The 72089-nt window shown below is 35.4% G+C and overlaps 2 protein-coding genes across 3 annotated transcripts in view; both read right to left on the reverse strand.

Annotated features, from left to right (window-relative positions):
• Window positions 1–25383: 25383 nt before the first annotated feature.
• Window positions 25384–46474, reverse strand: LOC129264992 (bone morphogenetic protein 2-like). Of its 2 annotated transcripts, none has more exons than XM_054902966.2 (3): window positions 45085–46474; window positions 35892–36250; window positions 25384–28978 (listed from the first exon to the last, which is right to left on the reverse strand). In XM_054902966.2, the coding sequence occupies exons 2-3, from the start codon at window positions 36241–36243 to the stop codon at window positions 28086–28088; spliced, it is 1245 nt and encodes a 414-aa protein (XP_054758941.2). In that variant the 5' UTR covers window positions 36244–36250; window positions 45085–46474; the 3' UTR covers window positions 25384–28085. The 2 variants fall into 2 exon arrangements, with proteins under 2 accessions (XP_054758941.2, XP_054758942.2); XM_054902967.2 differs by lacking the exon at window positions 45085–46474 and adding an exon at window positions 36666–37098.
• A 22350-nt stretch (window positions 46475–68824) lies between these two features.
• The window catches only part of LOC129264991 (univin-like), an 11168-nt gene continuing 7903 nt past the window's right edge, over window positions 68825–72089 (reverse strand). The window contains exon 2 of the mRNA XM_054902965.2: window positions 68825–72089. This exon is cut by the window's right edge and continues 507 nt beyond it. Coding sequence (XP_054758940.2) covers window positions 71734–72089 — 356 coding nt within the window. The 3' untranslated portion in view covers window positions 68825–71733.

Raw genomic sequence — 72089 nt, forward strand, 5'->3', positions numbered from 1 at the left:
CAATTACTAAAAGCAATACACCATTACCCGTGTTTAATGAAAAGGTAACAACGTAACCACAATGTACATATTTCAACCGCAAAGTTAGCGCATAAATTTAGGGTTGTGAGAAATATGTAAGGTTTCCAGATAAGTTCCACTCAAATCTTTGATTTAAAAACCTGTAAATTCATTTAACAGACACCTTGCACAACTCTTGCCGATAATAGATGACCCGCGCAGGTGCACATCTCTATTTAATAGTTCCTTGAGGTATCACAGTCCAAATTCCTTCCTTACAATCAAACACGTCATTAAAAGATCAAGAGAAAGGTACAGATACTAGAAAGAGAACCAATAAGAATCCCTAGAAATTGTACCAGCCCCACTCTCCACAGAGATTGATGTAGAGAGAGAGAAAGGGAGATATAAAGAATAGAGAAGGAGAGCGACCCAGATCAGATTTTTTGTTCATCTCCCTTTATCTGTGACAGCGTCGGTCGGTTCAGTGGTGACATAGCGGGTAACATTAGTCCGAATCTTGGGCCTTTCATTCTCAGGGCTTCACCGGGGAGATCGGTGGCTACCATCCATTCCAACAAACAAAGGCCATCATTTATTGTGAAAAAAAGACGACAGCAGGAAAAAAGGATGTCACACCAGCTTTCTGTCACTTCACTTATCCACGCTACAAGAGTACGTGTGAAAATGGCCATTCTAAATGTCTAGATATCGACAAACATCTGAATGCAGGCGTTACTCCAAATGAGCAGAGTAGGCTAGGTTTAATTGCAATCAAGAAGTTGTGAGCACGCCACTTCTGATTCGTATAATTTCCTGGAGCACATCATTTTATTATTATTAGAGTCTTAAAAAAAAACAACGAAAAGACCGTCTTTCATATAGTTGGTTGAAGTTAGGTCTTGTTTCCGTAGGTCCCATAAGCACCAAAACCATACAATCCCTTAAAGAATGCAAGCAAATACACAGACTGGAATGACATGACACCACGCAACTTCGTATAAAATATGAGAGGTTAAATGAAAATATCTGAAAACACTCTAATCAGATTTCCTCTTATTCCGTTTCGAAACCATGGCGTAGGATCGCATCTCGCATCTATTTCCACATAACTGAATGAGTTTGACAAACTAACGGCTAAAGAAGTCGCCTTATTGCTATAGGCTGCACTATCCTAATGAACCGTTTATATTGGCCTTATGAGTGAAATCTGGTCTCCATTATATTTTAAGGTGAAATATAATCGTATAAAATAAGATTGTGAAATTGAAGGTTCATTCTCTTCTGTTACCATTTAGTCAAACTATTTTCCTACCCTGGGGGCTTGAAGGTTCAATGACCTGACGTATGATTCCGCTATTATAAAAGTGATACTTTAATTATAACTGATTATCGGGAATTTATTGTGATCATGCATTTCTTGTTCTGAATAATGCGAGCTAAAAGGGAAAAGAATCTGGTTTTATATTTTGGATATGGTACTGCGTGGTTCTATCTCTCTCTATATAAAGTAATAAACATATGGAAGCGTTTTCTTAGATTTTTGTTAACTGACCAATATTGCCCGGCATTTTTTATTATGTTCCATGAGACTGTTTATTCTGCTAATACCTCTAATACCTCTTACGTATTAGTCAAAATAGGAGATATTCAAAACACTAATGGGCTACCTAGCAATGTTTTGTGACTTTAGTAACTTTTATATAAATTGGTCATATCATGTTAGAATTTGAAGTTTTAGAGTATTAAAAATCAAGACTCGCCATCAAGGAAAATATACCGACAAATAATTGAAATTCAGCCTTCATCTGCCAGAGGGATTTAACGAAAGTACCACCTCTGAGCGATGCTAGAGGAGGACGGTTGTGGCTGCCCTTGTGAAAAAAGAAAAGAAAAAAAGAAGAAAATTGAAAGAAAAACAAAGAAGAAATAAAGAGTATCAATCAACAAATTTATGGACTGTGTAAATGTATATAACCCTTCTTATCCAATAAATTGAGAAAAAAAAATGATGTAATCATCATATCATCTTTAGCTCGTCACTCCCTCCATCAAAAGACCCTGACACCGCCCCTGCTTGGTTCCATTTCTCACCGACTTCAAAGCGTTGTTTAAGTCCTACTTTCTTAAAAAAAACAAAAACAAACAATTCAAGGTTAAAATTAAAGTTGCACATATCCTGGGTATAGACGGGTCAATATATGGTTTGACCCGGAACAAATTGCAACAAATGATTTTTCAACGGTATTTTGTACTATTTGACCTCAGGAATAACATACTAAAAATCTACCAAAATCCGCATCCGGGAAAGTGGTTATTTTCAAGATGGCGTCCAAGATGGCCGTCATTCACTAAAAATGGATATAACTCGCTCATTATCCACCCTAGAATCCTATTTGGATTCATATTCCATGATCCAATGGGTAAAATAATTTATTTATACAAGTTAGAGTGAATATCAGCACTCCAGGGTACCAGGAAAATCCAAGATGGCGCCCAAAATGGTTGCCGTAGTCTAAAAAATCCACAATTCATCTATTACTTACTTAAGTGGCTTTAATTTGGTTTCCATTCGATTGTTTTAATGATGAAGTAGTACGTCGGGACAAGTTACAACGGCAGCCAGTGGTCTGGTGTTGTCGAAAAATACAAGATGGCTTCCAAAATTGAGTTTAAAATGGCTGTTAATCCTTAAAATGGACATAGCTCATGTCACATCCACCTCAGTGATATGATTTTGATGTCTAGACCATGGTTTCAATGGTCAAATAATACATTGTGACAAGTTACAAGGACAGTCAGTGGTTCGGTATGTTAAAAAATCCAAGATGGCTTCCAAAAATGGAGAAAAAATGCTGTTGCTACTTTAAAAAAAAAAACATAGTTGTTAAATATCCGGGAATATGATTTTTTGTGCCTATACCATGGTTAAATGGGTCAAATAATAAATCAGGATAGGTTACAAGGACGTTTGGTAGTCAAGTATGTCCAAAAGTCCACGGTGGCTTAAAAAATAGTATCAATTAGCCGCGATGGTATTTAAAAATGGACATAGTTATGTTTTATTCGGCAAGTGCATATGATTTTGTTGCCTATTTATATCATGGTTTCAAAAGGCAGAAAATTAGTTACAAGGACAGTCAGTGGTCCAGTATGTCGAAAATCTAAGAAAGCTTCCAAAAATCGGAGTCTAAAATGACTGCTGTTACTTTAAAAATGGACATAGTTCCTTTAAAATCCACCTAGGAGATATGATTTCGGTGTCCACACTATGGTTTCATGATTAAAATAATATGTTTGGACTGGTTACATTGGTATGTAGTTGTCCAGTTTGCCTAAAACACAAGAGGGTTTTTAAAAAAGGAATCTAAAACGACACATATCATTCAATAGTGGTCAGAGTTCTACAATATTCATCTGCAAGAAATAATGTTGGTGTCCAAATTGTGGTATGAAGGGTCAAATAATACATTCGGAAAAGTAACAAGGATGGTTAGTACCCCATTTTGTCAAAGAATCCATGATGGATTCTAAAATTTCATCAAAATGGGTGCTGTTACCAACTCATGAAACAATATGATAACTTTTCCCCATGCATTTAAGTGTAGGCACCAAGATTATTTCTAACAGGTAGATATTTTATGTAACGGTAGTCACTTTAGAACCCATTCTTAAGCCAACTTGGATTTCAAGGCAAAATGGATTGCTGCATATCATGGTAACCAGTCCCAAAGTATTGTTTGGCCCTTGAAACCCTAGTGTAGACACCAAAATAATATGTTCTACATCCACTTTTAAGTAACAGCAGTCTTTAAGACCCCCATTTTTAAAGCCATCTTTGATTTTTGGACATATCTGACACCTGACTGTCCTTTGAACTTATCCCAATGTATTGCTTGACCCTGTAAACTCTAGTATAGACAGCAGAATCATACCTCCAAGGTGTATTTATAATAAACTATGCATACTTTTAAACAGCAACAGTCAATTTACACCCCATTTTTTGAAGTAATCTTGGATTTTTTAACATACAGACAACTGACTGGTCTTGTAACTTACCCTAGTGTATTACTTGACCCTCTTAAACCATGCTTTTAACACCAAACTCATATTCCCCAGATAGATGTTAAACAAACTATGTCCTTATGTAAGTAACATCAGACATTTTTTTACTCCATTTTTGGAAGCCATCTTTATTATTTGACCCTTGAAACCATAGTTAGACACCAAAATCATATCTCACAGGCTGATTTAAAACGAGCTATGCCACTTTTAAATATCAACAGCCATTTTAGAATCAAGTTTTGGAAGCCAACTTATGTTTTTTGACCGACCAGGCCACTGACTGTCCTTGTAACTTGCCCTAATGTATTAATTGATCCTTGAAACTAGTGGTTTAGACACCAAAATCACCTTTCCAGGCCGATATGAAATGAGCTTTGTCCGTTTTAAGTATCAGCAGCATATTTTTAAGACCAATTTTTGGACACCATCTTCGATTTTTGGACATACCAGACCATTGACTGTCCTTGTAACTTATCCTAATATATAATTTTTGACCCTTGAAACCAGTGGTTTAGACATCAAAATCACATATCCCAGTCCAAAATGAAATGAGCTATGTCCGCTTTAAGTATAAGCAGCCATTTCAGAATCAATTTTTAGAATCCATCGAGGATTTTGCACATACCAGCCCACTGACTTTCCTTGTAACTTGTCCCAATGTATTATTTGACCCATTTAACCATGGTATAGACAAAAAAAAAATCATATTTCTGGACATTGAGCAAACTATGTCGGGTTTTTTAAGTAGCAACAGCAGTTTTCGATTCCATTTTTGGAAGCCATCTTGGATTTTTGAACATACTGGACCACTGACTGTCCTTGTAACTTGTCCCAATGTCTTATTTGACCATTGAAATCGTGGTCTAGACACCAAAATCATTATGTCCCAGGCGGATATGAAATGAACTATGTCCATTTTAATTATCAACAGCCATTTTAAACTCCGTTTTTGGAAGCAATCTTGGATTTTTGGACACACCAGACCACTGGCTGTCCTTGTAACTTGTTTCAATGTACTATTTCACCCTTAAAACCATTGAATGAAAAACAAATTTAGATGAATTGTGGATTTTCAGCCCACGGCAGCCATTTTGGGCGCCATCTTGGATTTGCCTGGTACACTGGAGAGCTTATAATTCTTTCTAGCCTAAATCAACTTTTGAACCCCAGACCATGGAATATAGAACGAAATAAGATTCTAGGGTGGATAATGTGTCAGTTGTATCAATTTTCAGTGAATGGCGGCTATCTTGGACGCCATCTTGAAAATAACCACTTTCCCGGATGCGGATTTTGGTAGATTTTTAGTATGTTATTCCTGAGGTCAAATAGTACAAAATACCGTTGAAAAATAATTTGTTGCAATTTGTTCCGGGTAAGGCTATTTTTGGTCGTATATTGACCCGTCTAGTATAATAACACAATCTTGTGTGTAAATTGCACGTAATCTTGTGTAGATTTTACCCATCAAACATGTTTTTACCTGATAATTTACCCAACAAAAATTAATTTGCATGTTTTGTTTTAACCCCTTTTGCTCTTTTGTTGTTCTTTTTTGCTCAACCCATTTTAGATTCCACCTGTTCTTAGAAACCATCAGTAACTTTGTTTCTTCTTTATTTTTTTTACATGCCTATACAGGAGAAGTGCTAGGAATCCCCCCCTCTCTCTCTCATTACAGTAAATAAAATACTGAAATTCAAATCAAGGAATCGAAAGACGAAAGGGAACAATCTTTCTTTTTCGTTCAGAGAAAGATATTAATCACAAAAGTACCACAATTACCCACTTGAAAATAAACGGAACCAATTATTGCAAAAATCTGATGTGAAGCGGTGATCATTATTTTCAATCAGAATTAAGTGAAATAATGAGATGATAATTAGATGGGATGTCATCGGGAGGTACCATAGATCCCATCTAACTTAACTATCGGGTCTTTTCATCCTTTCCGTATTTGAGGCTCGGCTTTCATATCAAAATCATCAAACCAAATTTTCTTAATCCATGACCTTCATTATCGTAATAGAGGCAGCGTTTTTTATCAAGTGGGAAATTAGGTAGTTAGGAGTATTGAAGATGTACTTTTTTGTCAAATGCTGTATAGGAGACAACGCACGAGGAGGGTTAAATATTGTACCCTTAAAATGAAATCATGCTTATTGGAGTTCCTTTTTGTGAGAAATGTTGCTCTCATCAAGGTTTTATTATTGTGCACCATTGAGGATGAGAAATATTTATTTGTATTAGTGACCGTACGAAGTGGGGGAGGTGGTGGTGGACGGGGGCTCACTCACCCCCATAAATGGTAAACCTAGCTTTTTATTGATAATTTCAACAAATTCTATCGTTCTATTTCAATGTTGAAAAATACAAAAGCGTCCTTGCTGCCAGTTCGGTCGATTCGCTCCCCACTTGTATATTCTTGAACATGTCATGTATCCTTGTCTCCATGGGGAAATATCATGCGTATATAGCCATGGCTGCATCACTCTCATAGAGCTAAGAGTGATGCCGTTTTGCCCCTCTTCGATACTTCTCAAGAATCCATCAAAATAAGAATGATTGCAACTTTTCGAGGATGAAGGGTTCTTTTCTCCGTATTAGCTGTGACTCAATTTGAAACCGTTCGAAGTAAATATGACTTGCACATTACGGATTGAGTAAGACCTTTCTATCCTAATGGAATATGAAATTATATTGAAGGCCTGTAAAGCTTTTCAAACCATTTGAAGAGTTATCTTCTTTAAAACGAAATGAAATATTACCTGTTGTCCGTCACTTTGTCTATATACCTCCCCGTATTTCTTGATAAAACTCATCCTCGTTTCTTTTATCCTTTGTTCAATTTTCACAATCATTTCCCTTTCTCTGGCAGTGGGTATAGGTTCTTCAATCATCATTAAACAACAAGCTTGGTTTACGTGATAATCTGTTCAATTCCTAACCATGACACGGTTTTCAAAAACCTTCGTTTCATGGCAAGCTAACTACTTTTAATTTGCTTCTCTTATTGTGTTTGTTTTGAATTTTGTAGAAATGTCCCTAAATGCAAGCACAATACAGAAGAATTTTAGGAATAACGATTTGTGAAAATCTTAATCTCAATCAGCCAATTTAACATACTTTCACATTCTTCGTGAGATTTCAGTTATCTCTATCTTCTTATATAGGGCCCCTAAACCTCCCCCTTTCTCTCCGACCTATTTTGTTTTTAGCTGTATTTAAACTCTCCCTTTTCGTACTTTTTTAAACGAACGTCCATTTATCTTGCCCCATCGTTCCACCATGGACCTATTACGAATAGGTCCATGGTTAAACCTCCTCATGACCATGGAACCTGAAATTTACTATCGTATACAAATGTTTTCTTTACTCCGCCTTAGTCTAAGTTAAATGGTACGTTCTAACTGTTTTTGTTAATAATATATTGTAGTAGTACATTATCCCCCGCCTTACCATTCTTTCGGTGCAATTTAGCCCAATGATGTGGTTTCGATTCGCAATAACGGTGTCATTGAAACGAAGAATGAAGGCAAAGTTTATTCCAATATCCATTTAGGGCTACCATGATTCAAATTAAACCACAGGTGCAATGACAACATTTCAAACGAAAAAAATAAAATACCCTCTAAAAGAGTAAGGAGACAACACTCTCATCCTAACCACTGTATAAAGGTAAAGTCTTACTTTTGCGACTCCCCTGAAAAAAAAAAATAAGCCTAGAACCATGTGGGGAAAATATCACTTAATAATTAATCGAAATTTCGCAGTTTGGTTTGCCTTTGGTATATTTAGATTTGACCTTAAATGTTAATATCTGAACCTTATTCTTACCTTAGGATTTAAACCCTCATCTTAACTTAAGTGTAAATTTTAACCTAACGTCAACAAGGATTTATAAAATATACTTGCTTATTATGCAAAGCAGCTGTTACGCGCACGGAATAAATTCTTATCGAGTACCCATTTGCTTCACCTGGGTAAAGTGCAGCACATTGTGGATCAAATTATTTCTTGCTGAAGGAAATGACGCCATTGATGGCATTCCAGAAAAGAGATGCACTAGTCTACAATAATCAATTACTGTTAAAATAAGACTAGATATAGCACTTTAGCTAAATAGATGTGTTTTAGTTAATAGATTTTCATATATCATTGTATCAGGGGGACGTTTCATTAAGCTGTTCGTAAGTTAAGAGCGACTTTAAGAACGACTGGTGAACCTTTCTTACGTGCCAAACCATCGCCAATGAATATACCATTTACCACAAGAAAGGATCACCAGTCATTCTTAAAGTCGATCGTAACTTACGAACAGCTTTATGAAACACCCACCAGGACTCTCTTTGAAAGTTACTAAATCCTGTGTGTTTGGAGAAGAGTAAATATTATACAGGGTATAGAAATCCATTATTTTACCTTTAACATTTGTCCATGGTTTAGGGGTTCATTTTACATAAATCAAGAGGTAATAGAACTCATGTATCAACTAATTGTTTCAATCGTTTTATGGCATTCTGCACAAACAATTCAAGCTATAACATGTATAAGGGCAAATATTTCCCACCAAGAAGAACACATTACGCCATGGCCATTGTAGAGTAAACATACATTCCTAAGGGATGATCGTCAGTGATTTAATGCCAAATCTTAATTGTTTCGACATCTCTTAAATTAAGATGACATGCACGTACCAGTAAACAGAAGCTCACTGCTTTGTTAACTAGAAACTTTAGTTTGACTTTCCGTCCGAAGAAAATGCTAAAACAAAGATGTAAAGATATAGAAAGTAGGCAGGGCATTTCGTAACTAAATAAAAAAAATGGGAAGAGCAGGAAAAGGGATGTTTCTGTGTAATCATTGGACAGTTGTTGAAAAATTGGCGTGTAATTATGATCTAATTCGTTTAATTTTGCGTATTGCAATGAGAGACAGGTGTGTTTTATTGCTTTTGAACGACGTTAGTTGTTCAATTTAAATTTAAAACGCAATTTAAAATCGGAGTTGAAAGAGTAAACCAAAAAATAGCCCTCCAATCTGATTAACATGATATTGAAACCCTATAATAAAAATGAATCACTTACATTTGATATAAGAGTTTAAATTTTTACACCGGGAGTTCAGTAAACTTCCATGATACGTTTAGGTATATATTATTTGTAATGATTTAAATAGATTATTCATTCTCAAACCAACGAACCCCAACGAACTCTTAAATGATTACTACCGCGTATCATGATTGATACCATCAACTCACCACCAGACCCTCTTGCCCCCATGCATGCCGTCCAATTCCAACCCCCCTCCACAGCCTCTTGTGTACAATCTTTGCCACCAGAAAATCTTTATTGGAAATCAACATTTAAAATGACCCATCTCTATAACAAGTGTACCGCAGACTACAATTAGCACCTTTCTGAAAAGCACGCCTCCCATTGCGGCGCCAAACTCGAAGAAGGCGCCGTTATGTAACCCAAAGTTTGACAGTTCTTCAACTTTCGATTTCCCTGATCTCTATCTAGTACACACGTATATAGATATAGTTTGAAGTGTCTTGTCTTCGTAGATACAACATTATATTGCTATTGTAAGGGTCATTAAAATCTCGAAAAGGGAAATTCCTATATGTGATGATACTTTTAATGTATTTCCATAAGAGTTATAATCCGGTTACTTACACACTTTTGAATTAAGACACGTTTCCTTCCTTAGTTTTCAATAATATATTTTTTACAATATTTTTAGTGATGTAACTTTTATTCCTCTCACATTCAAAATGTATTTTTACAAGCCATCAAATGATTTACATCAGATGGAGATATTGTAATGTAAGGCCTGCTTATTTTCCCCCAAATTCATGTAACTCAGTAGACTATATAACTTTTTCTTTTAGAAAATTAATTATTACCCAAATATTACTTAGATAGCTCAAATGCTAAATCATGAATAATGGTCATTCGATGGTTAAATAATCTCATTGAATTGCAAGTCATCAAATAGCTTCTACATAAAAGGAAAAGTATTGTCGAATAAATTTATATTTAATTGAATAAAACATCTGTCAGTTACATGAAAGATAAATATTAATCAAAATATCATTTTGACAGACGTGGTACAATAAAAAAAAAATTTAGCATGTTATTATTGACGATAATATTGAGCCCAATGCAACTCATATCAAAGCAACAATTTGCCATTATAATTATTAATCAAAACCAACAAGGAAGTCCACATAGCAACGTTTACAACTTTTTATATTCATTTGAAATCAACTGGATCCCCGAAGCGGAAGCCATTGAACAAGAAGGCTTGGAGATACTAGTAGTGTTCTAATTGATTGCATACCAACAGGCAATTGACACTGATTAAGCGATAGACAGACAACTTGTCTTGAATTATATTGAATTTGATAGATTAAGAGATGCTAACTCACTGTTTGTTATTCTTTATTATTATCCACCTTTCATTCCTTCAACATGAAACTAAAGCAGCTAAAATCCAACAGGCCTATTTGTTGACAGCATTTGCCCAGGCAGAATGTGATAAAATCGATTAACATTAAACTGAATTATAAAGAAATTATGAGCTCTTGTATTTCTTTATACTGTAGAAAAAATATGGTAATTTATTCGCACATTTCAAAACCAACCTTCACTTTGTAACGATAGATATTTAGATTTGTTCTACTGCTTTTTTTATTATTTAAAGTATTATATATCTACACATGTATAACATAACTGGTTGTATTTGAAATTTTAAGCAAAGAGATGACAAATTATCGGTTTTATAGGCATAAATATTTACAGTTATGAATAAAGATTTAAATCACAAATTCTTCAATGTATTTTTTGTGTATAAAATACAAAAAAATGATCAAATGTGGATACCATGCTTATTATTAGATAAAAATCAAATTACTTAGCTCTATGATATCTTACTGTGTAAGGCCTAAAGGCATATTTTGTTATCTTGTAAGTTAGGAAAATTGTGAAGAATTAAACATATTCTTTACAACGCCATTCAAACACGGTATATGAAGAGGAAAATATACTATGTGGATAGGAGTACTTCAAAATTTAATAACAATTTTTTATCACATCATCTTCAAGACAAAGGAAAACAATCTCTCGTCCAAGCATGAAACGCAATAACTTCCGACGAAAAATTAGTTTACGAGCGAGTGATGATTTTTTGTTGATAAAGATCATTTTTTTACACAGTTTCTTTGACCTCCCTTCCTCTGGTAACGAGTTATTAAGCCGAAATTATCCATTAAATTGTTGCGCTTAGGAAAAGACACCTGCATGTAAGGAGGAATTCTATAGACATCATAAAAGGTAGAACCTGAAATAGCTCAGACAGGTAATGAACTCCCAATTTCGTATTTTTGGGGTTCTTGAAGAGGGTTTTGGGGCTAATGGCAATTTTAAGAAAAATCTTGTCAATTTTCCTTTAATTATTTTGACCTGAATCGTGCAGATTACACTTGTAAAAAACATGCACGGAGAATTTCAATGACGAATTAATTTACAATCCATGAAATAGATATAGAGAAATAGACAAAGGACCCTCTTTTTTTTTATTGTGAATAATCTAACATGTGATTATTGCAACTATTCTTTTATCAAATATTTTATTGTGACCGTTAAAAGAATAAGAAGGTACCGTGGCCATGTGGTATCAGGTGCCTGACTATAAACATTATTAAAGTCCAGGGTTCGATTCCTGCCACGGTACTTGACCTCCCTGAGTAACATATTTCATCTAATTTTCTCTTTTATTTGACATAAAAATGAAAATGCTACAAGTATTATTTACAATGTGTATATAAACTTGTGTTTTAATGAAATAATAAGATAAAGTTGCCTGGAAACGATGCATCTCATTCTGAAAAATGACACAAAACTATTGACAGATATAACAAACGATGTTGTTTAGTTGATAATCGTCTTTTAAATTCCTATTATTACAAAGCATTCGTATATAATAATATCTGTTGTCATCTTCAAGCTAATTATTATCATACTATCGAAAACTGCTCATCATATTTGCAAAGAAGCTGCTCTCTATTTTGTCACATAATCAAAGAAATCTTTAAAAAAGGCAAAGAAATTTCCACATCTTTTTCCAAATAAGTGAAAAAAAAAAATCTCTTCCTGTTATGATTCAGATGTAGGATAAAAAGAGCAACCTATTTGAGACATGTAATTAGATGTTTAAGCATCTCTATTGTGTGTGTTTATATTGTTCGTCTGTGATACGGGGTCATCTTTTATTCCATTAGTGTTGCATGCTGTGTTAATCGAACATATTACGGACAAACAGACAATACTAATGGCCTAACCACTGAGCCTTTCTAGCATTCATATCTGTGGTATCTAATAGAGATTACAGACAAAATAATATAACCTAAAATCACCTTGAGTTGTTTGCTTTAAACTGAAAGTAATAGCCATTGTTGTAGTAATGTATTGAAGCGCGTTACGGGATAGGCTCCCTGTTAGTCCCACTAACGTTCATTGTGTGTTGTTGATATTGAAATAAACATCGGTAATTATAGGATTGTGGTAAACTGAAAGACATGAGACTGAAATAGACTAAAACAAAATCCATGCCCACCGTAGTTGAAAATAGTCGTGATACCAGACTGAGGTTTTAAATGGATGATGTGAAAAACAATAGGCCTTAATCAAAATGGACTCTATCAAAGCCAGACAGATGCCATTCATTTTCATGTTAATTTATTTATAGGCAGCAACCTTTTCTCAACAAAGTTTTTTTTTTTTAATAACCAAGTTTCTTTGTTTGCAATTATTATGAAAATACCACTTTCAATACTGTTATCAATATAATTTTCATTATTATTATTATTGTTATTATTATTATCATTATTACTATTATCATTATTATTATTAATTATTATTGAAGTAAAAAAAATCGAAAAGAGAATAATAAAAATAATTACTAAAAAACGATTTGATATATCGCATAATAATTATGCTGAGTTTGTGAATTTATATGAACGAAAAAAATAAAAAAAGGTTAAAAAGTTTGTCAGTGTTCAGTCCATGTTAGAGTCTGATAAGTAAAGTTTGTCAGTGTTCAGTCCATGTTAGAGTCTGATAAGTAAAGTCTACAACCCTAAAGACAAGATAGAAGAAGACACTGAGTGGATTGTAGGATTAGATATGATAAAATGACGCATTGGTGTCCAAAGAGTAAAAGAGCATCAGGATCTCTCTCTCTCTCTCTTTATCTATTCCAAATTCCGTTCGACGATTGGCGTTGATGTCAAGCTATCATCAAGACCACACACATTGACAGAATGGAAAAGATTGCACATAGATAGATAGATAGATAGATAAAAGGAAATAGAGAAGATGAAGAAAAGGAGGAGGATTAGCATAAGGAAGGAGAGAGATAAAGATTCAAGAAAATAAAAAGAAAAGGGAATAAAAGAGTAAAATGAAGATGTACGAGAAAGATGGAAAGAAATTAACGTAAATCATAAAGCTCAAGCTTAAGTAATATACATTTATGTGTGTGTACGTATTCTATAAATTAGCAATATGTTTTATGGTATATGATAAATACATACGTACATCTATATATATATATATATTTATATGGCGTAATTTCCTTCGGCAAGAAATTTTTCCACATTGTGCTGCACTCGACCCAGGTGAGGTGAATGGGATACCCGGTATGATTTATTCGTTGAACGCTTTAGCGCCTATTAATATGGCGGCTCAGCTACAGCCGGGGTAATCAAAGCGCAGTAGAGTATATGCACATAGTACCTGCGCTATATAAATTGGCATATTACATATTGTTAAGTTTACCATACATAAATTCCACCTCGGTAATGATCACATTGTCCTTAATTTCTTTCAAAATGATAGTCGTAGAATACCTCAATCTCATTTCTTCTTAGCACAACTCACGAAGTATTATCCCTTTACACAAGCAGTAAGGATTGGTATTAATTCTATTGTGATGCGTTTATTTTTCATGTGTGAAAACGGGCCCAGAAAAATGGACATGAATTGTCAAGAAAATTATATATTTTTTAAACGGAAGAATGAAGAGAAAAGACATGAAAGAGGAGGAAAAAAGAGACAGAAATTGGAAAGTTCAGGAAAGTAAAGGGGGGCAAAGGTGATACATACTTATATGAAGAGGGAGAAGGAAAGATTTGTCAGCTTAACAGAAAGGACCAGTGGCAAAGTTAGAGACGATTTAAGATCTTAGATATGTTAAACGGTGACAAGAGAAGAGCAGTACACAATAGGATGAGTGAGTGTCTGTAAGCACATATGAAAAGGAGCGTAATTACGCCCAATAGCCCTGGCTTCAACTGACCAGGTAATAGCGGGAGGGCCCTCTATTTCCTTTTCAAAGAGATGTCTTACGTCTCTTTGAGAGTTTTCAAAGTATCTTTGCAAGTTTTGTTTAACAAAACATTTTGCAGCCAATTGAGGTGATTACGGTATAGGGATATGACGAGTACAGCCTCAGTCAGCAAAATGGGTGTGTAAGTAAAGAAAGTTGAGTCAGGTTACGAGGTGCAAGATACACGATATAGTATTCCAATGTTTTTATCTAGCTTCCTTTCATGCGTAATGAAAATAATTTTTCTTATTGAAATAATGCCTTAAGAATGCTCAAGTGTATGCATTTAGAGAATAAAATTCCCAAAATTATCGTTTCCCTTATCATCTCAAATAATTTTTCAGTTTGATTATAACACAAAGCAATAATCTGCTTTAGAATAGCCTGTCCATCTATATATTCGCAGTATAGAAGCACAGTAGTAAACCCAATAAAGACATATAGATAAATGTATAGAAAAAAGTATAAATGTACAATTCAACTCAATCAATTGATGGAAGATATTTTGATACCCTGTATACTACGTGAATAATATAAAGGGATTTTCTTCGTAGCCTTTTCATGCCAAGATGAAGATTTGAGACCCGGTATCAAGACTGATGTGTCTAACAATTTTGATATTTGAAGTGGAATCGTCTTGTCAACGGACAGATAAAGAGACAGTGAGTAGAATTAGTCTGGGTAACGATAAGGCTGGTTAGTATAGTTGGAAGAAAGATGAAAAATCGAAATATAGAATTGGAGAGTGAAACACATTCGTCATTACATAATATATCAAATGTGAATTAATTTCAAACGTCTTGGAAGTCTACTATACAAAACTATTCCATTATGGTTAACTTTTTTGTATAATCCATTTCTGTATGGTAAACTTTAGATAGGACCTATAATCCTTTAAAGTTAACAAAACGTATAATCGAAATGAGTAATAACTTGAAGAGGACAAAATAATGCATGGAAAACCCTTATTATCATCGTCATGACTGAAATGCACTTGATACATACTTATACTTATCCTTATACTTTTAAATCTCATTTCTTGAAGTATTCTACTTGAATCACTCTTATGTATTTAAATCTCATTTAGGACACTCAAATGATCCTGATATTAATAACTTCTTCTAATTTTACATTAATACGATAGAATGAATATCATGTTACTTTTAGTATCATTATCAAAATACTTAAATCTTCTTTGCTTAGATTATCTTTAAATCCCATTCTAAAAAAAGGTAAATCAACTTAAATGATATTCTTTTTTTTTTTAGTTTAATTTAATTATCCTTATATATACAATTCTTAAATCTCAAATTGATAAACCGAAATCATCTATAGATTATTCTTAAATCTCATTTTAGTGCACTTTAATCATCATTACTGATATCATTTTTGAAATCTCATTTGAATTGTTTCAACCGAAACGTATTTTATATCACATTATAAAACATAATTAAATCATCCTCATTGAGTTATTCCTAAATCTATATTACAAAAAAAAATTTAATCTGTCATCGCTATCTAAATTCTTATTTAAACCCGTTAAGTAATCCTTATATAGATAATTATTTTTTTTATGATTCTCATTTTGATATAACGAAATCAACGTTCTAGATTATGCTGAAACACATTATAAAACATACTTAAATCATCAAAATATGATTTAAATGCACTAAAATCAACATTATAGATTTTCTTTGTCACACTTAAAAACATATACAAAATTCAATAATCAATCAAACATTATTGTGTACATTGTTATTTTATTTAATTTTAATGTTCATAAATCACTCTTATATCTTGATCCAATATTAGCATAATTGAATCATCCAATAGCCAGATTTAAAATCCCTCTTACAAATACTTCAATCTTCTTTTACTTGAAATAATTATGTCGAATATTTTGTAAAGCGATTTGGCATTCTTTTGTCAGTACTTTAAATTCTGTATTTTCTTCGTTTTACATTCAAGCATATACTTAATCTCTCTTATTTGAATTATATTTATATCTTAAATTTCTTATATGTAGCATTCTTAAAATATGATACTAGATATTCAAATTATTTTGTTTTAGAGGAAATATTTAATTTCATATTTTTCTTACGTAGGGGTCCGTTTTATGTTTCTTAATATAAGAATAAAATTCTTAAGCTACCCTCATATAGATTTTTTAACCGGCAAAATTTATGTTTTTTAATTATCTGTTTTTATGCAAACATGAAGATCTTACCACCAACGTAAAATTACAAAATTTTTCACATTTTTTTTTCAAATTGCTTACATGAAATGAATTCTTAACATACAATATAAGTCATTTGTCTAACTTTGTTATTTGTCCTCTGGTTCTTTTATTACATCTCCCTGACTTGTGGTATTTTAATCCATATCCTTGGATATGAAGAGACTCTTGGCAAGGAATTATACACGCACCGGAAGATGTAAGACCCTTGGTATAAGACTGGACTGGACATGCAGATTAGCGTGAAAATTAATGCCCTTTTCCAAATCAACAACATATTTGAGGAGATCAGAGACGGGTTGCTTTAACAAACGAGAATATTTTCTCCTGAAATACCAGTACGGATCAACGGCTACACCATGTACCACCACTCCCTTAAAAAAATATTGTATAACCAATTAAGGAGGTACTTGGTATAACGTTAACTTAATAATGGACCATAATTTTAACAAGAAAGAAATAACGAATTGTTTCGAGAGAAAACATCATCATCATGAGAACTGAAAGCCTTATTGTTTTAGCTTCTCATTAAGAGTTTCAAACGAATCTTACTGAACTCTCTGCAATAAACCTACTGAAGCATTTTAAGTGTACTTTGACTGCAACAAACGGTGGCACAGATGACCTTTATAGAAGCGACTAAATTTACAGAAGCACCAAAATAAAATGAAAAAAAATAAATAGCGTGATTTAAATCATTCTTTTTAATTGGATGTCAAAATAATATACAATGTTGTAAAACAAATGGAACATGTACAAATTTAGTTTTAAAAATATTTGAAGAATGAAACCAAGCCTACTTGAGTAATATTACTGTCTGATCTGGTATGTTATGATACAAGGTATGCTTTGTTTGTGTAGTGCAACCTGATACCACACTCATGTTTTCATGATGAACAATATTTTTTTATTTATTTTTTAACTTGGAAAGGAGTGGGGAGGATGTACATTATGACATGCGTGCGTATGAAATAGTAAGTGGATCAAAGGGAAATAACTCTTCACAGCGATTTGCCCGAGGGTTTTCCTTAACACGGAAGACAGCGTACGGGACTGATCTAAAGAAACCCCAGGCGCAAGAAGTGAGTCAAACTTCCATGTGCCCATTCGTTCTCATGTTCTCTTTAAGAACAAAACTTTAAAAGAGGGAGAATGGGAAGGGGAGTTTGGCAATGAGAAGAAGATGCTGGAACATATTCATGAATGACATCATCAATTCAAAGTACAATAGAGAGGTGAAGAGGGACTAAATATCATCATCAGATTTCGCTGTCAGGATATCATCACTCTCGGATTCTCATTGCAAGGAAATTCAAAACTCAATCGGTTTGTTAATGGTTTATATATAGCTTTCTTGTAATCTCATTTCTCACTCTTCGTCATTTATTCCTGTCTTTACTACAAACCAGACAAAGAAAAATAAGACTGTTGTTTTGTTTTAGTTGAAGTTGTCATTCTAAGACAATTCGATACCACTGTCTTTCTTCTATCGTAGGATATTTCTTGCCTTATCGAACCTTTCGACCACTGACTAAATATTGAATCATGACATTTAAAATCCACTTCTCAAAGATAAACTCCTTGCCAAAGTCTCCTACTGTAAAACATTTATTTAGGCTACAACACCTTCAAAAGTAAATTTTAGCGAGGATAACCATCCATATATAGTGTTGAAAAATATTGTAGAGCAAAGTTTTAAGAATAACGTATTAAGAAAACTTAGCGAACATGCATGTCAGCATTTTAAAACATGCAGAATTTTGTAGAATTAAGAACATCTTACTTCGTAGCCATCATGAATTAATGACACTCATTTTACTTTGACTTTGTCAAGCGCGTTTCGGATATCATCTGTTCACGCTATAATTTAACATGTCTATCGTGCCGGTAGGATGTTATATAAAAGAAATCTCAGCTCATATTGTTTTTCAAATCAGGACACAATGGCCCGTATCTGAAGTCAGGTGTAATGGTCTAACTAAAGGCCCCCTCACACCTAACCGAATTGCCTGAAATATGCCTTGTGATGGCTGGCGAAAGGCATTTTTTAAGAAATCGTTTTCAATGGTAACTGATATAGTAAATCATAATTATTTACCCTTTGTGTTTGGGTTCGTACACCTTCTGAACTAACAGCTGCAATTATTCAAATTCGCGCAGAAATTTTGAACATGTTGAAAATTTCCCGACGAATTGAGAAATCGTTGGTCATCTGTTTGAATTCGCATCTCTTATTTAGTCTGCGGTTATCGTTAGTTTGTCGTTCGTGTTTTATTGTCGCGCATAGTCCCTCTTCGCGCTTTTGCCAATGTGGACCGATCTGGAAAGAACCCTTAACGAAGCAACACGAGGACACAAAGTACACGAACGCCCGATCTATTCCCTCGTCTTCGTTTCTAATCGCACGCCATATCAAACCATTGCTCACTGTTCGTTCGTCTTATTGGGTTATATCAACCCTTCGCTCGCCTTCAGCTGCAGTTTACTCAAAGAGGTGAGCCAAAAATTGATATCCTTCGTATGTCATATTTATCTTTCGCTTACCGTTCGTTGATAAAATTTGACAAATGTTACTGATCGCATGATTTGACGGAAATTTTATTTGAATTCGTTGAATTCGCGTGCATTTCGTGCATTTTTCCCATTCGTCACCCTTCGTCCGCCTACATTCGGTCAGGTGTGAGGGGGCTTTAACGGACTAACGGACCCGCGGACTATCGGACCCGCGGACTATTCATTTAATGGTGAAGACTATTGTCATACTTATCCTTCCCAGGCAGTTAATAGTGTTTTGGGAGTCAAATGAGCTGATACATTGAACCTCTACTGTTAGAGATTTATGTAACAACAGGCTTTCCATAGTTAAACCACAACTTAAAACCAGAGATTAAATCAAACCCGACTTCCGAATACGGGCCAATGGGTGCTCCTGAAGACAGAAAATGGGCCTTTTATAGCGATACACAAATATGTCATTTTATAGACGGCTCCATACGGCTATGTAACTTAAATACCCCTTGGCTTTGCTACTAAGATTATAAATATGCTAAGGATGGTATATCTCTGTTAAGCGTGATACAATAAGGAATTTAACACCAGTTGCTCGGTTCATCTTCAAGAAGAAGGACGCCATTATACATAAAGCAACGCCGAGGTTTGCGATCTTCGAGCGATGTCTTCCATGATGTCAAAGTTTCTTTTCTTGAGGTTCTGCATAACCATATAGCCTCTAATGTATACATGCAATGTAAAGACTTCACCCGCAATAATAATGATGATGATGATGATGATGATAATAATAATCATATTCATCATCCTCATCAGCAGCAGCAGCAGCAGCATCATCATCAACATCAATAATCAATAAAAATAAACGGTTTGAATAAACTGCAATATTAACTGCAGGCTCTGAGCTCAAGACTGCGGAGGTTTCTGGATATGACCATTAATTTAACGCTAATGAATGGTCAGTTCCTTGGTGCCCAAACATGCTCAGTATGTATGAATGCACAATCCCATCTGAGACATGATGCCTATGGGCTAAGGAAATGTTTAATCATTTGAGGAAAACTTACATGATTGAGTCGTTTGAGTTTGAGGACAATCGACAGCCAGCATATTTCTGTCTGCCTGAACATTAACAACAAAAAAAGACGAACATAGATAGGCATACAAGGCTACTCCAGGGGACAGGGGTCCGTTACATTAGAAAACACAATTATGGTAACTTCATCGTTTTTATGGTCACCGGACTCGGCAGCCAATCAAAATAAAGGCTTCCGTCGTATTTCCGTGACCATAATGGCAAAGTTACCATAATACTCTTTATGAAACGGGCTCCAGAATGTAGGTTTGAAAAATTACTTCAGCAAGTGAGCATCAAACACTCCAAAGAATTTACCCAATATTTCTTAAAGATGTGTAACATGCATGATAGGGTAAAATAGAAGAACAAGTGTGTATATAAACATTACATAACGTGGAGTAAACTTTCGACAGCGAACATGATTTTTACCTAACATTTTTTATCTAACAAATCTTCATATTTACTTTTGACCCAATACTGCATTAATCTTTCCTCGACTTTTGCTAGAATGTTGACCAACCATACTTTGTTTATTATCAAGTGTATATGATGATGTGACGGTAGCCCAAGGTAAATTTCTGATGACAATTTAATAGTGTATTTTGATCATCAAATAATTACGATTTGTATGAAAATGTTATAAAATGGTATATGACCTTTTATTATTTTGTTAATACTGTTTAGGAAAAAGGAGACACATTGCCAAACAATTCATCGTAACATGTAACTATGTTAGCTTAAAATTCATAACTGAAAAGAAATATAATCCTCTGGTCACTATATCCAAAGATATTTCCATTTCTGTATCATTTTTATTTGATAATATTAGATTGGGCGTCATAACCTCTTCTGCATAGTGGTTGACATGATTTTACTTACAACATTTAAGCAATGGGTGCGAATTTTCTCTTTGATATAAGGGGATTATTTCCTTCCTTGCATTATACCCCCATCTCACTAGGAAGGCGATCGTGGCGACCATGGCGATCTGTGTGAATCCCGCAAATCGTAGCAGAATCTTCCTCGAATTCTATTTTTAGCCTGCGAGACGATTGCACTGCAACTTCTATGCGACCGACCTGCGCTGAAGGCGATGGTAATACGCTGAAAGTACGACGATGCCACTTTCTTGCGACGATTCGAGGCAGATGTGATGCGCTGCTTCTGCGATCAAAGCGATCGTACAACGAGGCTCATAAGCTAATTAGGACCTCGGTACGGTGGTGCTACGAATGAAGCGATTATGTTACGTTCATGATGGGCTCTTGAAACGATTTCAAGCAATCGGCATACTAATCGCGGCACATGACACATTTTTCAGTCGATTGCCAACCTCCGACCAACATGGATGTCCAGAATTTGGTTGGACTTATACATCTTGGCATTCTAAAAGAACATCAGTTAAAAGTTGAATGCGAGGACAGGAGAAGGAGGAGGCCAAAAAGATACAGGGTCCGATCCTGGCTGTCACCTAAGTCATAATATACAATATTTTTAAAATTTCATTCAAAAGATGTCGATGAGCCTAATAGTTAATATGAGGGATGCATCCATAATTTCATAAAAGAGCATAAAAATCTTTGATATTCTGTTTATTTTTTTCCACAAAGTTTGTCACTCAAAAATATTTGGTAAATTCCTTTCAAATTTGCTGACAAGAAGTAGTCTACTGATGTGAGAGCACTCATAAAAAGGGAGGGGGAGGGGGGCACAATGCCAGAATCTCCCTAAAGATTGCCTTTCCCAATCAATACATTAGTGATCGAATCATTAACAAAATTTGATGGTGTCTACTGTCACTGTGGTTAGAATTCAATTTATTTTCAAAACATAATCAATTTATTTATTTCTGCAGAGGTAACCCATTTCGTCATCAAGACTTGTGAGCGTCTTATTTCTCTTTCCAGCTGGCTCAGCAGTAAGATTTTCATCCTCCTCCTGTACCCCCTCCTCTTCCTCCTCTACCTCCTTCTCTACCACCACCATAACCCCTTGATCTTCCTCTTCGACCGCCGGCCTAAGAGGGGTAGCTTGGGCAGCTTTCCCTTTTCTGGTCCTCTTTCTGGGAGGTATGTTTGAAAACGCCGTGGTATCGCCTCGTAATCTGTTGCAAATATGATAATCCGCACCATCGGCACGGCGTTTTATAGCAGCGCGGACCGTTGTTGCGCAATCGCTGCCCAGTCATCAGCGGCGCAGCAAAAGCGCAACGCGAACGCCTGTAGCGGGCTGAGAACGTGTGCCACATGCCACCCAAAGAAGGAAGCGTCGTGGTGGAAGCTGTGTGAAGCGTGTCGAGCGCAAGGCAGTCGCCTTGTAAACGGAAGCAGTGTAGCAGAATTGTCTTGGGAACGGGCCTGAAAACCACGGGCGATCGGTGCCACTTTTAATGCGCTTATACTACGCTTTATGCGTTGGGGCTCCGTTACAGCTACGAATATGTCGTTTGTAATACGCTCATGACTCGATTGTGATGCGCTTTAGCACCTCCGCGATCTCGCTACGTAAGTTTTGAACATGTTCAAAATTTTGTGGCGACCATAAAGATGGTGGCGATCCTTGCCGCTTCAGAAAAGATCAAGGTACGACGGAGACGATTGAAAAGATCAAGGCACGATCAAGCTACGTTATACCACGCTTTGTCGATTTTTGACGATCGCAGTGGAATCGCCATCTAGTGAGATGGGGGTATAACATGAGGCTACCTACTACATGTATATAGGTGAAATCGCGTCCACTTGCAATACACTAACCAATCTAACCTTTGGGTTAGCTGCTAATGAGAATGTAGAGAGACCGTCCTGTATGAATGAAAGGGAATGTTGGAGAAAGTGTTGTTTGCCAGTGCAAACGGGCCCGGCTGGCGCAAAACATGATGTCAAGAGGAAGTAGTTCATTGTCAACATCGATATGGTCTATGTCACTGTGTGCAGAAAGATGGAATATACCAGGAATATTATCTTGTCTATACCTATATGGGCTCCATATTATGCCGAGTGTGATGAGTCTGGCTCATAGAATTCCTCCACACTCCGTAGCCAGTGGAACAACATGAAAACGTATTTTAAGTGTTGGTATATCGGCACCAAAACCGGCCAATTGTATTGTGGGTCAGGAGTAATTGTGGAAAATTATTTGTTTTTGGTGTTTCCGCATTCAAGAAAATATGGTGAAGAATGTTAATTAAACAATGTGAGGTTGATAAATGTTTTTGGTTTCCAACTGACAATACTGTATTTTATGTACTTGCACACTTGAACATTGTATTGTAAAATGTATTCAATGAAATGTATACTTGTCTTTTTAGCTTTGTAATTCACATGCAATTCAGTTTGTTATCTGCAATATGTGGAGAATTTTAATAAATACCATTTATCTATCAAAAGTCTTTTTGTGTGAGGGTGTGTGTGTGTGTGTTTTTGTAGTACTACTGTAGTATTACATTCTTCTAAATACATGTGTCTTAATCCTAAAATGATGAGGATATAATGAATTAAAATGATTAAAAACATGTTTATTTGATTATTTTACGATAGTATTTTGATCGGGAGCCCAATTAAAACCAAAATATTTGCATATTATTTTATTTTTCTTAATATAATATCAATTATAAAACATTAAATTGACTGAAAATATCAGGATATGATATGTAGCTTCCTGATATCAAATGACTTAACTTGTATGATAAGCGTTCAAATTGTCATTTTAAAAAATATATACATCGGCGTGCACTGAGAGGACGGTATAATTAAAAATAATCCAAATTCAAATTTTCCCAGAGAATCGACTATCGAAGCAAAATTCCTCGACCACAACACTTTTGAATGTTAGATTACTAGAGTATAGGCCCTAATTCACATGATTGTCCCTTTACCAAATGTTTATATCATATTAATCTACTTGTTATTTGAATGGACTTGGCCTTTGAAGAATTGTGGAAGCCTATAATTCCTTTCTCTTAACCGCTATAAGAGGCAATTTGCGGTACATAAAATTGTTATTATTATTATTTATTATAATATTGCTAGCAGGTCAAATAGAAATGAACGAAAATGTTTATAATATCTAGATCATATGAGCCCATATGCAATCAGGCCTGGCTGTGCACACCTTTCAATGATATTCTGAAATAAAGAAGGATTTCATCTTTTAAGATTTTTTAAGAGGAAGCTAATGTATGGAAACTCCTTTCTTCCGTTTTCACTTTACTTATCTCCTTTAATCAGTCGAGTCTCACTTTGATGTTGGGAAACAGTTTGATGATTTTGGGTGAATTGAATGCAAATTTTGTATGCGTAAAGGTATATATCGGGAATATAATGTGGAAAACTATGTTTCAATAATTTTCATAATTTAATTCGTCGAAGTTTCATGTGTTAGTCTTTACCATCCATGCCCTCGCTCTCATATTCTTGCACTTAGAAACCAAACCATGGTCCTGGAAAGAGTGGATGCCGCGTATGTTTTACATCATAAGCAGCACCCCATAGAAATCGGGTTGGTATGCTAAAATGTAGGAAATTACCCCCCCAAAAAAAAAAAAAAAAAAAAAAATTAATAATAATAATAAATAAATAAATTGAATAAAAATAAAATAATAAAATAAAAATGAATGAATAAATAAATAAATAAGTAAAATAAAAATAGAAAAATAAATAAATAAATAAATAATAAAATAAAAATCAATAAATAAAAAAGAGATAAAATAAAAAAGAAATCACCTGCAAATTGGAGTGAAAACATCTTTTTTTTTTGGGGGGGGGGGGGGCTCGTCAATTTTTGTCCAATACCAGCACCCCTCTTCAAAATCGTTCCCAGACCCTGTGTAAAGCATTTCAATTTATCAACACCCCCCTCTCTCTGTCTCTCTTTCTATCTCCCTTTGCCATCCTATATTTTTCACAATCTCATTCGATATCCCGAAACTCTTTACTCCCCAAAGGTCATATTGTTCTTCATTCTTCCATTCTCAATCAATTGCTTACCTGTTAAATACTCTGCTAAAACTGTGATTGTTCTTATCTTTTCATTATAAGTTTAACTGAAATATGTAAATTTGCAAGAGAAAACATGATATAAATAAACAATTAGACAGTCGTGATTCATTTTACCATTAGCTTCATTGAGGTAATTACTTATTTGTTTTATTGTAAACAATATTTTACACATGTACAACTTAAATAATATATTTGAATCGAAGGCACTATAGTAATTATCATTAGAGGCACAGTACAATAACATTATCATTATTATTTTTTCCATCGTCCAAAAAAGTATAATAAATATCCGGTATAGTACTTCCCCGCTCATGATTTAAAATGCTTCAATGTCTATATAGCCGACTCTTAGAAGAGTTATAGGTGGAAAGGCTATGGAAAGATTTGTAAAAAAAAAAAAGAAGAACAGAGGAAAACGATATATAACATGAAATAAAGAGAAAGAATCAAATAATATTCTATAAAAGAAAATAATCATAGATACAATTCAAAACGTCTGTACATCAGACGCATTCTGTAAACAGTTTATCTATGAATAGTTGTTTCTTATGTCTAATACAGCTTTGAGCAGTAATGCATAGTTTCATATATAAAAAATATTTAGTAAAATACAGCGATGGATCATTAAAAGCAAAACAATCTTGCCTTTCATATAAAAATATACACAAATATATAATTTAAAAATAGCTCTCCAACGCTTCCACTCATTGAATACAACTCGACGGATTAAATTTTGAATATTATGAATACAATGTCTGAGGAAGAATGTTAAATGATATCAGCCCATCGGAGTTATGTGCTTGGCAGTTGTTTAAAATAGTTATGAGACACCTTCACAATGAATTGAGAGTAAGAATAATGATATACTTGGAACGGTATAATTACGTAAGTCTTGACGTGCCCTTTTTATTCTCCCGTATAAGTATTCGTGCGCACATGCATAAGAAGAACAATTTTCTCGTCCTTAAAATTGATATTCCCACAAACATGACAAAAAGAAAAGAAAGAATATTATATATTTGTCATATAACACCGACTATGAGAATAAACCACACATGTCATGTTGAAATATAATTTCCAAGGATTATCATAAAATTCTTAACAACTGTCGCCATCACAATATGTCATAGATTAGTTGAATGTCTTACCTTCACATATATATTATTTGGATCTGTATTGTCACATATTGTTTATTGTTTACGTACAAGTATTGATACGTGTATACTACTCATTGTATATAAGGCCACTCTCGTCAAAATCATTCAATTAGATGGGCTATGCAACATGGCATTTGTTAAGTTGAAAATAGGAACATCAATTTTACGACAACCTTTTTCACGAGTAGATGACTTGTATAATAGGACAGTGTAAGTGTTGTTTCGTCTATTTCGTTAAGTAAAATGATAAACATGCAGGGTTTGTTAAAAGTCGATTATAAAGATATAACATTATTTCATATACATGTTGAGTTTTAAAAAGAAAATTCGAATGCATAGAGTCAAAAGGCAAACCATTTTTACTGTTTAAAGCGACATCATTGTTCAACCCGTTCTTGGAATCTTACTTCAGTGAGTAAAATTAGGCACTAATTAAACTTGATGATATAAAATATAGGACGGAGACAAAATTAAGGAGAGATGTAAGCCAACCAATCAAACAATTTGTTTAGAAATGAATTAAAAGATGAGTATAAATTGCAAATATCTATTTGTTTCTTTTTAACATAAAAAAGTGAACAGGTAAAAAAACATATATATCTTTTAAAGGCATATAGGTTTATTTATAAAAATAATCATGGTCCACCATAAAGCTATGCACTCTAAAAAATATTGGGTAAAAATGCTCCATGAGGGTAATTATTTGTCCAATCAACATTTCTATTTGTCCAGTGTGATGAAAATTTTGCCCATTCTAAAGTAATTGCTGCTTATATTTTAACCTTACTGGATAATATGCTTCCCGCATTGGGTAAAATACTGCCCCAAATTGGTTGGACACATAATTACCCTCGTGCTGGTTAAAATTTTACCCAATATTTTTTTACAGTGTGTACTCCGTGATTCATTATCTAGAAGAAGCAGTCATTTTTATACATAAAAAATCCCTCCCAGAACCAGTTAATGTATCAAATCTCCCCATTAGAAATTAAGGAAGACTCACGTCATGTGCGCGTAAGGAAACCAAATAAGGACCTGAGCCCCGTAACATAAAGATTAGCGATGAAAAGCTAATATGAAAGAAAACTTCTGATTGGTTCCTGGTCAGTATTTTGCGCCAAATGCGCATGTAACATTGATCTTGATTAGTCAGTTCATTTAGCGATTTATCGCTAATCTTTGTGTTACGGAACCCAGATCACATGAAAAACTGAAAGCGATTCCAGAATGTTGACGAATATATGAATAGAATGACGAATGTGGTACTGTATGTACCGACGTTACTAAGCGACATTTGGATTCAGCTAGGCTGAAATACTCACAAATCACAATTATTTTAGGAGAAGAACTAAAAGTAGTATTTTGTCTTTACTTTGTACAGCACCAAATAAGCATAGACATTTATGAGTTTTGACATACGCATGTCATTGTCTTCCCATACCTCTTTATAAACACATCAAGATGTTGAGGGAAATAGAAAGCACACATTGGAAGCGGTAATAATATATCCTTTTCTTTCCTTGTACAAAATTAACAGAACATGGAGTCCATTTAAATGCTCCAGAATGAGTTGTGAGCTCCACTATGAGTCCACAGTGTCTCAGGGGGTGGTTATGTTCTGTAAGTCTTTGAGCGTCTTGTTGATGGTTCTACCGGCATCCACAGCCTTCTACAACCATATCTTGATAGTTCTTAAGGACGACCTTTTCATACTCGTCCAGATATAACATGCTGATTGCACTAAGTTCTGTAGGCACGCAACATGCTTTAGGTACTAGTGCTGGGTTGACAGAGTTTACTAACGTTTGTACGATAGCATGATTGGTAGTATTAAGATGTTCGGCGAGTGGAAAAGGACACTCACCATGACAATAGTAGGCCTGGTATCCGGCCGGTGCGACGATCCAATCATTCCAATGGACGTCACTAAAATCCACATACAACGGATGACGTCTGCAGTTCGCCTTCAATCGCTTTCCTTTTCTCTTTCGACTCCTTGATGACGGTGATCTTTTTGTGCGGCCGTCATCGCTGTACGTTACTATCTGAGGTCTCGTCTGAAACCACCTATCCTCTTCCTCGTTTTCGAGTTCTTGGACCTTACTTGGGTCAGCTTCTCTTGTCACACGGACGTGATGATGATTAGGGGACGGTCTACCCCGTGAGTCTATGAGCTCTATCTCTAATCCATGGTTCTTCTCTGGCACTTCGACCCAAGACGTTACTGCAGGACGTACGTCAAATGATTCCCAACTACTGTTTCGTACGTCCACTAACCGTGTGTCGATCAGCCTTTTAATCGTGTCTCGATTTCGTGCAACTGGTTTTAAAATATGATACACATTTATTCTTTGCATGTAATGAATGGGCTCCAGACTTTTCCTGTCGTCAAGTGCGTGGCGTTTTGCGATGCTGTGCTCTTCTAGGTCTTTACGGAACAATCTCAGTTCGGCCATTGTCAATACTTCTTCTGCAGGCATTGTGGATATATTGAAGATCACTGTGTGTCTGTGGTGCTCCGTTGGCAGGACTTGGCCAGCGTCTGCATCAAGATAAAATAGATGACATTTTTATTAATGAATTGAAACAATCATTTATCAATAAATTCATCTTTAATTAGTGTAAAATTATATCAAATTTACCTAGCAAGAAGCTCACTTTATACAATGCTCTGTTGATTATGATTTACACAGGATAATATACAATAATGAAAGGGCTTCCATTTTGTCAAATTTATTGGTCAGTCACAGTAGTGGGCCTTTCGTCCATACTGCAAGGACTAACGCCGGTCTTCGGAAACTTAATTATACTTGAACCAAATTGTCAAATTGAGGACGTCTTAGTCGTAAGAAAGACTGAAGCCTGTGAACTTAGTACATGGAGCCAGTGAGTCAATTGGGAGATTAGGACGCATCATAAACCATTTACTCGAATGGGAAGTATCTGCAGGCCAGCCTGAAGTGAAGTGGCACAACATATTATCCAACGGGTGGGACTGATGTGCCAACACACCTGACGTCCTAAAACCTCGTGTGGTTACATACCGACTATTTTGGCTACCCACAATGCATACATCATCCAATGGAGTAAAACACTGCTATTGTCTTGACACATATTTGCAGTTAACTTTGTAGCAATAATATGGTAGAGTTTATGTAGTTATCAAACAAAAACTAGGGCAAAAACTATTGGTAAATGTGAATGGACAAACAGTTACTTCCAAGGTGACTGAGTTGTAGCTAAGATGATACATGTAGCTAAGAATAAATAGAAAAGAAGTAACAGGGCCTAAGACCTCTCATCACATGAACCCAAAGTAGATCTTCTGATCTTTGCTTTGTTTTCAATATTTGAAACTATTAACTATCATTAAATAAAGAAAGTTTGAGAAGTTAAATTTTAACAAAAGATTGTTAGGTCCATATTAATCGCAATTTGTCTGTCTGATTATTTAAAGGATTGTTGTTTTTCTGCTTTAACTAAAGTAACCTGCCTGGGTGCGAATGTGAGTAATATATGACTTATTTATTATAATATACGCCTATATAATATGGACAATTTGATAGTCGAAATTCGCACTGTGCGTCAAACATTAATTTTGCGATCACGCATCGTGGCTTTGGGCGAAATGTACTTGCGTCAATATTAATATCGCACGTGATTTGTGCGGAAAACTTTCATCTAATAATTCAACTACATACTACTTGTTCCATTAAGAAAGAATATCAGTACTATTGTATATATGAATATATTTTTTATTCCATTGTCTATGATCAACAATGAATTTAATGATTTCAGCGTTGATTGATCAGAGGTGTTGTATAGATCCAAATACTTATATCCTCATCGCTTTTATAGATCCTGTGTTGGAACAGCCATAATGAAAATAACTGTGTATGATGAAGTTATATGTAGTTCGTAACTTTAAAAAAGAAGAAGCATGGAAACGACTAACAAGACAGATTCTCATGAAGATTAATTAATTGACGTCAACTGGTAGTGAATACAGTTAATTCTTTGTCCAATAGAGTGTTCTCGTAAGTATATCACTGAGTGAAAGATATCCCGATGTTCTCAGCTAGACATTTATATTTTTATCAGATGTAGAAACCGGATTCCCGTCTTTCTCGATGAGATGATAGAAGTTCACTTCATTTATAATTCAAGTACAAAGTTGGAATAAAGTGAGAGAGAGAAAAAACAAGGAAAGATAGAGTGAGAGGGGAGAACAGAGAAAGAGAACGGAAAAAAGGAGAAACATGAATGTCTATGCCAATGGGGAAACAGGATGGGTATCATTTCTGTGCCAAGACTGGTACCAAGTCAGGACAATTTAAAAACAATTTCCCCTAATTTCTCGTTCGCTTGCACCCTAGTGACATTTTAGTTTAATCCTCTTCGGCATGTCAGGAGAAGCCATATAAAGATCCAAAAAGGAATTCAGATTTGGCGGGGTTAGAATCTCTTTTATTTAAAGGAGCCCAGGCCTGCTGTGACACTGCAAAAATGATAATAAAGTACTCTCATCGTCTGATTGGTAATCCTTCCCTTGGTAAGTAAGAAGAAATTGCAGTTTCTTTTAACGATGTCTTTGTAATCCCATTCTTGCTTGTATATTCAAAAGTCACAAAGAATGACGAATATTTGTTAGATTTATTTTACAGAGCTACAAAGAGGATTTGCCAAAGAAGTAATTTTCATAGTGATTTTCTCCATTGACCTTGAAAACTTGCACATTTTGTGATCACATGTAAACATAAGGTCTAGTTAACATGAAACTTTATTTGAAAACAAAATCAAAAGAAAAAACGCCATTCTTAATACTTTTTTTTCGTTTCAACAATTTCAATACATGGTAATAAATGGAGAATTTATTAATCAAGTGTAATACAACATTGCGTTTTGGGAAAATTAATATGTATAGTTGTTGGGATATCGTAGTTGCGTACTGAGTTTAAGGGGCATATTAAATGGTGTGACACTTTTATACAATTTTCGAACCAGCCCCCACAAATCACTTTCAATTAATCAATTTATTCCGTCATATAACTATTATGTATGTAGAAGGTCCAGTATATGCAATATTGAAGGAAATTCGAAGAAAATTGTGCTGCTGATAATGCAGGACCTTATCAGAAAGTATATTTTGTGAATGAAAAAAAAAGTATTTATCATTATTCTTATTTTTCTATTTACCTATTTTATTTTATTTATTTAGTTAGTTATTATTATCATTATCATTATTATTCTTAATACTATTATCAATATTATTTCGGGGGCTCCAGCCTTTCGTTAAAACTTAACTCTACGTCATTAGGCAATTCTAAATATTTTCCGCAATACTAATAAACGTTCAAGTAGTATATTATTACGTAGTGAGAACACCGAAGTTTTTCTGGTCAGTCAAAACAGCGTCAACCGTATCAAAGTAGATTTCAAACACATTGTAGGCATAGGAATTGAAGAGTATCAATTTTCTCCAATATCAAGGACACTAAACGTTTCGTTCATCTGTTCATATAGTTTTTATCTTTCAAATATCCAATGCAACAACGAAAGCCACAGGACATCTACAACGCAGTAATTGTATTTCAGAAATATTGTATTGAACTAACAATTAAGAACATCAATTTTATCGAGCACATTACGTATCTTAACTTTACTAGCGCCATAAAAGGTGGCGATGTGTTTGATATGGAGAAATATTAGTTGATTTCGATCAAAATACAACACAATTTCTAGTTCTTTCAAAAGTAAAATACCAACAAGACTGTATGAAGGCATATACGCGTCACTAGGTAAAACTTTGGCATTTTAAATCGAACCAGTATAGCTACTCAAAACTTGATCGAATCAACTTATTGGTAAGAACTCCCTCCCCCTAAAACCATGAGACTGTCTCTCCATCCAAGATTGCCATTTCTTTCACAGCTTGTCAAATTTCAAACCAACCTTGTACACATCGATGAGATATGACTCTCTTACCATGGCGGGAGAATATGTATTCCTGAACCACGATTGGCTTCATGAGCTACTGTGGACAGGATTGAAGTAGCCTTCGACTCAATATACTAATATAATAAGAGTTGTAGGCTACTTCAATCTAGTAAATATACTGTCTTTTTTCATAAATTCAATTTACAAAAAGTTATTAAGCAAGGACACACAAATGTCGTTTCATGGCGTTATTAGACCATGATTAAATTTAGTTTCTGTTCTAAATGAAATATTAGGGTATAACTAAATGGGTTTGGTTGTATGACACACCCTAATTTTTCATGTAGTCCTCATTTCCCATTGTACCATAATGGCTCAGTGGTAGAGCGTCCGCCTTATGAACGGAAGGTCGTGTGTGCGATCCTCGGCCGAGTCATACCAAAGACGTATAAAAATTCAGTTTTTCTTCAATTTTGAAAATTATATGCAGGGCGATCATCTTTTGAGGAGCGAGCCTATGAGGTTTATTTCTGGTCTAATTTAAGGTGTATGGTAGATGGTACATGTAGAAAAAACTATTAACGGGATGAAAACAATGACGTAAAAACTATTTGATTAAAAATTATCTTTTATAGAAATATCATTCTATATTCAGGATAATTATGAAAATGTCTATTTTCATGATTCTTCGTGAATCATAAAATCAACCTGGCTCCAATATTCTGATAAGTGCACCATCATCTTCATGTAGAATATTGAAAAAATCTTCAATAATTCTAAACTAACCCAAACTAAGGACAAATTGATGTCGACAAAGACTTGAAGAAAAACAAAATCCTGAATGGAATTGATAATTTGTATCATAAACTGATATCCAGTGACCTCAGCCCAACCCTTCATGGGCAAAATAAGAATTACCAATCAATTAAAGATAAATAGTATATAGAAACTACGCCAAAAAATATATCAATCTTTCGACGCTGAAATTATTCACTATATAATAGCAGTAGAAAATATAGTGTATTTGCTGATTCTGGAAAGTGTGACGCGTTTCATTTTCAGAAAATGTCATGAATATATGGATCGGCAATGGATATTAGAGAGAAGTTCGGGATTTCCCGGGCAATGCGTAAGGATATTGTTCTAAAAATAAGAGAACAGTATCTTCAAAATCTGTTCAAGTTTAACGATCGCTCCTGACCCTTCAAGTAACTCTGTTGTAGACATTGAATACTGAAGGAATGTACCCTCAATTGAACACAATATTGTAGTTTTTATCTATCTGTGGGTCAAATATTATTTCGAGTGAATCTTCCTATTTCCACATATAGTTACATATCTCTATTCAGAATATGTGAAATTTGGGGGTGGTTCGTACAACAGTTTGATTATTTGGAAGCGTCGTGGTGTAGCGGTTCTGACTCTCGCCTTGTAATCAGAGGGTCGTGTGTTCGAATCCCACCATGGCCTAGCGTCCTTTGGCAAGGCGTTAATCCACACTTTGCCACTCTCCACCCAGGTGTTAAATGGGTACCCGGTAGGATGTGAAAGCCTATATGTAGTATGCCTAGCAATTGAGTCTTGGAACTCTTGTTGGAATGCTCCCCAGGGAGTGGAGAAGGTGCATACATTGTATGCGGGCATGCAAGGATCCGATGACCGGGGTAATAATATGTCTGTAAAGCGCTTAGAGACGTCGTTCCGATGTATTAAGCGCTATATAAATGCGGAATATCATTATTATAATTATTATTTTATGGAAAATGTTCTGTGGTAAAGTATTTCTCTATCGATTCGGTGGCAGCGGTGGGATAAGGCACGTCATCGAAATGACCGACGAATTTGGACTTACGTGATACTTGATGGCGCATAGATCGCTCTATTATACAATTTACAGAGTTTTGTCGGCCAGATAGGAATACCATATTGAAATTTGTAAAATGGTCGGTCTTTCTGCACAGGCTGGCTCAGATATCATCATGGCATGAAAATATCAAGTGGAAGTAAATCAAAATTATCGTGGACCGAAACAGTTTTGTTGAAAGAAAGGCGACAAAATAACAAAATAAACACCAAATCAAAGAATTCCCTGAACTTCCTTGAAATGGGAATACATATCCGACAGAAACATGGGAAATCTTATTAGCACACAACTCAGATTTTAATGAGAAATAATACGTGAGATCGTAAATTCAAAGGAAATATACACCAATTATCAATTTTGAAGGGTCATTAACCAGCAACATTATAAGTTACTCGTTAAGCAAGTTGTGAGCTATCTATGGCCTTCATTATATTTATCATTAACGTCTTTGATCAAAATGGACGAGCTGTACATAATATTTTTCTTCAAGTGGTACAGTTCTGAAGAATGGAAGAGCAACAATCAAAATAATAAACCTGCGTAGTATACATGATCATCATGATTATACTCTTAAAAACATGATGGTAAACGCAAGAATGGTTTGTTAAAAAGAAATGAAGGAATGAAAGAATTACACAACATAGTTCCAAGAATATGAGATTATTAATGAACACTCAGCTTGTGTCTTTTTACGTGAGATGTTTTTCGTAATTATTTGGTGATAGTGAGTTGGCCATGTGTAAAGATCTTGACGGGTTTCAGATTAAAAGGTGAATACTCAAGGTAGTTTCTTTACCTGTATGTTGATCTTTCTTAATCATTTACAATACAGGTATAAACTAAATGACTAATAGGTGAAATATAACTGAAATGAACATTGAATTTAACATTTTTTGGACAAATTATTATAGTTTGACAGTACATGTTCGTGTTTTTTTTACTTTTATTGATCGGCTATGCATCTTCACTGTAAAAATATTAGGTAAAATTTTTACCACCACGAGGGTAATTATGTTTCCAACCAATTTTGGGAAGTATTTTACCCAATGCGGGAAGCATTGTCCAGTGAGGTTACAAAAATAAGCATCAATTACTTTAGAATGGGCAAAATTTTCATCACACTGGAGAAATAAAAATGCCCAAAAGAAATGCCAAACATTAGTTGGACACATAATTACCCTCGTGGAGCACTTTTACCCAATTTTTGTTTGGAGTGGTTGCTTTTATTTCATTTCCAAACTTTTCGATGAACTCCGTTATTGCGCTAACCGTTCGCAAAAGTATGTTCTCTGTACGTCTTCTTTTCTGTCTAGGTTGTTACGTTTTTTGTTCAAAAATCATGAAGTAATAAACATCATAAGCAAGATTCTTCAATAAGCGAGATTCTTCAATTGCACTTGTAGGCCTATATATCTCCCTTCACTACTTACTTGTGGTCTTGCGACTGCGGTCACAACACTCAGGTGTGACTATATTCTACAAACAGGGAAGTGTTCAAGAAGAAGGAGAAAAAGAAGATGAAAAAGAAGAAGAAGAAGAAGAAAGAAGAAGAAGAAAGAAAAAGAAAGAAAAAAAAAGAGGTCAGTAGAAGAAAAAAAAGAAGACGAAGGAGGGGGAGGAGGAGGAGGAGAAAGAGTAAATGCTGAATACTAACCTTCGTGATGATAGCTCCTAATGGTATTAGCTGTTCCCGTCGATAAATGATCGAAGTCAAAATGCATACTAATTCCATCTTCATGTTCTGTATGTGATCGGTATAAATCCATCATGTATTGAGGTACTCGCAATTTTCCTTGTGGTCTCGGCCTCTCTTTCAATCCGAACATCCCCAAAAGCGTCGATTCAAACGCCTCAATGACCTGTGCTTTCCTATTCTGGTCGCCTTCGTTCTCACTACTCCTCGACGACGATGATGACGATGATGTTGATCCGGGCCAGCCGCCGACCACGACACAGCAGCATACAAGGGGCACCACCAACTGACCCCAATGTGAGGTGGTAACCATGATGGGTCTAAAAGAAAATAAAAATATAACAGATCATGATTAGAAAATAAAATCGAACAAGCGCGTGTTATATTCTTTATCCTCTTTATCATTGTGGTGAATGGTGTATTCTCTTAGTTTTTCTTTATCTTTTCTTCTTCTATTCTCTTTTTTTTTGTACGGAAAATAGCGTAGCCTCTCACAGTGGACCCACATAACCATTCGGGTAGATTTATGTGAAAAGATATACCAAATTTATTAATCTGGGTTGATAAATTCCTGGTGTATCCATGGTAACTGTTTGAAAAGATAATTTAGTACTAAATCATATTTCAATGGAGGTAAAATAAAAATCAATAGAAACAGTTAGGATATGATACATAATAACATTAATGAAACGTTATGCAATTACCCATGTGTTAAGGTTAAGATTATCAACTCACTCGATTGGGCAACGTGCATGAACTGCCTTATAGATCTTCCTTCGATAGGAAATCTTCAGATAAAACACCTTTGTCTGTCAATATATATCACATTAAACAACATTTAAACATTATAGCCTGATTCCAAACGTATATTCTCCTTAAATCCATTATAAATTCCATTATGTAGGTTGCTACAGTATATTTCCACGCGAAGGCATAATGTTCCTGTGTGCTCTCAATAACATTTTGAACAACATATGGCTCTTATGACCACAATTTCCCCCCTCCTCCGCTTTTGTCGAAGACAGGTTGTTAAACCCTGATCACATGGGGTGTCAGGGGCTATATGTGGATTTTATTCATTAAGAACCCCAATTCCTAATTGGACCCCTCTCGACTCATCCCGGTCGATAATGGGAACCTCTTCTTATAGTGCTTGATTTCTTGCTTCGGTCTTTTTCACTTGAGGTGTTAGGGGTATTATCCTTAGAAGAAAGACATCTCGCACGGTGATGTTGAATGGCTAATTATTCTGGACACAGCTAAAGAATACCCAGAAGAAGAATAGTATGTTGTAAGGGCGGATTAGTCCTTAACACCGAGGGAAGAAAAGAAAAGAAAACAGGGATTGGAATGCACGAATAGATTGTACTCGAACCCAAGAGATCATAGGTTCACAGTACGTTTTACCCCCTTTCTTCAGACCCTTGCCCCTTCTCTATACTCAATATGAACAGGAAGTTTTTGAAGGGGTAACGCGCGCGCTTCTAAAATAGGAAGAAGATTATAGTAGCCTCTGCATTGTGTCATTAATTGACACTTTGATCAATACAAGCACCATGTGAATATTGGTTTACACAAAGATTACAAGGAATAATAGGATGTATGTTTTGGCATATTGTAGTCGGCACTCTACAGTCGCATTATGGCTCACGCAAATGTCCAAGTCGAATGATGTGTGGTAAAATAATATGCCAGTTACGTACCCATCCCAATTTGGGCACTGGAATTTTAGTGAATAACCTTTTACATCGTGAATATATTCCTAAAATTGCTAAAGGTGTCTTATCAATTCTGATTTCGTATGTTTCCAGATATGGTCTCCGTGTGTGGATAGACCGTTATAATATCCGTGAAATCTACGGTAGATGAGAAGATTCCACAAAACAAATGACGTCACAATGGACATAAAATGATTCTATAAGACATTTTAGTCTGAAAATACTTATGTAAACGATGTTTTCTTTTTGAATGGTTGATTACTTTAGTTCGTATGATGACCTTATTACCTGATGGTAAATACATTTTGTATCGGTTTTACTGTTTAACAGGGGAATGGGTCGATAGAAATGATGGTGATCATTAGTACACATTCATCGAATAGATTTAGCATCAATCATTGAATGCATTACATTATAAAGAGATGATATATATATATATATATATATAAGTTTTTTTTATATGGTTCCACTTCGATCTCGATAGGTAACGCGAAAACATGACACGCAACAGTGAGATCGAATACTCGACAGGATATAGCTGAGCTCTTTAAGCACGGGCGATCAGTTTTCTTTTTTGCTTTTTCTTGTAATTCTGGTAAAGAAGGGAATTGATGGAAAGCCCCTCCGGTCGTCACGGTTAATCTCTTCTTTTGTTGATACCTCGTAAATAAGAGTTTGAAAGTTGTTTCCCCTCCGTTCCCTTTCACCTTTCTTTTCTCTTTCTACCTTATGAGCCTTGTTGCTTGACGGTGTGTTATAAGCTGACCGGTGGGTTATTCTAGGACGGTGTTATACGGGTTGGGATTTAAAATGGCGGAGTATTGTGGATAGCTGGTGCATAACTCTTAACTATCTGGTGTGAACACTCATCTTTTTTTTCGAAAGCGATCGACCGAGAAAAGACTAAGAATCTGAGTAAGAATCTTCGTTTCATACTTCCTTCCGTTGTTGAAGTCAACAAATTAGACATCTTCATTTCAAATGGCAAACAATGGCATTGGACGAAAGAGAATATAGAAAGGAAATGATAGACAGAGAGTGATAGATAAAAAGTGGTTAACGATTGGCAAATTCAGAGAGGTATTTCTCTTATAATGACTAAACAAACTTACACAGTATACATGCAAAAGAAACAAAAATATTCAATGTAGAGGCTAATGACCACTCATTGATATTAAGAACAGATTTATAATAGATTTTGTAAGCGGAGATAATTTATTGTCCTGACCATCATTTTCTTTATCATTAATGTCATAATCCTATATGCATATATTATTTTTACGGTATTTTCATAGATATCAATGAGGCGTATTACCTTCATAGGGCCAATGCACATGTATACACAACTGGTGACCAATTCGTGCGCTATTTTTTACCATGAACATGGTGGGTGACTTTCCTACATAGTCTTTGCAATCAGATGCATGTTAACAACAGTAACTATTTGATCTACAAACATCGGATTTCAAGCTCTGAAATTTTTAACGAGGATGTATAAAACATCTCAATATTCTCGCCTGTAATGTATTATATCAATAGATATTATGATCGTCTTTAACGACTCAGCGAAAACAATAGAAATATTATCATTCTACATTAAATCAATAATGATAAATGTTACACTATACAAATGCGAGATTCCATTTCCAATGTGTTTAATACACTTTAATAATATAAATTGCCATCATATATAATGAATATAAACTATCATTACGTTAAAATGAATTGTTATTTCGCACGTAACTATTACTTTTAATGTTATAATTTCAACGACACTGACACTTTCTTAAAGTGTTTCTATAAAAAAAGGAAACAAAATAACTCTGAGATTTTCATCAAAATGGATGTGAAATGAGAAAGTACATTCTTTCCAATATAGTTGTTTGCTAAGTTGTTCATAGCAAAAACGGGCAGTAAGTAAATAAGGGAACAATGTCGTCACCTACTCACTATTTGAATTCTCTCCTGTAAAACATGATTTTCTCCCATAAAACAATGGGAATCTCCACTTAGTGTAAATTATTCTATTTCATTCAAGAACGGTACTATCAAATCTATAAAAGAACAAAATACTCATATTTCATGAGAAATAATGCAAAAGAAATATTAAGTGTCATCTCTCTCATGTGCATATCATCCCTATTTGTGAAATCAAGCGAAAGATAAATGTTGCAAATATACCAACTTTACCTCTGACTTTGATGAAATAGTTTGTGATAAGCTTATTGATTCTTCTATTTTCCTTCAAATCAACATTTTGATTTGGCGCTTTGTCTTTTAAATTCAAGACATTAAGATAGTCAATGAAAAATATAATGTTCATCTATTGGCACTTAAAGGTGAATGCCAGTTGTGGTAACGATATCAAAATGAGTTCGTACAGAATCCAATGAAATGACCACCAAAGTGTCTGTTTGTATAAATGAAAAATATGTGCCAAAGGATTCTGGAAGAAATTGTGTAATTGCTGAGAAATTAGCAAATAAGCACGGATTCGGGTCAAGCGTCGGGCCGACATTCAAAGCAATAATAATACACTGTCCCACGTGCGCTTATCTGTGTTGGTATTCTTCACTGTGAACATTTTTCAGCGTAGATTTCAAGATTTCACAAAGTTCACTTTATGTAATTGTACCAGATCTAGATTATCGATGATATACTGACAATTAAGCCTGGTTTTACAGACTTTCTCATGAAATCAGTGTTTACTGCAACAACTGCATGGCATTTCTCTTTAAAAGGAAACATGACTTATGTTTTGTATCCGCAGGCATTATTATGTATGATTAAACAACATATGTATTTTTCTCTCAATCCATTTTCACAAATATAAAGTTTCAAACATTTTTCCGCACATGCAATAAGAACAAAATTGAATTTGGAAATACCAGGAATCATTCTTCATTCTAATTGGAAACAAATGAAATGGACCACATTTTAGTAAATGGGTATAAACAGGAAGATTTAAACACTTTTTCATCTTCAAACTTGATGTAGCATGAAAGTAGGGCTCTCAGATCCGTCTCATCCATCCATGGTTTGTCAAAGGACATAAACAGAACAAGACATTCAAGGGTTAAAATTGCCTTGCCTCTCTCTTTCTAAAGTTTTGTTGAACTTCGTGATTTTGCTTCAGGTTTCTGTTTGGACCCAAGGGGAAGCACGGAACGCTATTAAGATAAACAAGGCATAAACTGATGCCGGCCACGCCGAAGGCAACAAATAATTTAATATTTCATACGTTCCATTAAAGTGTAATAACTTTTAAATCTACCTGTTTGGCATGGTTGTTATTCTTCAGATCGAGAACTCCCCAAAGTTGGGGGGCCTTTGAAGACGAACCTGAAGACACTAATAAAAGGAATGGAAATCAGGTGGGCATACCGGTGTACTATCGTCACGTCTCACCTGACATCAAAAGGTAGAAAGTCATTCTCTCCATCTTTCCTTTCATCATCTTGGTTTTGGAAATATGGAAAGGAATAAATCTTCCGCGGTGGTTCGACCTGTAGGTCAACAGGTAAAGCATGTAGGGCGGTATCAAGACAGGGAGCGGGTGGCGTTTCCCGTCAAATGATTTGATGGACGATAAAAACACACATTGAAGGAAAATGTGAAAGTGGTAGATGATACATTGAACTGAATTCGAACAGATTTGATACGTCCTTATATGAAAAGGGAGAATATTGAGAAAAGACGAAAGAATCAAGCGACGATTTTTTATGTAAGTCTGAATATCCATTAAAAAATATTACCTATAAATGAAAAAAAAATAATAATCTGAGTGATGATACACCACATCCGCATTAAAATGTGAATAGAAAATAAGCATGATAATCCAAAACAGCAAACTACCCTCTCACAAAGATAGCAATTTTTATATAGCAAATGAAAAATTACAAATAATAAAGATCTATTTCACCGATTACACATATAAATTGGTATTTGATATCGTCCATCAAATGATTTTAGATACTATAGGGAAAAACCCTATTACTCGATCTTACGAAAGAAGAATGTGCACATAGAATGATGCATTGCAAATGTTTGGGTGCAACGAAGATCTAAGCCATTGTCATATTTTTCTTGGCGAGTTCATAAAGCATTTGATATTAAGCGGTGTCAGGATCAAGGCTAAGGAATATGCGGGAGGGATTCTTGACAAGAAGAACGTCCTAAATCTATCGATAGCACACAACGTATCCTTGCCATTTTCGGAATCTTATCAAAGGATTTTTTTTAAATCTCAACGCAGTTTAAAATTGGTCATAAAAATAGCAATCATTTTGTACGACTCATATTACCCTGTGTATGGAAGTATAACCCGCGTTAAAGATTTGAACTTGATACGAAGACCAGTTGTGTTTGGGAGGAGTGAATAGGGGGGTAATAAAAGACCCCCTTTTGTTTTGTAATTGACAAGTCTGGTAGATGAAAGGGAGCCGTTGGAGACACGCAGTCTGGCCTGCCTTCTTGTTTCCCCGTAGTGAGACGTGTGTTACAATGTATATCAGTGAGTTTTTTCCACGCTGTATACCAGCACTAAACCTGAATTGACTGGGCCTTTAGTCCTGGCCATTCAATGTGATGTAACATAATGCTCGGGATACTGTAAGTAACTGTAACGTGATAGAGAAAAAGCCCATTCGCCACCTGGTTTTGAATGTGTTCAGTGGACGATGTAATCACAGAGTTCAGAGGACAGTAGACCCATTGTCATGGTCAATGGCTTCGGGTGTTACTGGACAAAAAAAACCTTCACACCCGAATCATAAAGAATAAGTATTAAAGTTAACACTTTGCTATAGTACTCTTGTGTTTCAGCGAGTTTTTGAGGGTAAGCCAAAAATTACTTGTCATGAATTATGTAGGTTTTACTTTTAACGATGTCAAATATTACCGTACTTTCAATATTCCAAATAATACAGACTGTAGAAGATATACTCATATATTTCAAACGTTTTCAAACGTTTTATTTGATTGCGTATCTACATTCTTCTTCCTTAAAACGATGTTTTCAGCAAGAAAATTGTAAGTTTTCATTATTTAGAAGCACGTCAATGCAGCCACCATATTAATGATTCAATCCTCAAAAGAAGTTCCCTGTGTACTGTATCAAAACTTGAAACATGTTATAATGAGTCATACGAATTGCGTATAACAACCCCAACTGAACATTTTCTGGGTGATTCAAATTCGTTGCCATTAAACCAGTGTTTATCTTATCAACAAAACTTGAGATCGTCAATGACTGGATGGATTGAACAGACCTCCAATGCGATCGGGCTCGGAAAGTAAAATGTCTTGAGTAGGGTTACGTTCAACACCTTGGTAGCTCCAGCACCACTGCTATACTACCTACACACCTGGGGTAAAATCCTTGCTGAGTTTTTATAGCGAATCACAAATCCCCAGATGATACAGGCGAAAAAGAGAGGAAAAAGGCCCCTCTCGACTTTTAATTGTAACAGAGTGAAATCAAATATCCAGGTATTTTTGTGAGGGAGTCCGTTGGCACTCAGGTGCGCCATGCACCTGACACACTTTTTCCCCCTGTTGCCAACTCTCACGCCATACCAGGCATCACCGGCGTTGTTTTTCCATCTTCCATCGAGCACACACGAACCCCCATTTGGTAGTATACATAAACCATCGCAGTTCGCAGGTGGGGACGACAGCTAGGCGGCAATCAGACTCTTTATTCCTCGGTAAGTCTGCCGATGATTTACATTGACCCCTAGATGTCAGTGAAATTGGGTTTTTGCCCGGACATTTTATTCCCTACAAACTCATCTATCCCCTCGCCCCATAGCCCCCCCCCCCCGCAAATTTCATAAGCTATATACACTCACGAACAATACTCCGCTTGGGTCGACCTAGGTCTGACAAATAACGTTTTCGATGAAACGTTTATTTGAGTAGGGAGATGCTTCTCCAAACTCTGGTCTGATTTGGAGCAGGAATCTCTCTCCTCTTTTGCCCGCTTGTCACTCATCTCCCGATCCCGACGATGGGTTACCGACCAAAGATGGCAGAGAGGGGGAGAGAGAGACGGATCTTTATTTCCTACTCCAATACAAGCACACCTGCCTCTTTGAAAGAATGCCGACATTTTCTCCTCTCCCCCTCAAATTGGAGATGATCTATTTATTTGTTCATCCATCGGAATTTTTGCCCCCCTCTCTTTGCCTAAATCTCCCTCACTCGGAGACTTATCCGGGGACTTTTGGTTTGATCCGGGGGTAATACACCTGCCGAATGGATACATCTTGTGGGCAAAATTTCTGCTCTATATTCTTTCCCTGTATTCTCTCAACCGGCATGAGAGTATCTTTACACCTGTATCAAGTTTGCTTGCAGTATCTTATCGGTATTACCTCTCCGTATTGTCAAAACTCAATTATTGCTTATTGCTTGAAACAAAAATATGGAACAAAGGGAGAAAAACAAGATCAGAAGGAATACGTGTAATCTTAAAATACGGAGAGAATCTGTGAACAGCAAATCCAGACAATCACAATAAAGCTCTATGTCTGGTCGAAACGCGGATTGAATGGGTAAGATAGGGTTGTGCTATTAGCCAGTCTGTGCCAGCTTTTCACCACTGATTGAGGATCATCAAAGAGCGAAGACAAAAAAATTGACGGGTAGGAAAGGGTGTCCAATAAATCTGTTACAATGGGTCACAATTGCCAGCTTGTAGAGTGTGTTAAAACACATAGGATGAGTAAGATTTTTTGATTGCTAGAAAGGAAATGAACTCATAGATTACCGGGCTCTCGATTCATCGTCTGCCAGCTACTGAGTTGCGGCTGGATCAGGCTTTGCCTATGTACAATAACTGAGATGGACATGTCCTACCTCAACCCCTTCACGATTTGAGTTTTCAACAACAATCGCCTATGTGATGAGTGTTCGAATAGTACAGCTGTTTCAGGTTATAAGCCCCCATTATCAACCCACGTCTGTGTACCTTAAATGATAATCATTATTCATACAGACTCCATAATGACCAATGCCTCATTTAGAGATGAATGCATGAATAATGATTTTAAAAAGTTAATTATAACATCAATAATCATTTAATTATTTGAAATGACCAATGAATAGATTTTAACTGTAAAGTCAAATAACTAATTCATGCTGCACTTTCAGTCCATTCTGAAGGAGTTTTGGGAACACCATAGTACTTCATGGCAGATGAATGAAGAGGATGCGTGCCACTTTATACAAGTCACAGACTCACTCAGTCAGCATCCGAAAAGGAAATGAAATAAATTCAGTTGAATTATTATTCACACCGGGTATCCAGGGCAATGTCTAGATGAAGACTTCTCTCTTTGCTGCACACTGACTCAATCTACTATGAAGAAAACACATTAATACATTATAATAAATCAAAGAGCAAATTAATAATGGGGAAATAGTTTGCTTACCGTGGTGCGAATAAAATGATAGTCCAAAAGTGGGATAAGGTCCCAGATTGATATGACAGTGTGCTTAAGGTATCGTTACAAGGAGTTTGTACCAGGATCCAGTAGCACTGTAAGTCCCCCAGAACGGGGGCGATGGTCGAAGGTACAGTGGTCTGTTTCGTATCGTGAGTATAAAATCCAATCTATAAGTCCGTAAGTGGATTGAGACGAACTGGCATCGGACGATGGTGTTTGGTTTTTTCTTTCAACCAAATAGTATTGAACACACGTCGACCCTGGCTGTTAGCCTTGCTTTGTGACGATAATGATGATCACGATGAGAGTCACGGTTAAGTCCAGGTGTAACAGCCAATTAACCGCAGGCATGCGCCGCGGGCTAACCTTAAATACACACTCCCACAATAGTGATGCACATATGCCAATCAAACAACTTCAAAAGTTTTCCTCTCCTCTTGTCATTAATGTTATGGAGGCGGATCGTTACAGTAGATATTAAAAATATTAAAAAGAATTTTTTTGTGACCATTTCTTGCTGCGCCGGGCAAAGTTGGTGACTAGCCCTGGCAACGTTGGTTAAGGCCTTTGATGTACAGCGAGCGAAACGATGCAGCTACATGACCAATCTACATCCATGTGCATTCAACCCACTCTCTTGACGCAAATAGAGAGAAAGTCGTCAAGATTCGACACAATTCGCGAGGGCCTCTGGGCTGCATTAAAGTGTAGAGAAGAATCAGCAATGCTACTACAATTTCCGAGTTCTCACGCTGCTCATAGAGAAGAGAGAAGAATGAAGAAGAGGGAATGCCCCCCGTTTGAGAGCCATCCTCTTGTCATTGAAGCCTGCTTAAAATCAAAATCAGGGATTGTCTGCTTTCAAGAACACCCATGTGTGTATTAAGACGATAGCAAGAAATCCAACAAAACCCCTTTCTCGACGAATCCTTCCTTCAAATTGACGATCAAAAAGAAATGTGAAACTTTCCTTTATTATGTCATATCCTGTCAGTTGTCAGACGGACGAAAACCGTCAAAAATTACGCGCTTCCCGTTCTTTTGAACAATCGTTAACCTCAAGTAGTTGAAGAAATGTCATTTTCTTTCAAATATTTAGATACTGAAGCCTAAGATTGGAAGATCAAGGCCGTTCCAAAATCACATCACCAGACGCAAAAGCCCAAATCAGCGGGTTCCGAATAAATTGGGCAATAATCAATCTCAATGTTTGGACAAATATTTGATCCAAGTTTAAATCGTCAGTGTCTAGGAGTATACAGATTAAAATCTGCCTGGCTAGATTATTGTTTCCCTGCCTCAGTTACAAGCTCACTGAAACCTCTGCCTTTTGATACATATCAACTCTCGAGCTTTAGAAGTCAGGCGAAGCTGTAAGAGATCGAAAGAGAAAAGTCAGTGAAAAAAAGTTAGGGACGAGGCTCCGCCTACCGAGCGCTTTGATTGGTTGATTGTCTAGTGATATTTTTTTGCGGTTCAGCGGGCAGTTCCGTCAATAGTCACCCCCATATAACTATCTCCCTGTGTACTTTTACTAATGGATAATGCAAACGCACGGGAGTTGCGTGCTGTGCGGTGACACGCCACGACTCTTTTATGTGACAACCTTGCTGCTCGCAGGAGAACAGTAAAAATCTAGATATGTTTCAAGATATTGTGAGTATACCTTGGGGTATCTTGCCTAGAAGCATCCAGTTGTCTTTTAAAGAATATACCTGTGTACCTTCCTCACTATGCTATGCTGTAGACCGATCCTTAATTTGACAGACTTCGCTCAAATTAGAACGTGGGAACCTGGAACAATAGAATCGGATGCAATGAGAAGTTAATCACCGTCGGAACGCATCAGGGGGGCATCCGCGTACCCGTTTCATTTGAGACTACATGGTTGCAACATGTTTCAACAAACACATATTTCCTACATATGGCCTGAAAAACCATCAATTATTTGTACTTATAAAGCATTACTTGTGAGAATGACAACCCTTTCAACAAAACGATAAATAGTGAAGGTCCTATAAACAAAGGTAAACGTGTCTCTCTGACTCCCAAATAATGTTGACATTTGCCAATTATGAAAATAACGGACACTTTTTTTTTAATGTACTCCACTTTTTCGAAATAATATTTTGCAAAGAATATTTCCCAATCAAAAGCTCTCCAGTCCATGTGTGAAAAACTTATGAATAAAATTTAATTAATATATTAAAAAGAAAATGTAACAATCATACAACTATTTTTATAATCCTTTGTGTATTCTCTCCTTTTCCCATTTAATTTCGCCCCTCTCCCCTATTACTCTCCTTCTTTCTTTTTACCCCTTATAATTTCCCCGTCACCCTCATTCCCCTTTCCCCTCTCGCTTCCTCCCTCACCCCTTAATTTCCACTTTTGTCGACATGTCTTGTGTTTTACATTGTGTTCTCTCCTAACCCTTCCCCATTTCCCTTCTTCATTGTTCTATCACTATTCGCACATAATAGCCAATAGCTTTTATATTTTTCTCTATTTCCCATTTCTCATCTTATATTGAATTCATTCAATGGGGGAGGGTCTCTCCTCTCTATGTTATCACCCTCCCTCACTACTTCCTTCACCCATCCCCTTAACCCCTCTTCATTTTTCTCACATCCACTCTTCCATACACCTTTCCTCCATTCCCCCCTTGCATTTGTTATTCTGTCTCCATTGGTTTACAATTGGAACAAAGAGTTAGGAAGGTTCAACGACTTGCTGCTACTACGAATTACTATAGGACTCTGGTTCCAATCCTCCAGGCATTAATAAAGGCAATAATATCCTCACCTGTTAGCCCCACCATTTGCTTATTTTAACGCGTTAAATCCACATTCAGCTCATTTTCACAATGATATTATATCATTGTAGCACGTTCGATAAACCTAGGACATTCATGTCTTTTAGGTAAAAACAAAATTAAATTGTCGTGCAGCCATGCAGTGTATTTGGGACTGTATGAGCAATTCAGAAGGTAGTGAATTAAAAAAAAAACATTCGAAGATTCATTAAAATAAAGGGGAAATTGCTTATGCTTATCATGCTTTTAATTGTCGATATCAAGATCTATGTCAAACTCCTTGGCAAGATAGAAAATTAATAATTGATATGTACATGTAGTGGTCGAGTATTGCTAAAGCCTATACCTCTTTTATATATATTTACACAAAACTAATTATTATCTGTATTGTTTTTCATTACACTGCAATGCGAGAGAGCGCGCAATAAACCTTTTTTACTCTATTGTTTTATACCTTTATTTCTTTTCTTTGTTTTCGTTTTAAGTGTTTTTTATTATTATCAGGGAATGCAGTACAAGCCAATTCCCACCAAAATCAATTGGGGGACAACTCGCCCCCCCCCCCCTCGTCAGATAACCTTATGGACAGTCATCACTAAGTCCAACCTAGTGCGGTTCAGTTGTGTATCCAATGACAAACCATGCTTTGGATCTGTTTGTTCTTTATCATATTTATAGGTACTTTTATTCTAAATAAATTTTCATGGAAAACACATACTGATTAGCATTAATTTCATAGCACCAATTTCCTATTTCATATCCATGTTAGCACCATGGAATTCAACCATGATTTATATGAAGATCAAACAAAGAAAGATATCAAGATATTGCATTTATAACTTGGTATCTTTTGACAATCGCTGAATTAACAGTGGATCAGTTAATCTTAACACTTTAGTTACTACTTTATAATCGCATAACCATCAAAGAATATGAGATAGAAAAGTGTCTGAAACAAAACACTTCGGTCATGCTACCACTTACAAATAGAAATTCCATAATTCGAATGTCTTCTAGATGGCATGTGGGGTATTAGGGTATATTGAATTACACATGAGTAGACTGGATATATAAAAAGGAAAAGGACATTTTTAACATAAGAGGAGATTTCTATGAAACATCCATTGCATCGCTAGACACGCGAATGTTTCCTATGTCAACATACTTGGTTTCCCCCCTGCTTCGATTCTGGTTGGTCTATAGTACATTTCGTAAAGGACATGAAGTTAAGACACAATCGATTTTATTCAATGTGAACTTAATTTAAAGAAGATATGGGTATTGAAATGATTATGAATTTTACCAAAATAAACCAGAAATGTTTTAAGGTAAAACGATGATGTAATATCAGATATCATTTCATTACAAATGCAATTAAAAGCACCAAACAGTAACGAAAATAGTTTAAACTAAGGGAAAATGAAATGGGGGAAAAGGTGACATTGATGTAATTGATACTTAGATAATTATGTTTGAACAAGACTCGATGACAGTCTTTCGAAATGTCAAATGGATCAAATTTCTCATAAAGTTATGTCGCCCTCTTTGTTGACTGTCAGTGTAGTTTTGTTTATTTTAATTCCCAACGATTTCTCTTTCATTATTAAATTTAATCAGCGAATGTAATGCACATTTACATTATTCACAAATTACGTTATCGTTTTAATGAATTAATCCACCTCCCATTTGTTGATCTTACGCAAGAAAAAAAATATGGTGCTGATGAAACAAAATCAGGATGATATTTTATGGGGTTGCACGACGGTTTTTTCGTTCATGATGTAAAAAAAACATTAAAGTAAGGCAATATAAACGCAATGCTTCCTTAAACTGCAATCAATGGTTTTGTAAATTCATGTGAGTGATCGATGGAGTGTTTGAACATTTTATAATGGAATCTTGGCATAGTACATTTATTTTTAATGTTTGTTGAAGAGAAAGTTTCACATTTTTTGTTTTGCATCTATCCACGCTTTGGTTATCGCCTGCGCTGGCGTACAGAATGGGGGCTAGCGGGGCACAGACCTCAGGAAGGAAAAGGAAATGAGAAAGGGTGAAATATGATGCTATTTTCAGAACATTGTCAGAATCCATCGCAAATTTAATTTTGGTAATCAAAAAGTGAAACTTTTTTGCTCGCTCTGTTCGCTGGCTCACAGCATCATAGAAATTCGGCATAATACACCGTGTCTGCCCCCCTTGTTATGCTCATGATATACGCCACTTGTCGCCTGTACCTGGGTTTCACCTTTCCCCTGTTTGGAAAGGTATTTTCTGAATGGGTGGTATATACAAGCCAGTCATCGAATATAGTGAGTCGAGGACATAGTGTTGCTATAATAATACGTTATATTGAGAGAGGGGGAGAGAGGTATATACCATATAAAAAAGGGCCATCAGAGAAAAAGAAAACAAAATGATGGAGAGTAAAGAAAGAAAGAAAGAAAGAAAGAAAGAAAGATAGATAGATAGATAGGTATTGGGAGGAGAGACAGAAAAGAAGGAAAAGGAAGGGAAAAGAATAGAAATAAAATTTTGCATTTTTTTCTCACAAACCTTAACTCAACTTACTCTGCAAGCAAGGGACAATAAGAACAGATGAGTATTCAAAAGAATAAAGAAGAAGGGGAAGGCATGAAGAACAATGAAACACGGATAATAAAATCCCAAAGCCAAAAAATAAATGGAGACTACTGTCTAAATCATTGAAAAGCAAAGTAGCATCTTCGATTCGATTCGACAAGAACATGTAAACAAAATTTGCGACATCGTAAAACATTGTTTCTATACTTTACAACCATTAAAGCTGTTGTAAGCCTCATAAATCTACATGTGAAACTGTGGAGCAATTTTCTTTGAATTTTAATTCATAATTTAATTTACATCATATTTAGCAACGAAATCGATAAAACGATTTATAAATCCATTTTTTTCTTCAAATATCATACCTTTTCTAACTATTATAGAATATCACACTATACCCAATTCGTCATCCCATGCATCTTTCAGTCCTAATATTGGCGATATGTATCTTTGAAATTTAATAATTAACAAAACTTTACATACAATCATTTTTCAATATTGAATCTCAATCAATTTCAATTGTGTAATGCACTAACTAATTCTTGTTTGAATAATAGACCGTCCCGAGGGTGATTGAACATATAAATTAAGCTGTATATGAAGGAAAGTATTTGGAGGTAATATTCTTACAAGTACATCCGGGATACTATACTCACTGATGATGCCCGCATGAAGGAACATGCAGCTTTAAAAGATGGCGTATGGAAGATGTTGATGATGGGTTATTACCGTTGCCATCAGCAAATAGCTCTATAAATCATTTCACAATACTCTCGATCACAGAGAGTTCAAAAGAAGCGAAAGAAATACCTCACCTTACTTCAGAATAATATATCTCCCTCGCAGACAGGTCGCATCCGACGGTAATACTTCCATTTCAGTCTTACATCTTCTTTTTTTTCTTGGAATTTACATTACCTGTTTCCCATTATTTTTACACCAAGTGTTGAATGTCCTCTCACTTTCATTTTGTCTTAATATAGTAGGTGCGTGTCTTCTTATTTGTTATTTCCACTGTTTATTTTATGAAGTTGCTCACATTTAAAAATAGATAATTTATACTGTTACCACAGCGATCCCAGATAAGTCCAAACACAAATTAATGGAAAACTGGTGGGTGTTTTATGAAAGTTGTCAGCACTGGCTAAATTGTCAGTACTGACAATTTCAGTGAAATCCTTGGTTTTGATTGGCTGAAAGGCACTGGCCTCTGACTGTTTCCATGGTAATAGTCGGAGAAAGACAACTTGTCAGTGCTGACAACTTTCATGAAAAGCCCCCAGATCATTCGCCCCCCCCCCCAAAAAAAGGTAAGATCTTCAGCTTTATCCCTCGCCTCTGTTCATACTGGTGGGTATCACGATGTAAATATATTCAATGAAAATTTGCAGCGTTTATGACCAAAATAAATGAACCTCATTCAAACTTATTTGCAGTGTTTGTGACAAAGACAAATTAACCTTTTTAAAACAAACAAAAAACCCAGAAATTCCAGCGCAGATGTAAAAAATACTAGGTCTCAATCATTCTTCAAGAAAAAAAATTACATCAGGTTTAATACTTCCAACAATTGACACTCTCAAAATAAGACCACACGTCCTTATTCTTTTATGTTATGTTAGGGGAGATTGTATAATGAATAAAGGATCATACAAATCCATTATGCTTTTTTTCTATATTGACTTCCAAGACAACCGACATTTTCAAATACCGTGAGAAGCGCTTTAGTTTCGAACCGTTCATACCTAAACATTTGTTGAAAGTGAGTTACTACTGGTTATTCGCTTTTTATGAATAGCCATTGCAAAGAGGGACATATAACTTTATATTCAGTGGCGTACAGATAGGGGCTTGGGGGTTCTGTTCCAACCCCCCCCCCCTTAGGCCGCTATTCATATTTATGATGAATTCAGTACTATAAGTACAGCTTTCATGATGAATTTAAAACAGTAAAATGGAATGTTGATAGATAAAAACCGAAAACAGTGATCAAAGACAATCTACAATTACTAAGATGACAAGGTGTGAGATTTGTTTCTTGTGACATCGTGAATCAAATGTGAAAGTCAAATAGAGAAAGCGATATGTTATTTACACTTGAACACAGAAGAAAGAATTCCTCACCAGATAAGACAGGGTATTTATTGACTTGTTGACACTTTGATATCTCGGCACCTTCTACCTAGGCATGAACCGAAAATGGCGTATTTTCGGTTCTATGAAGATGACTTATTTATGGTCAGAAGCACACCGTTAAGTCAGGGGAGTTGTCGGAGGATCGCACTTAATAATGTTTAACTATTTGTATTATTGCCATAACAGTCAAAATATACTTTCATCAAGTCTGGCAAGAAACGAGAAACAGGGCATAGATATTGAATTATGATGTTGCCAAACGTGTTTCGGATGGAGGTAACCATAGCAACCGTGATTGACTGAGATGCGATCCTAAACACACTACTAGTATTCAGTGTCGGGTTCCGATGAAGATGAAGGATGTATTTTTTTTTATAAAACCACAACCAAAATCAATCTTGTAAATGGGTATTAATCAGACAAGATGTCCATCTTCCATGCTCTTTCGCAGGTTTGAGATGACTTTAGTTCAAATAAATAAAGATGGGACAGACTCCACACGCCCAAAAGAAAGTAGACCTATTGTGGATGGAAAGTGAGTGTTTTGGGTGGATTTGTGTGTGTATGAAGGAGGGAAAGGAGTATGATTGGAGTGAGAGAAAAAAAGACAAATTGAGTGAGGATGATGGGGTAAAGAAATAAAAGAAAGAAAGCATTAGGTGTGTGTGTGCGTGCTTGCGTATGGGTATAATGTACGTGTGTTTTTTTATATGTGGAAGCTTATTATAAAATGGATTAGGGATCAATCATTATATTTTGTTTTCTGCAAATCATTCAATATTAATTTCATGTATTATTAGGTTACATATAGATTGTCGGGGCTAAGCTACTTTTTTTATGGACAAAAATATATTTTTAAAGGTCTTTCATTTTATTCTTATTTGCTTTATTTTTTTTTCTGTAAATATTTTTGTATTTTCTTGTTGATGTAAAATGAAGATTTGTCAATTTTTGTTGTATTTATCTTGAATTTATTTGAATGAAATCTTTGATAAAAAAATATGATGAAAGAAAAGTGATGTGGGCGTGGGGGGGGGGGTGAGCACGTGTGCTTGTATGAAATAGAGGTTGGGTGATACTCTGTGTAGTGTTCTTGTTTGATTGAGTATGGTGTGTTTTTGGTGTGTGGGATATGAAGGAGAGGGGGGAATGGGTAGGGTGTTATGGGATGTATTAGGCGCGGGATGGGTTTTAGGGTAATTATGTTCCTCTCTTGATTCGCTCATGAGCTATTTTATTTGGAAATATATATTTATGGAAATATGTAAAATCAAGCACAACTTAACATAAAAGAAAGATTAAATTCATGAATGGGTCTTGTAAAAAAGCAGGCATGCATATTTTGAGTTTCTATTTTTAGTAATTGATAAAGGTAATTCTATTTAGTTTGTAATAATTGTAATATTGTTCTGTGTACTTTGATGGAAAGAATGCATCGACGTATAACTTCATATCCTTCTTTTCATTGATTATTATGTATAAATAATCACATGGCTCTTCAACAGGATGAAACCAAAGATCATTTAAAACCAAAAGTTTTTATTTCATTTACGATAACTAAGTTAGTTATATTTGATAAATTAATATTTGGCACCAATGTAATTTTCATTTGTTTGAATCGTCCATTTTGCTACATTTTTCAATTGATCATAAAAAATTATTTCAATAGCAAGTAGATATTTGTCAGAGAAATTATGAGACAGGCCCATCAGCATATAATAAATGGAAGTATATAGTGAAAGACAGCTAGGTAAAACACGAAGATGGCGCTAGGCGGTGCCATTGCGGGTGAGTGAAAATAGAGGTAACTGTTCTCACTTGTTTTCGCCAATGATGTGGGGTGATATCATAGAGAGGGCATTGACACAATATGGGTATGACATTGGGTGATAGCTTAATTATAACCTTCAGTGTGTCCAAATTAAATCTATTATGCATTGTGATAAAGAGAGCTCCAGTTAAGTGCATTACTGGTAAGGAATTTAGGCAAAGTAAAGAAGGTGACGGGATAGCGAACGATCCCTGCATCGAGTCAAGACCTTAAGTTAAAAACGGGACCTTCTTGTCAGGCGCTCGACGTTTTTATAACGGAGAAGGGTAAAACCATTATGTTATGTATGTCCCACTGGGAGAACATCAATTATCATAAAAGCTGAAGTGGCTACACTGGGTAAATAAGAATTATAAATAATAGTCATTATTATCAAATATTTTTTCGCAAAAATTTATACCAAATCTATTATCAACACATTGGATAATGATCGGGAAGAGACGAGGGGGGGGGGGGCAGCAGAAGGAGTTGACCATCAGGAAGGGGAGGGAAATGAGCATCGTGAAGACGACTGTGACGAATATTATTATTCAGTCACAGAGAGACAGAGAGAGAGAGGTGAAAAGAGAAGGAGAGGAAGAAAAAAAAGAACACCTTAATAAGGAGAAAAATTGGGAGAGAGAGTGAGGGAGGAGAGGAGATGGAATGGAAGTAAGCAAAAATTGGGATTGGAAAGGATATAGAGGGTGTTGAAATGTCCCAGTAGAATAAAGATTCATATTTCATTTGTTGTAAAATTTCAAAAGCAAACGAACAATAAAATACATGTTTCATATCCCGTATGATATTGATCACCTCCCCCCTTAAAGGGATGGTCCGGGCTGATAATATTTATATCTAAATAAATAGAGTAAATTCACAGAGCAAAATGCTGAAAATTTCATCAAAATCGGATAACAAATAACGAAGCTATTGAATTTTAAAGTTGATCAATATTTTGTGAAAACAGTTATCATTCGGTGGGCTGATGTCACATCCCCACTTTCCCTTTTCTTATGTTATTACATGAAATAACAATTGTTTCATTTTTTCAAACATGTGTAAATGTTTTGTGATGAAATAAGTTGCGGCAATAAATAACCAATGCAATAATCAGTGGTCAATCCAATTGTTTTAGTTCTTGGTAGAAACATTTTGAATAAACCTAATTTCATATAATAAAATACAAAAGAACAAGTGGGGATATGACATCATCAGCCCACCTAATGAATATTCATAAAGACATGCCTATAACTGTTTCACCAAAATAATGCAAATCTTTAAAATTCAATAACTTTGTTATTTGTTATCCGATTTTGATCAAATTTTCAACATTTTGCTCTGTAATTTTTACTCCATTTATTGAGATATTTATATATCTCCAGCCTGGACCATCCCTTTAAAGACCGATCAGACGATACGCGATCAGGTGAAAGTCATTATGCGCGCCAATTTTACACCTGAACGTCGCGACGCGTCGGTGCAATTTACGGTATAAATTGATGCTGTCATTTCGGTGATATATACCGTGTTTACACTTAATCGGCAATTGGTTCTGAACCAAATGCCGATGCAGAATCGGCATTTGGATTGCGTTTACACGTTGTTACAGCTCGCGGTTCAGAACCGCGAGCCGATGCAAAAACCTGAAATGATACGCATACCTACAATATACGTCGTAATAAAGACAACGCTGGATCAGTGTGCTTACAATTACGTCACAATGGTAAAGTAATTGAAATGCGCACAAATTACCGGTGCAGAATCGGCTTTCTGTTTACACGTAGTAAAAAAGCCGATTCTGCATCGGCTCGCGGTTCAGAACCTACTACTTTGGTGGTGCAAATTGCCGGTTCTGAACCGCGAGCCGATTCAAGTTGCTCGCGTTTACACGCTATGAAAAAGCCGATGCTGAATCGGCTCGCGGTTCAGAACCGCGAGCCGATTCAAATGCCGATTAAGTGTAAACACGGTATAAATTACAGCGGGCATTCCACACTCAGGCTTATAAATCAGGAATGCTAAATTAATTTCTGTCGGCCTTTTCATGTTTCATTCTTTGCTCCCTTCCCGCTATGTCCGTTCTATCATTTCATAATTTCTCACGTTTTCACTCCAGATTTCGCTTTCTATTTTGAATTACAATTTCTTCTAGTTATTTTAATCTTCCCTATATACGATTTTGATTATACATAGGTATTGACTTAATAAACATGGCTAAATGTAAAATACTTACCATTTACTAATATTAATAAACTGAATGATTTTATATTATAAGTTTTAATCCAATGTTAACATAAATACGCTATTAATGTCAACTTAGGCTTAATATTTTTTTTTCAATTTACTTAGCAGATTGATGATGCATTGACTTGAAAATTACTTTTATATTTTTATAACAAAAAATGATTAACCGTGCAACGTAACAAAATATGTATAAAATACATTCGCAGAAAAAAAAATATCATTCAATTTCATGAATGTTATATCAGTATCAATATCATATCTTTAAAGTGGTTTAAATGTACAACCCCTTTAGAAAACTACTAATAATTTCGACAGTTGAGGGATTACTCTTCCTCGGTTAAAATAATCATCACACGCTAAAATGCAAAGCTGACATTACGTTTATGCAACTGTTCCTCGCATTTAATACAAATTATGTATTTCAAATTTCCAACCAAATTATATAAGATATTTAGTAAATACAATGTATACCTGCTTGTTGAGATAATATTTTTTTTCAAATTCTGACCATTCTTTTGAAAAAAAAAGGATTGGGAACGACTTGCATTCATATACATGTTAGGGGATTGTCATGGGGAGTACGTACTAAAGTCGTTGGAACATAGTGTTTTTTTTTATTTCAAGAAATAAGATTGGTTCTTATTTTGGCACTTCATATTTCAGATTATTGTAATTTCATGACGTTATTCCAACAACCAATCCTACTGGAGACCGATACCGGTTGGTTTGGAGTTGGTTTCTTTGATTTGATTAGTAAGTTTTCACTCCAAGACGTAAAGGAATCTTCAAGAAATACCCTGCCTTGTCGCAATTGGTCTATCAAAACAGCAGTTTCGTCAGTGACTCTGGACAAACGACATAATTGCAATATTTTGTCAGCTCCGAAACTATAAGACGAAACTGCTGTCTTGTTCACCAATTTTCGACAAAGCCTTTCCAGCTTTTCTTTGTCATTATTTTGACGAGCATTTTCAGTATATTTACTGGTTTTTTTTTAAATTTTTTTCATGACATGCAAATTTCGTTTACTTTTTGCGTTGATTTTTACGATTTGCGTTAATTCTTTTTTTACGAAATGCGGCCCTACAACCCTCCGTACAATGCAAAGCGAAAACTCCCTTACACATTATGAAGTGCTTGATGAAATACTCTCAGATACAATCTACATCGGAGACCGACCACCTCTTAGACCAGTCAATTGAAAGGTTCATGCCCTGGTTTATACCAAGGCAATATTATATTTTCAGAGGATTTCTTTACTATACCTTGAGGGGACGTTCAAGGACTTCTTTCCTTGAATTTCGAACAGAGGGAATGCTAGTCCATATAGTCTATGAATTAGAAACAAACATTTAATATTTAACTGTAAGAATGCTTGTCTAAACAAGCGGATCTCTAGAATATCAAGGTCTTTACCGGCGACGAATGAATATTAATCAGTAAAGAAATCGTGTCACTCATTTAATGATGGGCTCCATAACTTAATTCCATTTCCATTCAAACATAATACAAAGTAATATAAAGTTATACAAATCAAATGCAATTTTACAGACGAGCATTCTTACTTCTACAAACAAAAACTTAACCAACTTGATAAAGACAAACCATGCGGAACATGGACTGATTTTTGGGTAATTAAAATGTATCCATGGAAACCAAATTTTGTATAAAATAATAAACAAGTAATTTCTTATTGCTAAAAAAGTAGAATATATTAAATTCCCCCCCCCCTTCCTGTCGGTATAAGCACGATGAGTATTTGTAGGCATAATAACGACGTGGTATGACATTACTACCACCCCACCCAGTCGGAATATATATAGGGGTTTCATCAATTAAGTAATGAAAAGATGATTTATCTATTAAAAAAAACAATCAATTTACATGTGAGAGACAAAAATCAAGTTACCTAACTACAATATTCTTTGAGTTGTTTTATTTGCGCTTGAACAGTGGCCTACAGATGGGGTGGGGGGGGGGGGGCTTGGGGTGAATGCTTCCCTCCAATTTTTCAAGACCAAGAAAAAAAAGGAAAGACAGAAGGGTGAAATAAGATGATATTTTCTGAATATTTGATTTTGTAATAAAAACGTCGAAATTTTGCTGACTCGTTTCGCTCGCTCTCTAATTTTTATAAATTTTGCCTGATACACCATAATTATCTGGCCCCCTCAATTTGTTTTGGTTCATTACACTACTGTGCTGGGATCCTGGGAATACAGATAAGGTTTGTTAAGGACAAAGATGCAGGATGATATATATCGCTGTCTGGGCCACTGTACTAAGTCTGGTTATCATAAAACCAGACAAAGAAACGAAGAAAAATAATAGATGACATGAGTAAGGATCGAAAGTTGTACTTCCTTCCGCCTATTCACACTCCATGTCCCCATCTAAGCAATATTTGTTATGATATTTCATTTAGAACAACACTTAGGATCTTACCGCCTATCTGTCACACGATGGAACATGTGCACTGACATCCAAGATGATTATTTCCTTTGAAGAAAAAAGGGAGACACGTCGATTATTTATGCATCTAATATTTCATAAAGCAGTGCCGGATTTTTGTTCAGGGGCCCACCGGAGAGCGGTTATATCAGTTTCAAAAGGGGAATTCTTTTCATGTCATTCATAAGCATGTCACCAAATAATGGAGTCAGCAGGAAGCATAATAACACCAGAGATTGAATTTATCTTTTCATCGTAAATAAATTGATATTTTAAAGGGAGAAAAATGAAAGGAAATTCATTCAAGCCTCGATCGGTTGCTTCTGGCGTTCTGGGGACGAATTCATCAAACCTTCCTTGCTACAATTCAGTAATTCTACCCGAATCAATTACAATGCTCTGTTAGATCAATATAAACAGACATTTAGTGATAATAAATGTCAACCTTTCAATATTGAATACCTGAATCCGGAAAATAATTGTCAGTATTGCCATATAGGTTGGCATCATATTTTATATTTTCAACAGAATCATCGTGGCAGTATGTAATATATTCCTTATCATAATTGCGATATGATGACGCGATGTTACAACTAAAGTCATCATACCATAATGATTAACTCTCGTTGTAATGAACTTATTGTTTTCATAACTATAATATTAGTAAAAGGTGAGCTGCTATCTTTACGGTTACAACGGATGATTTTTACTATCACCACACTTACTACATCTCTTACCATTAATTACAAATAGCAATATCATTATACCAAACCTCAAATATCTTCTTCAGTTTCATTACTATCGTTACTATCATCATCATCATTCGCAACAGCAGCATGATCATATTCGCCATTACCACGTCCAACACCAACGTCGCCATCGCTGCAACTGACAACACATCCTCACCGGAGAACTGCTCTCTCAAAATGGTGGCCATGGTTCGAACCTGCATGAGTCAATGTACTTACGATTAATAGGCAATAACCTGGGGAGCGTTGCGTTTCATCAACTTTTTTTGCGTCCGACAAGTTGTCAGACATTGCAACTATCCTTGGATTTGATTGGCTAAGAAACATGTTACTATGGTAACTGTCGGATAAAACAGGACGTGTTGGATGAAATGTCCAACAAATCCTTTCATGAAACGCTCTTCATGTCCTTCGGAGAGGAACCACAGTTTTCCGTCTTTTGGCGCCTGCAAGCATTTATCATCTCAATTATGATTTGACCAGCATCAGTACCAGCGTCATTAGCACCATGAGTAGGAAGCTTTAGAGAACACGATGAATAACGGAAGGGAGATTCATGTAAAATCTATATGCGAATAGTCCTACATTTTCTAAGATAAGAGCATTCACAGACAGATTGCTTCTGAATCTGCGGACCCCTTCTGTCGTACCACGTCACCCCCCTACAAGCACCATCACCAGACCTCTCTTCGATAAATTGTCTCATCTTACCCTTCATTGTTGGGTGTTTTTGTCTTGTATACTGCGTGCAATTTACATTATGATGAAAGGGGAATTAAGTAATTAAAAAGTATAAAACTCACAAAAAGAAGTTGAAAAAGTTAAAAACAAACGATAGAAAATATCATATGATATGATGGCTGGCTGAACACAAGAAAAAAAAAAGAAGGAATAAATGAAATTCCAAAAGCAACAGTTTCAAAGTGCGTGAACTCCTCCTCTATACCCCGCGGTAATTTCCATTTTTCCACGATAGTGGTAAATCCCTATAACATCAGAAAAGAAAGGTGGATTTCATCTTGCGTGTATTATAAGTGTAATCGTTTTGACGTATCAGTATTATGCGTCCTTTTATCATTGTTCAGTCAGCTATTATGACCCGCAAATTGACTCCTGAAAGACCACAAAACCATACAATGGACCCGATTCTCAATGAAAAAAATTCTTGTTATATCCTACGCGAATTAAAGCGCAATTATAATCCGATATGGGAGTCTTTTGTAAAAATGACTCATTGAAACACTATTGACCCCTACCTGTTGCAAGTTTCTCATCGTTTTTTTTTTACTTTAATAGGATAGAAGAGGAGGAGGAGGAGGAATTGGGCGACTTAAAGAGGGGGTGGAGTGGGGACTGGGATATATCAGATGTAACCATTCGTTACATAAAAAGGTAAAACAGGATTCGTGGCGTAGGAAAAGAGTCACATTTTAACTAAAATATGAAACATTATTTAAGCTCGCATTATTCCCTTGATAGCACTGTACTTTAAGGACGGAGAATGCCTACGATGATATATTATTTCGTGCTTACAAATAACAAAAATTGAACTGTATTCACCATTCTAACACAATAAAAATAGGAATGACTAACAACAACAAGTTTCATATAACATGTTTCATTGTCATGACATTCATTTGCAGACGGATAGTCGAAATTACGTCACAATAAACTGATTTATTTCGAGCGGGGAAACATATCGTGCGAGCGTTGGAAACTTAATAGCCATTGACTAATCGATTTTAGACAAGCTTGTGAAATAAGACACAAAGAAAGTAACTTGTACAAAACTTGTATTTCTAATCGAATGTCTCATGGTCATGTTGTTTTGGATGGAGTCGACGAACCGTGTAATGTAGGGATACATGAGAGCAGTTTTTTTTAAATTTTTTTTTAAATTGCTTGTTCGAGAGAGAAAACAAAAATGGAAGAAAATTAATTTTAGAAACACGGGCCGACGAATGACAGAATTGTCCATAGAATCGCTTGCCAAACATAAGACCATTTACAATAAAAACATTATCTTTTGAGTTGACAACTTCAAGTATGTCCTAGGAAAGTACTTTAAACTAAGTAGTTTTCATTATAATATAATAATATTGTGAGTTCTTATATTAATCAATGTATGATACTCCCAGCTCCCCACAATATATTTTTTACCCCAATCAGTTTCCAAGAGTGGTAAATAAGGTCCAAAGAAATACTAGACTATAACACCTCTAATGATTCAGATAAAAACGCTATGATGAGATCTCAAAATTGTTCGGTTGAAATATATGTACATCCCAAACCTGCTTCGTAATTCAAATATATTTCACATGATTTTCAATTTCACTGGAAAGTACACTTAAGTGTTCAGATGGTTAATTTGATATTTGGTGTATATGATGACTATCAGTACAAGTGTATATCTGAATGATGCGAAGTAAGATTCAAAACTAAAAAAACATAAAATCAAAATAGCTTGAATACAAACTAAATACAATAAATCAAAACGAAGACATAAATTAATCACAAATTATTGTACTTTCATTGCCCCTTCCCAATTTTCATGCCTGTATGATGTTATATATACATTTATTTCTAATGAAGTCATGTAAAACATTCATTAAATTTTATTAACAACCTTTAGTTCATTTAAGCCTTTAATTTTGTTTAAATATTTTATTCTTATATTCTATATGAACGGGTTCGTCTGTAATTTAGCTTAATAAAACAAGCTGAAATTTGGTAAACTATACAGAAAGCTTAGGGGGTTATTCTATGCAACACTCAATCCATCATTGGGGGTATAACAGTGAGAGTATAAACATAGCCACATATCTCACAGAAGTCAAACACCTCAGAACAACGCACCTTCTCGGTCAAAGGTTACCAGAATGGAAGTTTAAAAAGAATTGTTGTGAGGAAGGAAACACCGAAATCCTTTCTCAAATTCCGTGCAGATAATGTGACCCCTCTTCACATTTAACATTTAAGCAGGGAAAATAACTAAGTTACCTTTAGGCTTATCGTCGTCAATGGAAATTGGTTATTGTGTATCTATAAGACGATTCGTTACATTCGTTAATGAGTTAAAGGTTGACCAAAGCAAATCAGTAGGTTGATCAGAACTGTCTCCACACATAATCACAAAAGACTCAGGCAAATCCAAATTAGTAGAAAACGTCGGAAGATAAAAAAATAAAAATACTAGTTTTTCACTCTAGCAGGCCTTTATCCATGAAATCTTCGGTAGATCTTGGTTGAAATTGGTGGCGCCCTATTCGATTTTAGTAGACTCATTGTACTGTAGATCTCAGTTGATAACAAAATATTTGATTCTAGAGATCTTACCTTGATATAACTGTGAGATATGTTGCAGTTAGAATAGATATAATTATAATATCACAGAGCTTGAGATCTAGAGTAGATGTAGAGCAAGGATAACTAGTGGCGCTATGGTAGATGGATGAGTTCGACATTGAAATCTAAAACAGAGAAATATGTGTTGGTATTATTGGAATGATATTGATATTTTGAATGTATATGGTTCCATATACCTCTATTTATTATCGCAAATGCAATCATAGTTTATAAAAGAGTACTAGTTGAATATGATGGCTCTTTTATACGCACTAAATGACGTCGTTATTGGTTGAACTTGGATTTTCAACGGCGAACCATTTAATACAAATAAGTTGAAGTAATTAGCAATAACCTTTAGAAAGTATTGGAATAGCAAAAATCACGTATGAATTATTGGAATTAACATAGTAGGTGAGTTGAAATTTAAGCGCGAGGGAGGTATTGTTCATAATAAACGACAATTTAGTAACGTGTCTCAACGATGACAGATGATGGCGCCCTTTTAAATATCTTTGAAAGAAGCGCTTTGTCGGAAAGATTTCCTGAACTCAAAATGGCCGTCGATGTATTTCGATGGTTGATCACATACTTATCGACGGTTCAATCGGGGAGGGGGGATCCACCTAATAATGTCCCTAGAGCACAGTTCCCCAAAAAGGAAAGCTCACCTAGGAGGACACCTTGCCAATTGAAACTTCCAAAAAACAGAAGAAAACAAAAATGCCTTCAATCGGGGAATTTGTCCTCCTGGGATGCCTTAAATCTTTAGGATAATACTCCATTTTGACTATAAAAAAAAAGAAAAAAAAAGTTTACTCAGAACAAGGATTGACCATTCTAAGTTACCTGAGGTCTGACCTTATTTAGGGTCATTTCTTTTCCTAAAAAATGAAGTGTGACCCCCCAAAGTATGATTTCCGGGTCAAATGTAACTGGAATCCTAAAACCTCGAGAGTGGACCCAAATTGGGGTTCAAAATGAGCCGTCGAAGTTTTCTTAATAGAGGTATACTCCAGTTTGTTCAACTGCATCTCCCTCACCACATTTAGCCATTTTGGCTTCAGAGAGAATTACAGTAAAGACAAAGACAGCTAAGAATGTGGGACAAATTGATATAAAGAGTCATTGTAAATGTTCTAAAGAAGATTTCATCTGTAAGTAATAAAATAGTTTCTTCCTTCGTAAAAGATCGCTGTATGGTGTAGATCATATACATAAATCACAATACAGTTCAGAATCAAATGGTTGTATTGTAGCAATTTGAAAAGTTTCAATTTTTACAAATATATTTTTATATCAATATTTAAAAAAAAATGTTCTCATTTGTCAAAAGGTGCTCACAAGTTAGCAACTTTAGTACCTAAAACTTTGTAATTAGGATAAGAGAGTTGCCAACCCATGCAAGATCAGATAAGGATACTCCCTTCCAAATAATGACATGCATATTTTTTTAATGTAAACGGGGTCTATTTGACACAATACAGAACAATCATGCTTGCTTCATTTCCTAACAAAAACCAGAAAAAATGGAAGAGTGGCAAGAGGATAGAAAAAGGAGAGAAAAGTTGTGAGAAGAAAATATTGAAGGGTGACGGTGTGTCTTGAGGCGAAGATTAGAAGCTGAAACGGATCATGGTTTTTATCCATGGACTCACTGGCACAACTCTTTAGACGAAGGGGTCTTTGAATGGGGAAGGTTCTGCACTTAAAAGGGGTGTCATTCTTTCGTAAGGGTGACGAAAGTGCCCGGTTTAGGTTTCAGTTTACGGCATCGATTTCCGAAAGAAAAGGCGAGAGAAACGAATCCGTGGTTTGTTTCAGTCCGTACCAGCTACTGTTTTGCTATGTTTGTTGAAAGTTTATGACAATTTTGATAGTTAGTTACAAGAATAGCATGAGAACACGAAGCACTTATTTCGATATTTTCCTTTAACATGGATTTTTTTTGGAGGGTTAACCCTGACTATTGCAAACTTTATGCGTTTTTAGAAATTATATAGATTATAAACAAAGAGTTAGTCAAATATAATTCAAGCTATAGTAAAAATGAAAATAGGATTTGGAATATGATAAGACCAACAAACATAACAACTATAATAAAAATGTTACAAAGAACACAAGACCAAAAATAAATTAACAAACAAACATAAAACAAAGAGTGAATGTTCTACATCATATAAAAGTTTATGGCGATGCTGAGTTATTATTAGTGAACATTTCTCTTCTTTTTTTTTTACTTTTTCTATTTTTACGCAAATTTTTCAAATTTTCTGTATTCTCCAAGTGTTTCCCTCATTTTACATTAAACAATACCGTTACCAATGTTTATAAATGTGGTAAAAAAAACTGTTTATAATTTGAGCTATGAAACAAACTACTGACATGACTGAGCCAACATGGCGGCATGAATACTGCTGTAAATAGCTGATTTAATTCAATTCACATGTATTAGAACTTATATAAAATTAAAAGAAAACAACTTTATGTTGATAATAATGATAATTATATTTGAAATTTATATAGCGCATTATAGTCAAAAGACTCTCGATGCGCTTTACAAAATATATTAAATTACTAAGTTATACATAGACCCTCTCTAAATGATCTAAATTGATAATTAAATAAATCATAAATGAAATTAAAGGAAATACAGAATAAAAATATAGTCATGAAAATATTCATAAAATGAATTCAACACTCTTTTCTTCAAAGTAAGTAAACATTTGAAAAATATAATAAATTTCGAATAAGAATAATATAAAAGATTATTTGAATTATTATCCAAATAATCCATGATTTAAATTGATAGGCTTAATGAGAATAATTGCTCTAATGAAAGATATTAAAAACTATATACATTTTTATATGATAATGCATTGCTGTACTTTTTGACTGACGCAAATACTTTTATAAGTAGGAGTTGTTGGTTTTTTGTTGTCGTTAAGACGTTGTCCAAAATCTGTTTCACTAGGTATGAGAGCACGTAAGGTGATACTGATATTTTCACGTACTTGTTTGCTGACTGTGCAATGATATCTTGACTGACACATCAGATTTGCGTTCTGTGACAACCACCTTTCAAAAAAAAAAATCAAACAGAATTTCACAAGTGTGAGTAGGGATATGATTAGGAATGTTTTCGTACATTGAATTTCTCTTCTTGTGCTTTTTTGCCCTGAAGTACGTATTAAAATCCGTTCTCATAATTGCTCTAAGGCAAATTATGTGAGGATTTTTAAGTATTTGTCGATTCTAAATGAAATGCCCTTCCTTTGGATAAAATAAGATGAATTGGAAAGTTTATAGATTCAACCTTCAGATCAGACGATTTATTTTGTCATCAAATCATTGCAATTATGAGATATCATTCCTTTTTAGCGTATCTAAGCAACACTAAGTATCAACATAATTTCCCCACCGTCAGTATACATGCAGCTGAACATTAAGGTTTGCACAATCATTAAACTGGCCCGGATAAAAAGCTCCTTAAATCCAGGTACATCCACTGGCATCTATTCGAAAATACTAAGCCGTCATACATGATCAATTGCAAATAATTCTAAGAACGTTTAATCTGGTTTGCATGAAGGTCTGCTTAAATTGGGGCTAATTTGTTGTCGCTTAAATAACCACGATAATTAATTGCAAGTAAATAGCAGTGAGAAACCCTATGAGGTGTGATGAACGTAATAAATGTGTCTGTTTGTTGGTGCAGTAACCAGGCAAGACCAGAAATGAAGAGACGTAAAAAAACGCGGAGAATTCGCTGCTTTACGTTGAAGTACGAGAAGAAATAAAATCTGGTGAGTTTCGTCATGATATGCCATACATGCTACTAAAATTATAAGAAGGAATCAAGGAGGGGGTGGGCTATTAGACCGTGAACCCCTAAAATTTTTTTAGGAAGTGGCCATTCGCGTAAATCCAGGGGCCGCCCCAGGAACCATGCTCTTTCTTTCACACATTTACTTTGGCGAGAGGAGAAAGAAGTAGGAGGGGAATTAAACATTATCGTATGTAATGAAATGTATCTACAAAACCAAGGTAGCAATGAAACATTTTATTGCAAATAAACACAATTTATGAACAAAAATATTTACTTTTAAATGCATTAACATATTTAATGTCGATTCAAATATCAAGCAAGCCATAATTTTCCCCAGAACTCTTAAAAAAAATATCTTCATGAACATTTTTATAACAAAAAGGTACACGGCTAAATGAGATATTTGTTAAGGGTATATTGGTTGATGAGTGTAAATATGAAGTCATTGCACAATATGATTACATTTTGGGTAATAGAGACGAGTGATATCTGTTGAATGAGAGTAAATCGATTAATTTTGAGCCCCCACCCTTCAACTTAGAAATTGCACAGCAAGAGCAGACCGAAGGTTGTGCATGTTACACTCTTAAAACAGATCAGTCAAATTGACTAGACCAGTAGTCAGCTGGGAGCAACTGATATGGCAATCACTGATAGTCACATTTCTGACATATATTCTAGTCAGAAATAACTATATTCTAGTAAAATATGACTAGAAAATAGTCAAATATGACTAGAATAACAGTTGCTCCCAGCTGACCCTATTAACCAGTCATTTTTTACTGATTTGTTTTTAGAGTGTACGATCAGCTTCTGGACCGTCATTTCGAGTCTGCTACCACCAACGTCTCACTCGGCCTGTTAGAGAAGTGAGCATTTTTGCAAGAATTCTATAAGCACGTTCAATAAATTACAACAATCCGATGATGATGACAGTAATCATTCGAAACAATAAACGTGATACACAACAAAAGCACGTTCCTCCACATCATATGATATTTGCCATCTTCATCTTCAACATCACTACTATCATCTCATCATTATCTTCCTCAGAATACTTACAACCGCACAGTCACCTTTCCTCCTGATTGAATTTATCGAAATTTATTGCTTTCTAAGTAATTAACTTCGTTAGAAATCGTAATTATTATTACATCACCAATGTTTTTTTTATAGTCTCAGACAATTTCACATATAATTCTCAATTTATTATTTTGTTTGACCCATTTTTTACTTTTATGTCAATCCATATTCACCATAATGAACAAGTTCTTGCTTCATTATCATCAAAGTGGTTGTGTTTATTTCAATGTTCCCGATACCACAAGCATTCTACCTCAACACCATTACCCATCTTTTATGCATTCTTATTTATAACATTGTTTTTATTCTTCCCCTGTCGCCTCATCATATTACAAAAAAGAGCATTCACATGATCATCTGTGTCATTGTCGTCATTTGTGATCATCATCATCATCATCATCATCCTCATCATCAGTGTCATCATCATCGTCATTATCATCATCGTGATCATCACCATCACCACTATCACCAGCAGCATCTTCATCATCAACCTCATAACCATCATCATCAGCGTAGTAATCATCATCATCATCGTCATCATCACCATCATCGTCATCATCACCAACATCGTCATCATCACCATCACCATCATCAGCATCATCACCATCACCATCATCATCATCATTATACTGCGTTAAGTCATGAGGGAATCAATATTAACACAATACATAGCATGGTTTAATGGAATAAATATAGATCAAGTTTATTTCAAGAAAGCAAAAACATAAAAACTTATGCTGTGAATTTTAAAAAGTCACACAATAATTATTGGCAATATAAAATAATATTTAAATGTACACAGCACGATTCGCTATTTACATAAAATGCAGAAAATTATCTCCCTCAAAATTTGTTATCAAATTATTAAAAAACAATTTTGGTACATAAATTCAAATATTCAAGAGGGTGATAAAACTTATGATTGAACGCGGAAAAATAAATGCAAATTTAGTTTATTAATCATACAATATAAATTATCAAGAATGTGCGTAGTAACACAATTTGATCTAAAATATTTTGTCGGCATCGAGAAAAATAATGTCAGACTTGTAAATTTGAATTCATTAAGTCATGTATTTCTGTTTAAAACGCATTACCTCTGCCACTGCAAACAGTGATTGTCATTAATCATATTATAATTCTTATATAAAGATCCCCGATCGACACAGAATCAACATTCATCATGTTCACAATATTGGAAATGGACACATTAAAGTAAAAGAATATAAATTCATCCTTATCTTAAGAGGAATCACCTGCTAATTATGTCATATTCCCATCAAAGAACCCTTCGATATCAGGGTGCCCTCTAAGATTTTAAAGTAGTGAAACAGGGGAATGGGAAAACAGAGAGAAATGGAGAAAGATGGGAGAAAAGAGGTATAATGAAATTTCCAGGTCGTGTATCTATTGAACACCCTACAATTCAGTAGAGATAATAGAGAAAAAATATGACGTCACCTTTAGATAGTCTTGCCCCTATCAAAATATCCTGACGCCGCTCCTGATAGATAGATACATTTCTCTAGTAAATATATACAAAAAAATAAAAATAAAACTCTGATCAAGGATAACATTTTGTAAGATTGATAATATCATCAGAATATTCTGTTCAGTTATTACTTGCAAAAGTATGCCTTTATTTTAGCATAGCTCATCTATGTGGAATTTCCGGGGGGGTAAGATCTGTTCGTATTTTTTTTTCAAAGGACAGAATATCGCCAGAGAGTGTCACCATGGAATCACACGATGGTATAATCGTGATTTTATTGGAATCAATGGTAATCATCATACCCATGATACCGGCAACTCGGGACACCACAATATAAAGTTTTGACGACGGATTTTCAAGATACGATCTATGACTGCAACACAAACTGAACATTGTGATGAAAGAATGTCTTCTTATATACCCGAGTGGTTTTTCATGAAGCTGTTCATAAAGTTACGCATGAATTTACGCACGACTGGGATGTGTCCTTAATATCTTTTAAGCACAAGAAGGGGTCGTTCGTAAAATCAAGCGTAACTGACAGGGTTTTTTTTTTGAACGACCATCAGGAGCAATGGACCACTTGCCCATTTAAAACCAACGTTGTTAGTTGGTTTTACCAACTAGTTTTCATCCCACTGCTGAGCAAAATGGAGGATCAGTCTTTCTTTTGAGGAATAAGAAATGAGTAATCATACCATAATAATCAAGTGAATGGAGACATAATTTCAAACAGAAGTTGCTCGGTATGAGAACCTTGTCGCACCCTCTGCGTTCGAGGATTAAAAAAGAAGATCATGCATGACAAAAGTGGGATTCATAGATACTTTAAGAGATGTAAAACCTTGGTCACAACCCATCGTGTATGCTTATGTAAGCACGCGCATCTCAGCTGTAATCGACTCTGACCAATTTTCCAATTTCTGCTATTCGTTCTTCTTATTAAGACGTACAGATCACAGAAAGTTGCCGATAGTACGCAACCAGCGATGCACCTTAGTGCAAAAGCACGCGCCATGGGTTGCGACCACGGCTTTTCTATCGTCACCTATGTCTTCTTTTGAATGATTCGGCTAAATAAATGGACTGGACGTTTAACAAGCAATCGCAACGAACTAATTCTTCGACATTGTGGTCGTACATACATGAAGAGTGTCAGTTGCTGAAAATCACTTCTTTACCCCGAGTTCGGCCTCGGGAGAGACTCATACTCTCGTCAACTTACACCCTTTTAAAGTATTCGTAACAGTAGAGCGACGACACCTACTGACAGTGTCGAATATTTATAGAGTCACGCCAACCCAAACTTGGTTAAGGTTTCCAACTAATGACGTTTAAATGATAAATAGGCAACATAATGATTGCTTTGTCCAGAAAGGGTAGAAAAAATAGCGTAAGCTATCCTGCGATAAACGGTGACAAAGTTTTCTACACTCGAAATGTAACATACAATAATAAGATTGTGACTTACATTACAGAAAGGTGGGGTTGAGAAATTGCTCAATGAATATTAAGGCCATTGCGAAGGTCTCTTATAAGCAAGTACGTAAGATCATGTGCAACAGTATGCATCAATTTCCCACCCGTTATACTCGATGTCATTGTCATAAGACGCCATTCAAAAGTTAGTGAGTGACTGGTCTATTTTTTCTATTTTTTTTTACATTTTCAGTGTGTTCCATCCAAAATTCCCATCCAATTTCCCATCCCAAGAATACCCCAATAGAGCTAATGATTGTATTTTAATTTGTCATTGGAACCAGCAGAATCGAATTGGATTAGTGAGGGCAAAATGCTTTCAACAGCCAATCCGAACATGATATAAACTAATTTTGCTTTAACTGTCGCAGTACAAGAATAATAACACATGATCTTGTAGATCTTTGGAAGCAGAACGTGGTTCAAAACCTTGCGAGAGGAATGCTAAAACTGCTTCAAACAAATTACTCATAAAAACGCGCCAAATATGGGATTTCTTCCTTTGTTTCATCAGACACACTCAGACTTGACGCTGTGCAGTTCTTCGTACGCCATGGTTCTTCGTAGCATTTACTGTTGTCATTCTACGGTAAGTGTTTCCTAAACCGAGGTCTTTCATCGACACCCACAAGCTTCTACCACCATATCTTCATACTGTCTAAGCACCACATTCTCATTATTATCAAAATATAACATAGAGATGCCAGAGAGTTTAGTAGGAGCACAACAGACCTTTGGAACAGCTCGGTTATCGATTGAATTGACGAGTGTCTGTATGATGGCGTGATTGGTACCATTGAGTCGTTCACCGAGTGGAAATGGACACTCGCCATCACAGTAATACGCTTGGTAGCCCATTGGAGCAATGATCCAATCCTCCCACCCGACGTCACGGAAGCTCACAAAGAGACGATGTCGTTGACAAAGGTTGGTGAGTGATGCCGTCGGGAATGAGGAAATATCGGCGGTAG

Source organism: Lytechinus pictus, chromosome 7 (assembly GCF_037042905.1).
Source record: "Lytechinus pictus isolate F3 Inbred chromosome 7, Lp3.0, whole genome shotgun sequence".
Classification (NCBI taxonomy): domain Eukaryota; kingdom Metazoa; phylum Echinodermata; class Echinoidea; order Temnopleuroida; family Toxopneustidae; genus Lytechinus; species Lytechinus pictus.

Coding starts and splice junctions, on each gene's coding strand:
- LOC129264992 (XM_054902966.2), bottom strand. CDS start 36,243: ATGGTTACCACCTCACATTGGGGTCAGTTGGTGGTGCCCCTTGTATGC. Junction 28,979..35,891: donor TAGGAGCTATCATCACGAAG/GTTAGTATTCAG, acceptor ATCTTGATGCAG/ACGCTGGCCAAGTCCTGCCA.